Consider the following 70,196-nt stretch of genomic DNA (forward strand, 5'->3'; position numbering starts at 1 on the left):
TTGGGCCTACATCCAGCCTCCAGGCACCAATTTTACTGATACCTGTGACATTTGGTGTTGTTAAGCTTCAAGGGGATGACGTCACACCTTTTACCCAGGGTTATGGAGCTCAGCGCAGGGTAAGATTTCAGGTTATCCCCCTGGCTTGAGGTGTTAAAGCAAAACACTTCACATGCCCAATAAAGTCTATTTCACCCCTTCACAGTATTAGGAAAGGCCTGCAAGGCCTTGGGCATACTTCCAGCCTCCAGGCACCAATGTAACTGATACCTGTGACATTTGGTGGTGTTAAGCTTCAAGGGGATGAAGTCACACTTTCTACCCAGGGTCATGGAGCTCAGCGCAGGGTAAGAATTCAGGTTATCCCCCTGGCTGGAGGTGTTAAAGCAAAACACTTCACATGCCCATTAAACTCTATTTCACCCCTTAACAGTATCAGGAAAGGCCTGCAAGGCCTTGTGCCTACTTCCAGCCCCCAGGCACCAATGTTACTGATGCCTGTGACATTTGGTGGTGTAAAGCTTCAAGGGGATGAAGTCGCACCTTCTACCCAGGGTTATGGAGCTCTGCGCAGGCTAAGATTTCAGGTTATCCCCCCTGGCAGGAGGTGTTAAAGCAAAACACTCCACATGCCCAATAAAGTCTATTTCACCCTTTCCCAGTATCAGGAAAAGCCTGCACGGCCTTCTGCCTACTTCCAGCCTCCAGGCACCAATGTTACTGATACCTGTGACATTTGGTGGTGTTAAGCTTCAAGGGGAAGAAGTCACATCTTCTACCCAGGGTTATGGAGCTCAGCGCAGGGTAAGAATTCAGGTTATCGCCCTGGCTTGAGGTGTTAAAGCAAAACACTTCACATGCCCAATAAAGTCTATTTCACCCCTTCACAGTATCAGGAAAGGCCTTGTGCCTACTTCCAGCCTCCAGGCACCAATGTTACTGATACCTGTGACATTTGGTGGTGTTAAGCTTCAAGGGGAAGAAGTCACATCTTCTACCCAGGGTTATGGAGCTCAGCGCAGGGTAAGAATTCAGGTTATCCCCCTGGCTGGAGGTGTTAAAGCAAAACACTTCACATGCCCAATAAATTGTATTTCACCCCTTCACAGGATCAGGAAAGAGCTGCAAGGCCTCGGGCCTACTTCCAGCCCCCAGGCACCAATGTTACTGATACCTGTGACATGTGGTGTTGTTGAGCTTCAAGGGGATGAAGTCACACCTCTTACCCAGGGTTATGGAGCTCAGCGCAGGGTAAGATTTCAGGTTATCCCCCCTGGCAGGAGGTGTTAAAGCAAAACACTCCACATGCCCAATAAAGTCTATTTCACCCTTTCCCAGTATCAGGAAAAGCCTGCACGGCCTTCTGCCTACTTCCAGCCTCCAGGCACCAATGTTACTGATACCTGTGACATTTGGTGGTGTTAAGCTTCAAGGGGATGAAGTCGCACCTTCTACCCCAGGGTTATGGAGCTCAGCGCAGGGTAAGAATTCAGGTTATCCCCCTGGCTGGAGGTGTTAAAGCAAAACACTTCACATGCCCAATAAAGTCTATTTCACCCCTTCACAGTATCAGGAAAGTCATATAAGGCCTTGGGCCTACTTTCAGCCTCCAGGCACCAATGTACTGATACCTGTGACATTTGGTGGTGTTAAACTTCAAGGGGATGAAGTCATACCTTCTACCCAGGGTTATGGAGCTCAGCGCAGGGTAAGATTTCAGGCTTCACCCCAGGCTTAAGGCGTGAAAATAGAACAGTTACCATACACAACAATGTGTATTTCACCCATTCACAGTATCAGGAAAGGCCTGCAATGCCTTGGGCCTACTTCCAGCCTCCAGGCACCAATGTTACTGATACCTGTGACATTTGGTAGTGTTAAGCTTCAAGGGGAGGAAGTCACACTTTCTACCCAGGGTTATGGAGCTCAGCACAGGGTAAGATTTTAGGTTATCCCCCTGGCTGGAGGTGTTTAAGCAAAACACCTAACATGCCCAGTACAGTGTATTTCACGCTTTCCCAGTATCAGGATAGTCCAGCAAGGCCTTGTGCCTACTTCCAGCCTCCAGGCACCAATGTTACTGATACCTGTGACATTTGGTGGTGTTAAGCTTCAAGGGGATGAAGTCGCACCTTCTACCCAGGGTTATGGAGCTCAGCGCAGGGTAAGAATTCAGGTTATCCCCCTGGCTGGAGGTGTTAAAGCAAAACACTTCACATGCCCATTAAAGTCTATTTCACCCCTTCACAGTATCAGGAAAGGCCTATAAGGCCTTGGGCCTACTTCCAGCCTCCAGGCACCAATGTACTGATACCTGTGACATTTGGTGGTGTTAAACTTCAAGGGGATGAAGTCACACCTTCTACCCAGGGTTATGGAGCTCAGCTCAGGGTAAGAATTCAGGTTATCCCCCTGGCTGGAGGTGTTAAAGCAAAACACTTCACATGCCCAATAAATTGTATTTCACCCCTTCACAGGATCAGGAAAGAGCTGCAAGGCCTCGGGCCTACTTCCAGCCCCCAGGCACCAATGTTACTGATACCTGTGACATGTGGTGGTGTTGAGCTTCAAGGGGATGAAGTCACACCTCTTACCCAGGGTTATGGAGCTCAGCGCAGGGTAAGATTTCAGGTTATCCTCCCTGGCAGGAGGTGTTAAAGCAAAACACTCCACATGCCCAATAAAGTCTATTTCACCCTTTCCCAGTATCAGGAAAAGCCTGCACGGCCTTCTGCCTACTTCCAGCCTCCAGGCACCAATGTTACTGATACCTGTGACATTTGGTGGTGTTAAGCTTCAAGGGGAAGAAGTCACATCTTCTACCCAGGGTTATGGAGCTCAGCGCAGGGTAAGAATTCAGGTTATCGCCCTGGCTTGAGGTGTTAAAGCAAAACACTTCACATGCCCAATAAAGTCTATTTCACCCCTTCACAGTATCAGGAAAGGCCTTGTGCCTACTTCCAGCCTCCAGGCACCAATGTTACTGATACCTGTGACATTTGGTGGTGTTAAGCTTCAGGGGGAAGAAGTCACACCTTTTACCCAGGGTTATGGAGCTCAGCGCAGGGTAAGATTTCAGGTTATCACCCTGGCTTGAGGTGTTAAAGCAAAACACTTCACATGCCCAATAAAGTCTATTTCACCCCTTCACAGTATCAGGAAAGGCCTTGTGCCTACTTCCAGCCTCTAGGCACCAATTTCACTGACACTTGTGACATTTGTAGGTGTTCAACTTCAAGGGGATGAAGTTGCACCTTCTACCCAGGGTTATGGAACTCAGCGCAGGGTAAGATTCCAGGCTTCACCCCTGACTGGAGGTGTTAAAGCAAAACACTTCTCATGCCCAATAAAGTCTATTTCACCCCTCCACAGTATCAGGAAAGGCCTGCAAGGCCTTGGGCCTACTTCCAGCCTCCTGGCACCAATTATACTGATACCTGTGACATTTGGAGGTGTTAAGCTTCAAGGGGATGAAGTTGCACCTTCTACCCAGGGTTATGGAGCTCAGCGCAGGGTAAGAATTCAGGTTATCGCCCTGGCTTGAGGTGTTAAAGCAAAACACTTCACATGCCCAATAAAGTCTATTTCACCCCTTCACAGTATCAGGAAAGGCCTTGTGCCTACTTCCAGCCTCCAGGCACCAATGTTACTGATACCTGTGACATTTGGTGGTGTTAAGCTTCAGGGGGAAGAAGTCACACCTTTTACCCAGGGTTATGGAGCTCAGCGCAGGGTAAGATTTCAGGTTATCACCCTGGCTTGAGGTGTTAAAGCAAAACACTTCACATGCCCAATAAAGTCTATTTCACCCCTTCACAGTATCAGGAAAGGCCTTGTGCCTACTTCCAGCCTCTAGGCACCAATTTCACTGACACTTGTGACATTTGTAGGTGTTCGACTTCAAGGGGATGAAGTTGCACCTTCTACCCAGGGTTATGGAACTCAGCGCAGGGTAAGATTCCAGGCTTCACCCCTGACTGGAGGTGTTAAAGCAAAACACTTCTCATGCCCAATAAAGTCTATTTCACCCCTCCACAGTATCAGGAAAGGCCTGCAAGGCCTTGGGCCTACTTCCAGCCTCCTGGCACCAATTATACTGATACCTGTGACATTTGGAGGTGTTAAGCTTCAAGGGGATGAAGTTGCAACTTCTACCCAGGGTTATGGAGCTCCGCGCAGGGTAAGAATTTAGGTCATCCCCCTGGCTGGAGGTGTTAAAGGAAAACACTTCACATGCCCAATAAAGTCTATTTTACCCCTCCAAAGTATCAGGGAAGGCCTGCAAGGCCTTGTGCCTACTTCCAGCCTCCAGGCACCAATGTTACTGATACATGTGACATTTGGTGGTGTTAAGCTTCAAGGGGAAGAAGTCACATCTTCTACCCAGGGTTATGGAGCTCAGCGCAGGGTAAGAATTTGGGTTATCCCCCTGGCTGGAGGTGTTAAAGAAAAACACTTCACGTGCCCAATAAAGTCTGTTTCAACCCTTCACAGTATCAGGGAAGGCCTGCAAGGCCTTGTGCCTACTTCCAGCCTCCAGGCACCAATGTTACTGATACCTGTGACATTTGGTGGTGTTAAGCTTCACGGGGAAGAAGTCACACCTTCTACCCAGGTTTATGGAGCTCAGTGCAGGGTACGATTTCAGGTCATCCCTCTGGCTGGAGGTGTTAAAGAAAAACACTTCACATGCCCAATACATTGTATTTCACTCCTTCACAGTGTCAGGAAATGCCTGCAAGGCCTTGGGCCAACTTCCAGCCCCCAGGCACCAATGTTACTGATACCTGTGACATTTGGTGGTGTTAAGCTTCAAGGGGATGAAGTCACACCTTCTACCAAGTGTTATGGAGCTCAGTGCAGGGTAAGAATTCAGGTTATCCCCCTGGCTGGAGGTGTTAAAGCAAAACACTCCGCATGCCCATTAAAGTCTATTTCACCCCTTCACAGTATCAGGAAAGGCCTGCAAGGCCTTGTGCCTACTTCGAGCCCCCAGGCACCAATGTTATTGATACCTGTGACATTTTGTGGTGTTAAGCTTCAAGGGGATGAAGTCGCACCTTCTACCCATGGTTATGGAGCTCAGCGCAGGGTAAGATTTTAGGTTATCCCCCTGGCTGGAGGTGTTTAAGCAAAACACCTCACATGCCCAGTACAGTGTATTTCACCCTTTCCCAGGATCAGTAAAGGCCTGCAAGGCCTTGTGCCTACTTCCAGCCTCCAGGCACCAATGTTACTGATACCTGTGACCTTTGGTGGTGTTAAGCTTCAAGGGGATGAAGTCGCACCTTCTACCCAGGGTTATGGAGCTCCGCGCAGGGTAAGATTTCAGGTTATCCCCCTGGCTGGAAGTGTTTAAGCAAAACACCTCACATGCCCAGTACAGTGTATTTAACCCTTTCCCAGTATCAGGAAAGGCCTGCAAGGCCTTGTGCCTACTTCCAGCCTCCAGGCACCAATGTTACTGATACCTGTGACATTTGGTGGTGTTAAGCTTCAAGGGGAAGAAGTCACACCTTCTACCCAGGGTTATGGAGCTCAGTGCAGGGTAAGATTTCAGGTTATCCCCCTGGCTGGAGGTGTTAAAGCAAAACACTCCACATGCCCAATAAAGTCTATTTCACCCCTTCACTGTATCAGGAAAGGCCTGCAAGGCCTTGGGCCTACTTCCAGCCTCCAGGCACCAATGTACTGATACCTGTGACATTTGGTGGTGTTCAGCTTCAAGGGGATGAAGTCACACCTTCTACCCAGGGTTATGGAGCTCAGCGCAGGGTAAGGTTTTAGGTTATCCCCCTGGCTGGAGGTGTTTAAGCAAAACACCTCACATGCCCAGTACAGTGTATTTCACCCTTTCCCAGTATCAGTAAAGGCCTGCAAGGCCTTGTGCCTACTTCCAGCCTCCAGGCACCAATATTACTGATTCCTGTGACATTTGGTGGTGTTAAGCTTCAAGGGGATGAAGTCACACTTTATACCCAGGGTTATGGAGCTCAGCGCAGGGTAAGATTTGAGGTTATCCCCCTGGCTGGAGTTGTTAAAGCAAAGCACTTCACATGCCCAATAAAGTCTATTTCACCCCTTCACAGTATCAGGAAAGGCCTGCAAGGCCTTGGGCCTACTTCCAGCCTCCAGGCACCAGTTTTACTGATACCTGTGACATTTGGTGGTGTTAAGCTTCAAGGGTATGAAGTCACACCTTCTACCCAGGGTTATGGAGCTCAGTGCAGGGTAAGATTTCAGGTTATCCCCCTGGCTGGAGGTGTTAAAGCAAAACACTCCCCATGCCCAATAAAGTCTATTTCACCCCTTCACAGTATTAGGAAAGGCCTGCAAGGCCTTGTGCCTACTTCCAGCCTCCAGGCACCAATGTTACTGTTACCTGTGACATTTGGTGGTGTTAAGGTTCAAGGGGATGAAGTCGCACCTTCTACCCAGGGTTATGGAGATCCGCGCAGGGTAAGATTTCAGGCTTCACCCCAGGCTTAAGGCGTGAAAATAGAACAGTTACCATACACATCAATGTGTATTTCACCCATTCACAGTATCAGGAAAGGCCTGCAAGGCCTTGGGCCTACTTCCAGCCTCCAGGCACCAATGTTACTGATACCTGTGACATGTGGTGGTGTTAAGTTTCAAGGGGAAGAAGTCACACCTTCTACCCAGTGTTATGGAGCTCAGTGCAGGGTAAGAATTCAGGTTATCCCCCTGGCTGGAGGTGTTAAAGCAAAACACTCCACATGCCCAATAAAGTCTATTTCACCCCTTCACAGTGTCAGGAAAGGCCTGCAAGGCCTTGGGCCTACGTCCAGCCTCCAGGCACCGATTTTACTGATACCTGTGACATTTGGTGGTGTTAAGCTTCAAGGGGATGTAGTCACACTTTCTACCCAGGGTTATGGAGCTCAGCGCAGGGTAAGAATTCAGGTTATCCCCCTGGCTGGAGGTGTTAAAGCAAAACACTTCACATGCCCATTAAACTCTATTTCACCCCTTAACAGTATCAGGAAAGGCCTGCAAGGCCTTGTGCCTACTTCCAGCCCCCAGGCACCAATGTTACTGATGCCTGTGACATTTGGTGGTGTAAAGCTTCAAGGGGATGAAGTCGCACCTTCTACCCAGGGTTATGGAGCTCTGCGCAGGCTAAGATTTCAGGTTATCCCCCTGGCTGGAGGTGTTAAAGCAAAACACTCCACATGCCCAATAAAGTCTATTTCACCCCTTTACTGTATCAGGAAAGGCCTGCAAGGCCGTGGGCCTACTTCCAGCCTCCAGGCACCAATTTTACTGATACCTGTGACATTTGGTGGTGTTAAGCTTCAAGGGGATGAAGTCACACTTTATACCCAGGGTTATGGAGCTCAGCGCAGGGTAAGATTTTTTGGTTATCCCCCTGGCTGGAGGTGTTTAAGCAAAACACCTCACATGCCCAGTACAGTGTTTTTCACCCTTTCCCAGTATCAGGAAAGGCCTGCAAGGCCTTGTGCCTACTTCCAGCCTCCAGGCACCAATGTTACTGATACCTGTGACATTTGGTGGTGTTAAGCTTCAAGGGGAAGAAGTCACACCTTCTACCCAGGGTTATGGAGCTCAGTGCAGGGTACGATTTCAGGTCATCCCTCTGGCTGGAGGTGTTAAAGCAAAACACTTCACATGCCCAATACGTTGTATTTCAGTCCTTCACAGTATCAGGAAAGGCCTGCAAGGCCTTGGGCCAACTTCCAGCCCCCAGGCACCAATGTTACTGATACCTGTGACATTTGGTGGTGTTAAGCTTCAAGGGGAAGAAGTCACACCTTCTACCCAGGGTTATGGAGCTCAGCGCAGGGTAAGATTTCAGGTTATCGCCCGGGCTTGAGTTGCTAAAGCAAAACACTTCACATGCCCAATAAAGTCTATTTCACCCCTTTCACAGTATCAGGAAAGGCCTGCAAGGCCTTGGGCCTACTTCCAGCCCCCAGGCACCAATGTTACTGATACCTGTGACATGTGGTGGTGTTAAGCTTCAAGGGGAAGAAGTCACACCTTCTACCCAGGGTTATGGAGCTCAGTGCAGGGTAAGAATTCAGGTTATCCCCCTGGCTGGAGGTGTTTAAGCAAAACACCTCACATGCCCAGTACAGTGTATTTCACCCTTTCCCAGTATCAGTAAAGGCCTGCAAGGCCTTGTGCCTACTTCCAGCCTCCAGGCACCAATGTTACTGATACCTGTGACATTTGGTGGTGTTAAGCTTCAAGGGGATGAAGTCGCACCTTCTACCCAGGGTTATGGAGCTCCGCGCAGGGTAAGATTTCAGGCTTCACCCCAGGCTTAAGGCGTGAAAATAGAACAGTTACCATACACAACAATGTGTATTTCACCCATTCACAGTATCAGGAAAGGCCTGCAAGGCCTTGGGCCTACTTCCAGGCACCAATGTTACTGATACCTGTGACATTTGGTAGTGTTAAGCTTCAAGGGGATGAAGTCACACTTTCTACCTAGGGTTATGGAGCTCAGCACAGGGTAAGATTTTAGGTTATCCCCCTGGCTGGAGGTGTTTAAGCAAAACACCTCACATGCCCAGTACAGTGTATTTCACGCTTTCCCAGTATCAGGATAGTCCTGCAAGGCCTTGTGCCTACTTCCAGCCTCCAGGCACCAATGTGACTGATACCTGTGACATTTGGTGGTCTTAAGCTTCAAGGGGATGAAGTCACACTTTATACCCAGGGTTATGGAGCTCAGCGCAGGGTAAGATTTTAGGTTATCCCCCTGGCTGGAGTTGTTAAAGCAAAACACTTCACATGCCCAATAAAGTCTATTTCACCCCTTCACAGTATCAGGAAAGGCCTGCAAGGCCTTGGGCCTCCTTCCAGCCCCCAGGCACCTGTTTTTGTGATACTTGTGACATTTGGAGGTGCTCAGCTTCAAGGGGATGAAGTCACATCTTCTACCCAGGGTTATGGAGCTCAGCGCAGGGTAAGATTTCAGGTTATCCCCCTGGCTGGAGGTGTTAAAGGAAAACACTTTGCACGCCCATTAAAGTCTATTTCACCCCTTCACAGTATCAGGAAAGGCCTGCAAGGCCTTGTGCCTACTTCCAGCCTCCAGGCACCAATGTTACTGATACCTGTGACATGTGGTGGTGTTAAGCTTCAAGGGGATTAAGTCACACCTTCTACCCAGGGTTATGGAGCTCAGCGCAGGGTAAGATTTCAGGTTATCCCCCTGGCTTGAGGTGTTAAAGCCAAACACTCCACATGCCCAATAAAGTCTATTTCACCTCTTCACAGTATCAGGAAAGGCCTGCAAGGCATTGGGCCTACTTCCAGCCTCCAGGCACCAATGTTACTGATACCTGTGACATGTGGTGGTGTTAAGCTTCAAGGGGATGTAGTCACACCTTTTACCCAGGGTCATGGAGCTCAGCGCAGGGTAAGATTTCAGGTTATCCCCCTGGCTGGAGGTGTTTAAGCAAAACACCTCACACGCCCAGTACAGTGTATTTCACCCTTTCCCAGTATCAGGAAAGGCCTGCAAGGCCTTGTGCCTACTTCCAGCCTCCAGGCACCAATGTTACTGATACCTGTGACATTTGGTGGTGTTAAGCTTCAAGGGGAAGAAGTCACATCTTCTACCCAGGGTTATGAAGCTCAGCGCAGGGTAAGAATTCAGGTTATCGCCCTGGCTTGAGGTGTTAAAGCAAAACACTTCACATGCCCAATAAAGTCTATTTCACCCCTTCACAGGATCAGGAAAGGCCTTGTGCCTACTTCCAGCCTCCAGGCACCAATGTTACTGATACCTGTGACATTTGGTGGTGTTAAGCTTCAAGGGGAAGAAGTCACACCTTTTACCCAGGGTTATGGAGCTCAGCGCAGGGTAAGATTTCAGGTTCTCACCCTGGCTTGAGGTGTTAAAGCAAAACACTTCACATGCCCAATAAAGTCTATTCCACCCCTTCACAGTATCAGGAAAGGCCTTGTGCCTACTTCCAGCCTCTTGGCACCAATTTCACTGACACTTGTGACATTTGTAGGTGTTCAACTTCAAGGGGATGAAGTTGCACCTTCTACCCAGGGTTATGGAACTCAGCGCAGGGTAAGATTCCAGGCTTCACCCCTGACTGGAGGTGTTAAAGCAAAACACTTCTCATGCCCAATAAAGTCTATTTCACCCCTCCACAGTATCAGGAAAGGCCTGCAAGGCCTTGGGCCTACTTCCAGCCTCCTGGCACCAATTATACTGATACCTGTGACATTTGGAGGTGTTAAGCTTCAAGGGGATGAAGTCGCACCTTCTACCCAGGGTTATGGAGCTCCGCGCAGGGTAAGAATTTAGGTCATCCCCCTGGCTGGAGGTGTTAAAGGAAAACACTTCACATGCCAAATAAAGTCTATTTCACCCCTCCACAGTATCAGGGAAGGCCTGCAAGGCCTTGTGCCTACTTCCAGCCTCCAGGCACCAATGTTACTGATACCTGTGACATATGGTGGTGTTAAGCTTCAAGGGGATGAAGTCACACCTCTTACCCAGGGTTATGGAGCTCAGCGCAGGGTAAGATTTCAGGTTATCGCCCTGGCTTGAGGTGTTAAAGCAAAACACTCCACATGCCAAATAAAGTCTATTTCACCCCTTCACAGTATCAGGAAAGGCCTGCAAGGCCTTGGGCCTACTTCCAGCCTCCAGGCACCAAAGTTACTGATACCTGTGACATTTGGTGGTGTTAAGCTTCAAGGGGAAGAAGTCACGCCTTCTACCCAGGGTTATGGAGCTCAGTGCAGGGTAAGAATTCAGGTTATCCCCCTGGCTGGAGGTGTTAAAGCAAAACACTTCACATGCCCATTAAAGTCTATTTCACCCCTTCACAGTATCAGGAAAGGCCTGCAAGGCCTTGTGCCTACTTCCAGCCTCCAGGCACCAATGTTACTGTTACCTGTGACATGTGGTGGTGTTAAGCTTCAAGGGGATGAAGTCACACCTTTTACCCAGGGTTATGGAGCTCAGCGCAGGGTAAGATTTCAGGTTATCCCCCTGGCTTGAGGTGTTAAAGCCAAACACTCCACATGCCCAATAAAGTCTATTTCACGCCATCACAGTATCAGGAAAGGCCTGCAAGGCCTTGTACCTACTTCCAGCCTCCAGGCACCAATGTTACTGATACCTGTGACATTTGGTGGTGTTAAGCTTCAAGGGGAGGAAGTCACACCTTCTACCCAGGGTTATGGAGCTCAGCGCAGGGTAAGAATTCAGGTTATCCCCCTGGATGGAGGTGTTAAAGCAAAACACTTTGCATGCCCATTAAAGTCTATTTCACCCCTTCACAGTATCAGGAAAGGCCTGCAAGGCCGTGTGCCTACTTCCAGCCTCCAGGCACCAATGTTACTGATACCTGTGACATGTGGTGGTGTTAAGCTTCAAGGGGATGAAGTCACACCTTCTACCCAGGGTTATGGAGCTCAGCGCAGGGTAAGAATTCAGGTTATCCCCCTGGCTTGAGGGGTTAAAGCAAAACACTTCACATGCCCTATAAAGTCTATTTCACCCCTTCACAGTATCAGGAAAGGCCTTGTGCCTTCTTCCAGCCTCTAGGCACCAATTTCACTGACACTTGTGACATTTGTAGGTGTTCAACTTCAAGGGGATGAAGTTGCACCTTCTACCCAGGGTTCTGGAACTCAGCGCAGGGTAAGATTTCAGGTTATCGCCCTGGCTTGAGGTGTTAAAGCAAAACACTCCACATGCCAAATAAAGTCTATTTCACCCCTTCACAGTATCAGGAAAGGCCTGCAAGGCCTTGGGCCTACTTCCAGCCTCCAGGCACCAAAGTTACTGATACCTGTGACATTTGGTGGTGTTAAGCTTCAAGGGGAAGAAGTCACGCCTTCTACCCAGGGTTATGGAGCTCAGTGCAGGGTAAGAATTCAGGTTATCCCCCTGGCTGGAGGTGTTAAAGCAAAACACTTCACATGCCCATTAAAGTCTATTTCACCCCTTCACAGTATCAGGAAAGGCCTGCAAGGCCTTGTGCCTACTTCCAGCCTCCAGGCACCAATGTTACTGTTACCTGTGACATGTGGTGGTGTTAAGCTTCAAGGGGATGAAGTCACACCTTTTACCCAGGGTTATGGAGCTCAGCGCAGGGTAAGATTTCAGGTTATCCCCCTGGCTTGAGGTGTTAAAGCCAAACACTCCACAAGCCCACTAAAGTCTATTTCACACCTTCACAGTATCAGGAAAGGCCTGCAAGGCCTTGTACCTACTTCCAGCCTCCAGGCACCAATGTTACTGATACCTGTGACATTTGGTGGTGTTAAGCTTCAAGGGGAGGAAGTCACACCTTCTACCCAGGGTTATGGAGCTCAGCGCAGGGTAAGAATTCAGGTCATCCCCCTGGCTGGAGGTGTTAAAGCAAAACACTTTGCATGCCCATTAAAGTCTATTTCACCCCTTCACAGTATCAGGAAAGGCCTGCAAGGCCGTGTGCCTACTTCCAGCCTCCAGGCACCAATGTTACTGATACCTGTGACATGTGGTGGTGTTAAGCTTCAAGGGGATGAAGTCACACCTTCTACCCAGGGTTATGGAGCTCAGCGCAGGGTAAGAATTCAGGTTATCCCCCTGGCTTGAGGTGTTAAAGCAAAACACTTCACATGCCCTATAAAGTCTATTTCACCCCTTCACAGTATCAGGAAAGGCCTTGTGCCTTCTTCCAGCCTCTAGGCACCAATTTCACTGACACTTGTGACATTTGTAGGTGTTCAACTTCAAGGGGATGAAGTTGCACCTTCTACCCAGGGTTCTGGAACTCAGCGCAGGGTAAGATTCCAGGCTTCACCCCTGACTTGAGGTGTTAAAGCAAAACACTTCTCATGCCCAATAAAGTCTATTTCACCCCTCCACAGTATCAGGAAAGGCCTGCAAGGCCTTGGGCCTACTTCCAGCCTCCTGCCACCAATTATACCGATACCTGTGACATTTGGAGGTGTTAAGCTTCAAGGGGAAGAAGTCATATCTTCTACCCAGGGTTATGGAGCTCAGCGCAGGGTAAGAATTTGGGTTATCCCCCTGGCTGGAGGTGTTAAATTAAAACACTTCACATGCCCAATAAAGTCTGTTTCACCCCTTTACAGTATCAGGAAAGGCCTGCAAGGCCTTGGGCCTACTTCCAGCCTCCAGGCACCAATGTTACTGATACCTGTGACATGTGGTGGTGTTAAGCTTCAAGGGGATGAAGTCACACCTTCTACCCAGGGTTATGGAGCTCCGCGCAGGGTAAGAATTTAGGTCATCCCCCTGGCTGGAGGTGTTAAAGGAAAACACTTCACATGCCAAATAAAGTCTATTTCACCCCTCCACAGTATCAGGGAAGGCCTGCAAGGCCTTGTGCCTACTTCCAGCCTCCAGGCACCAATGTTACTGATACCTGTGACATTTGGTGGTGTTAAGCTTCAAGGGGAAGAAGTCACATCTTCTACCCAGGGTTATGGAGCTCAGCGCAGGGTAAGAATTTGGGTTATCCCCCTGGCTGGAGGTGTTAAATTAAAACACTTCACATGCCCAATAAAGTCTGTTTCACCCCTTCACAGTATCAGGAAAGGCCTGCAAGGCCTTGTGCCTACTTCCAGCCTCCAGGCACCAATGTTACTGATACCTGTGACATGTGGTGGTGTTAAGCTTCAAGGGGATGAAGTCACACCTTCTACCCAGGGTTATGGAGCTCAGTGCAGGGTAAGAATTCGGGTTATCCCCCTGGCTGGAGGTGTTAAAGCAAAACACTTCACATGCCCAATAAAGTCTATTTCACCCATTCACAGTATCAGGAAAGGCCTGCAAGGCCTTGGGCCTACTTCCAGACCCCAGGCACCTGTTTTTGTGATACTTGTGACATTTGGAGGTATTCAGCTTCAAGGGGATGAAGTCACACCTTCTACCCAGGGTTATGGAGCTCCGCACGAGGTAAGATTTCAGGTATCACCCCTGCCTAGATGTGTGAAAACTCAAAACATCACATACACAACAAAGTGTATTTCCCTCCTTTACAGTTACAGGGAAAGGTCCGCAAGGCCTCTGGCCTACCTCCAGCCTCCAGGCAGCAGTTTTAATGAAACTTGTGACATTTGGCGGTGTTAAAGTTCAAGGGGACGAAGTTGTACCTTCTACCCAGGGTTATTGAGGTCAGCGCAGGGTAAGATTTCAGGTTATCACCCTGGCTGGAGGTGTTAAAGCAAAACACTTCACATGCCCAATAAAGTCTATTTCACCCCTTCACAGTATCAGGAAAGGCCTGCAAGTCCTTGTGCCTACTTCCAGCCTCCAGGCACCAATGTTACTGATACCTGTGACATGTGGTGGTGTTACGCTTCAAGGGGATGAAGTCACACCTTTTACCCAGGGTTATGGAGCTCAGCGCAGGGTAAGAATTCAGGTATGCGCCCTGGCTTGAGGTGTTAAAGCAAAACACTTCACATGCCCAATAAAGTCTATTTCACCCCTTTCTCAGTATCAGGAAAGGCCTGCAAGGCCTTGGGCCTACTTACAGCCTCCAGGCACCAATTGTACTGATACCGGTGACATTTGGAGGTGTTAAGCTTCAAGGGTATGAAGTCACACCTTCTACCCAGGGTTATGGAGCTCAGTGCAGGGTAAGAATTCAGGTTATCCCCCTGGCTGGAGGTGTTAAAGCAAAACACTTCACATGCCCATTAAAGTCTTTTTCACCCCTTCACAGTATCAGGAAAGGCCTGCAAGGCCTTGTGCCTACTTCCAGCCTCCAGGCACCAATGTTACTGTTACCTGTGACATGTGGTGGTGTTAAGCTTCAAGGGGATGAAGTCACACCTTTTACCCAGGGTTATGGAGCTCAGCGCAGGGTAAGATTTCAGGTTATCCCCCTGGCTTGAGGTGTTAAAGCCAAACACTCCACATGCCCAATAAAGTCTATTTCACGCCTTCACAGTATCAGGAAAGGCCTGCAAGGCCGTGTGCCTACTTCCAGCCTCCAGGCACCAATGTTACTGATACCTGTGACATTTGGTGGTGTTAAGCTTCAAGGGGAAGAAGTCACACCTTCTACCCAGGGTTATGGAGCTCAGCGCAGGGTAAGAATTCAGGTTATCCCCCTGGCTGGAGGTGTTAAAGCAAAACACTTTGCATGCCCATTAAAGTCTATTTCGTCCCTTCACAGTATCAGGAAAGGCCTGCAATGCCGTGTGCCTACTTCCAGCCTCCAGGCACCAATGTTACTGATACCTGTGACATGTGGTGGTGTTAAGCTTCAAGGGGATGAAGTCACACCTTCTACCCAGGGTTATGGAGCTCAGCGCAGGGTAAGAATTCAGGTTATCCCCCTGGCTTGAGGTGTTAAAGCAAAACACTTCACATGCCCAATAAAGTCTATTTCACCCCTTCACAGTATCAGGAAAGGCCTGCAAGGCCTTGGGCCTACTTCCAGCCCCCAGGCACCTGTTTTTGTGATACTTGTGACATTTGGAGGTGCTCAGCTTCAAAGGGGATGAAGTCACACCTTCTACCCAGGGTTATGGAGCTCAGTGCAGGGTAAGATTTCAGTTTATCCCCCTGGCCTGAGGTGTTAAAGCCAAACACTTCACATGCCAAATAAAGTCTATTTCACCCCTTTCACAGTATCAGGAAAGGCCTGCAAGGCCTTGGGCCTACTTCCAGCCTCCAGGCACAAATTTTACTGATACCTGTGACATTTGGTGGTGTTGAGCTTCAAGGGGATGAAGGCACACCTTTTACCCGGGGTTAAGGAGCTCAGTGCAGGGTAAGATTTCAGGTTATCCCCCTTGCTCGAGGTGTTAAAGCAAAACACTACACATGCCAAGTAAAGTCTATTTCACCCCTTCACAGTATCAGGAAAGGCCTGCAAGGCCTTGGGCCTACATCTATTCTCCAGGCACCAATTGTACTGATACCTGTGACATTTGGTGTTGTTCAACTTCAAGGGGATGAAGTCACACCTTCTACCCAGGGTTATGGAGCTCAGCGCAGGGTAAGATATCAGCTTTTCACCCTTAGCTGGAAGTGATGAAGCAAAACACTACACATGCCAAGTAAAGTCTATTTCACCCCTTCACAGTATCAGGAAAGGCCTGCAAGGTCTTGTGCCTACTTCCAGCCTCCAGGCACCAATGATACTGATACCTGTGACATTTGGTGGTGTTAAGCTTCAAGGGGATGAAGTCACACCTTCTACCCAGGGTTATGGAGCTCAGTGCAGGGTAAGAATTCGGGTTATCCCCCTGGCTGGAGGTGTTAAAGAAAAATACTTCACATGCCCAATAAAGTCTATTTCACCCCATCACAGTATCAGGAAGGACCTGCAATGCCTTGGGCCTACTTCCAGCCTCCAGGCACCAATTATACTGATACCTGTGACATTTGGTGTTGTTCAACTTCAAGGGGGTGAAGTCACACCTTCTACCCAGGGTTATGGAGCTCAGCGCAGGGTAAGATTTCAGGTTATCGCCCTGGCTTGAGGTGTTAAAGCAAAACACTTCACATGCCCAATAAAGTCTATTTCACCCCTTCACAGTATCAGGAAAGGCCTGCAAGGCCTTGGGCCTACTTCCAGCCCCCAGGCACCAATGTACTGATACCTGTGACATTTGGTGGTGTTAAGCTTCAAGGGGATGAAGTCACACCTTCTACCCAGGGTTATGGAGCTCCTCGCAGGGTAAGATTTCAGGCTTCACCCCAGGCTGGAGGCGTGAAAATAGAACAATTACCATACACAGCAATGTGTATTTCACCCATTCACAGTATCAGGAAAGGCCTGCAAGGCCTTGGGCCTACATCCAGCCTCCAGGCACCAATTTTACTGATACCTGTGACATTTGGTGTTGTTAAGCTTCAAGGGGATGACGTCACACCTTTTACCCAGGGTTATGGAGCTCAGCGCAGGGTAAGATTTCAGGTTATCCCCCTGGCTTGAGGTGTTAAAGCAAAACACTTCACATGCCCAATAAAGTCTATTTCACCCCTTCACAGTATTAGGAAAGGCCTGCAAGGCCTTGGGCATACTTCCAGCCTCCAGGCACCAATGTAACTGATACCTGTGACATTTGGTGGTGTTAAGCTTCAAGGGGATGAAGTCACACTTTCTACCCAGGGTCATGGAGCTCAGCGCAGGGTAAGAATTCAGGTTATCCCCCTGGCTGGAGGTGTTAAAGCAAAACACTTCACATGCCCATTAAACTCTATTTCACCCCTTAACAGTATCAGGAAAGGCCTGCAAGGCCTTGTGCCTACTTCCAGCCCCCAGGCACCAATGTTACTGATGCCTGTGACATTTGGTGGTGTAAAGCTTCAAGGGGATGAAGTCGCACCTTCTACCCAGGGTTATGGAGCTCTGCGCAGGCTAAGATTTCAGGTTATCCCCCTGGCTGGAGGTGTTAAAGCAAAACACTCCACATGCCCAATAAAGTCTATTTCACCCCTTTACTGTATCAGGAAAGGCCTGCAAGGCCGTGGGCCTACTTCCAGCCTCCAGGCACCAATTTTACTGATACCTGTGACATTTGGTGGTGTTAAGCTTCAAGGGGATGAAGTCACACTTTATACCCAGGGTTATGGAGCTCAGCGCAGGGTAAGATTTTTTGGTTATCCCCCTGGCTGGAGGTGTTTAAGCAAAACACCTCACATGCCCAGTACAGTGTATTTCACCCTTTCCCAGTATCAGGAAAGGCCTGCAAGGCCTTGTGCCTACTTCCAGCCTCCAGGCACCAATGTTACTGATACCTGTGACATTTGGTGGTGTTAAGCTTCAAGGGGAAGAAGTCACACCTTCTACCCAGGGTTATGGAGCTCAGTGCAGGGTACGATTTCAGGTCATCCCTCTGGCTGGAGGTGTTAAAGCAAAACACTTCACATGCCCAATACGTTGTATTTCAGTCCTTCACAGTATCAGGAAAGGCCTGCAAGGCCTTGGGCCAACTTCCAGCCCCCAGGCACCAATGTTACTGATACCTGTGACATTTGGTGGTGTTAAGCTTCAAGGGGAAGAAGTCACACCTTCTACCCAGGGTTATGGAGCTCAGCGCAGGGTAAGATTTCAGGTTATCGCCCGGGCTTGAGTTGCTAAAGCAAAACACTTCACATGCCCAATAAAGTCTATTTCACCCCTTTCACAGTATCAGGAAAGGCCTGCAAGGCCTTGGGCCTACTTCCAGCCCCCAGGCACCAATGTTACTGATACCTGTGACATGTGGTGGTGTTAAGCTTCAAGGGGAAGAAGTCACACCTTCTACCCAGGGTTATGGAGCTCAGCGCAGGATTTCAGGTTATCGCCCTGGCTTGAGGTGTTAAAGCAAAACACTTCACATGCCCAATAAAGTCTATTTCACCCCTTTCACAGTATCAGGAAAGGCCTGCAAGGCCTTGTGCCTACTTCCAGCCTTCAGGCACCAATGTTACTGATACCTGTGACATTTGGAGGTGTTAAGCTTCAAGGGGATGAAGTCACACCTTCTACCCAGGGTTATGGAGCTCAGCGCAGGGTAAGATTTCAGGTTATCGCCCTGGCTTGAGGTGTTAAAGCAAAACACTTCACATGCCCAATAAAGTCTATTTCACCCCTTTCACAGTATCAGGAAAGGACTGAAAGGCCTTGGGCCTACTTCCAGCCTCCAGGTACCAATGTTACTGACACCTGTGACATGTGGTGGTGTTAAGCTTCAAGGGGATGAAGTCACACCTTTTACCCAGGGTTATGGAGCTCAGCGCAGGGTAAGATTTCAGGTTATCCCCCTGGCTTGAGGTGTTAAAGCAAAACACTTCACATGCCCAATAAAGTCTATTTCACCCCTTCACAGTATCAGGAAAGGCCTGCAAGGCCTTGGGCCTTCTTCCAGCCACCAGGCACCAATGTACTGATACCTGTGACATTTGGTGGTGTTAAGCTTCAAGGGGATGAAGTCACACCTTCTACCCAGGGTTATGGAGCTCCTCGCAGGGTAAGATTTCAGGCTTCACCCCAGGCTGGAGGCGTGAAATTAGAACAATTACCATACACAGCAATGTGTATTTCACCCATTCACAGTATCAGGAAAGGCCTGCAAGGCCTTGGGCCTACTTCCAGCCTCCAGGCACCAATGTTACTGATACCTGTGACATGTGGTGGTGTTAAGCTTCAAGGGGAAGAAGTCACACCTTCTACCCAGGGTTATGGAGCTCAGCGCAGGGTAAGAATTCAGGTTATCCCCCTGGCTGGAGGTGTTAAAGCAAAACACTCCACATGCCCAATAAAGTCTATTTCACCTCTTCACAGTATCAGGAAAGGCCTGCAAGGCATTGGGCCTACTTCCAGCCTCCAGGCACCGATGTTACTGATACCTGTGACATGTGGTGGTGTTAAGCTTCAAGGGGAAGATGTCACATCTTCTACCCAGGGTTATGGAGCTCAGCGCAGGGTAAGATTTCAGGTTATCCCCCCTGGCTGGAGGTGTTAAAGCAAAACACTTCACATGCCCATTAAAGTCTATTTCACCCCTTCACAGTATCAGGAAAGGCCTGCAAGGCCTTGTGCCTGCTTCCAGCCTCCAGGCACCAATGTTACTGATACCTGTGACATGTGGTGGTGTTACGCTTCAAGGGGACGAAGTTGTACCTTTTACCCAGGGTTATGGAGCTCAGCGCAGGGTAAGATTTCAGGTTATCACCCTGGCTGGAGGTGTTAAAGCAAAACACTTCACATGACCAATAAAGTCTATTTCACCCCTTCACAGTATCAGGAAAGGCCTGCAAGGCCTTGTGCCTACTTCCAGCCTCCAGGCACCAATGTTACTGATACCGGTGACATTTGGAGGTGTTAGGCTTCAAGGGTATGAAGTCACACCTTCTACCCAGGGTTATGGAGCTCAGTGCAGGGTAAGAATTCAGGTTATCCCCCTGGCTGGAGGTGTTAAAGCAAAACACTTCACATGCCCATTAAAGTCTTTTTCACCCCTTCACAGTATCAGGAAAGGCTCTGTGCCTACTTCCAGCCTCCAGGCACCAATGTTACTGATACCTGTGACATTTGGTGGTGTTAAGCTTCAAGGGGAAGAAGTCACATCTTCTACCCAGGGTTATGAAGCTCAGCGCAGGGTAAGAATTCAGGTTATCGCCCTGGCTTGAGGTGTTAAAGCAAAACACTTCACATGCCCAATAAAGTCTATTTCACCCCTTCACAGGATCAGGAAAGGCCTTGTGCCTACTTCCAGCCTCCAGGCACCAATGTTACTGATACCTGTGACATTTGGTGGTGTTAAGCTTCAAGGGGAAGAAGTCACACCTTTTACCCAGGGTTATGGAGCTCAGCGCAGGGTAAGATTTCAGGTTCTCACCCTGGCTTGAGGTGTTAAAGCAAAACACTTCACATGCCCAATAAAGTCTATTCCACCCCTTCACAGTATCAGGAAAGGCCTTGTGCCTACTTCCAGCCTCTTGGCACCAATTTCACTGACACTTGTGACATTTGTAGGTGTTCAACTTCAAGGGGATGAAGTTGCACCTTCTACCCAGGGTTATGGAACTCAGCGCAGGGTAAGATTCCAGGCTTCACCCCTGACTGGAGGTGTTAAAGCAAAACACTTCTCATGCCCAATAAAGTCTATTTCACCCCTCCACAGTATCAGGAAAGGCCTGCAAGGCCTTGGGCCTACTTCCAGCCTCCTGGCACCAATTATACTGATACCTGTGACATTTGGAGGTGTTAAGCTTCAAGGGGATGAAGTCGCACCTTCTACCCAGGGTTATGGAGCTCCGCGCAGGGTAAGAATTTAGGTCATCCCCCTGGCTGGAGGTGTTAAAGGAAAACACTTCACATGCCAAATAAAGTCTATTTCACCCCTCCACAGTATCAGGGAAGGCCTGCAAGGCCTTGTGCCTACTTCCAGCCTCCAGGCACCAATGTTACTGATACCTGTGACATATGGTGGTGTTAAGCTTCAAGGGGATGAAGTCACACCTCTTACCCAGGGTTATGGAGCTCAGCGCAGGGTAAGATTTCAGGTTATCGCCCTGGCTTGAGGTGTTAAAGCAAAACACTCCACATGCCAAATAAAGTCTATTTCACCCCTTCACAGTATCAGGAAAGGCCTGCAAGGCCTTGGGCCTACTTCCAGCCTCCAGGCACCAAAGTTACTGATACCTGTGACATTTGGTGGTGTTAAGCTTCAAGGGGAAGAAGTCACGCCTTCTACCCAGGGTTATGGAGCTCAGTGCAGGGTAAGAATTCAGGTTATCCCCCTGGCTGGAGGTGTTAAAGCAAAACACTTCACATGCCCATTAAAGTCTATTTCACCCCTTCACAGTATCAGGAAAGGCCTGCAAGGCCTTGTGCCTACTTCCAGCCTCCAGGCACCAATGTTACTGTTACCTGTGACATGTGGTGGTGTTAAGCTTCAAGGGGATGAAGTCACACCTTTTACCCAGGGTTATGGAGCTCAGCGCAGGGTAAGATTTCAGGTTATCCCCCTGGCTTGAGGTGTTAAAGCCAAACACTCCACATGCCCAATAAAGTCTATTTCACGCCATCACAGTATCAGGAAAGGCCTGCAAGGCCTTGTACCTACTTCCAGCCTCCAGGCACCAATGTTACTGATACCTGTGACATTTGGTGGTGTTAAGCTTCAAGGGGAGGAAGTCACACCTTCTACCCAGGGTTATGGAGCTCAGCGCAGGGTAAGAATTCAGGTTATCCCCCTGGATGGAGGTGTTAAAGCAAAACACTTTGCATGCCCATTAAAGTCTATTTCACCCCTTCACAGTATCAGGAAAGGCCTGCAAGGCCGTGTGCCTACTTCCAGCCTCCAGGCACCAATGTTACTGATACCTGTGACATGTGGTGGTGTTAAGCTTCAAGGGGATGAAGTCACACCTTCTACCCAGGGTTATGGAGCTCAGCGCAGGGTAAGAATTCAGGTTATCCCCCTGGCTTGAGGTGTTAAAGCAAAACACTTCACATGCCCTATAAAGTCTATTTCACCCCTTCACAGTATCAGGAAAGGCCTTGTGCCTTCTTCCAGCCTCTAGGCACCAATTTCACTGACACTTGTGACATTTGTAGGTGTTCAACTTCAAGGGGATGAAGTTGCACCTTCTACCCAGGGTTCTGGAACTCAGCGCAGGGTAAGATTTCAGGTTATCGCCCTGGCTTGAGGTGTTAAAGCAAAACACTCCACATGCCAAATAAAGTCTATTTCACCCCTTCACAGTATCAGGAAAGGCCTGCAAGGCCTTGGGCCTACTTCCAGCCTCCAGGCACCAAAGTTACTGATACCTGTGACATTTGGTGGTGTTAAGCTTCAAGGGGAAGAAGTCACGCCTTCTACCCAGGGTTATGGAGCTCAGTGCAGGGTAAGAATTCAGGTTATCCCCCTGGCTGGAGGTGTTAAAGCAAAACACTTCACATGCCCATTAAAGTCTATTTCACCCCTTCACAGTATCAGGAAAGGCCTGCAAGGCCTTGTGCCTACTTCCAGCCTCCAGGCACCAATGTTACTGTTACCTGTGACATGTGGTGGTGTTAAGCTTCAAGGGGATGAAGTCACACCTTTTACCCAGGGTTATGGAGCTCAGCGCAGGGTAAGATTTCAGGTTATCCCCCTGGCTTGAGGTGTTAAAGCCAAACACTCCACAAGCCCACTAAAGTCTATTTCACACCTTCACAGTATCAGGAAAGGCCTGCAAGGCCTTGTACCTACTTCCAGCCTCCAGGCACCAATGTTACTGATACCTGTGACATTTGGTGGTGTTAAGCTTCAAGGGGAGGAAGTCACACCTTCTACCCAGGGTTATGGAGCTCAGCGCAGGGTAAGAATTCAGGTCATCCCCCTGGCTGGAGGTGTTAAAGCAAAACACTTTGCATGCCCATTAAAGTCTATTTCACCCCTTCACAGTATCAGGAAAGGCCTGCAAGGCCGTGTGCCTACTTCCAGCCTCCAGGCACCAATGTTACTGATACCTGTGACATGTGGTGGTGTTAAGCTTCAAGGGGATGAAGTCACACCTTCTACCCAGGGTTATGGAGCTCAGCGCAGGGTAAGAATTCAGGTTATCCCCCTGGCTTGAGGTGTTAAAGCAAAACACTTCACATGCCCTATAAAGTCTATTTCACCCCTTCACAGTATCAGGAAAGGCCTTGTGCCTTCTTCCAGCCTCTAGGCACCAATTTCACTGACACTTGTGACATTTGTAGGTGTTCAACTTCAAGGGGATGAAGTTGCACCTTCTACCCAGGGTTCTGGAACTCAGCGCAGGGTAAGATTCCAGGCTTCACCCCTGACTTGAGGTGTTAAAGCAAAACACTTCTCATGCCCAATAAAGTCTATTTCACCCCTCCACAGTATCAGGAAAGGCCTGCAAGGCCTTGGGCCTACTTCCAGCCTCCTGCCACCAATTATACCGATACCTGTGACATTTGGAGGTGTTAAGCTTCAAGGGGAAGAAGTCATATCTTCTACCCAGGGTTATGGAGCTCAGCGCAGGGTAAGAATTTGGGTTATCCCCCTGGCTGGAGGTGTTAAATTAAAACACTTCACATGCCCAATAAAGTCTGTTTCACCCCTTTACAGTATCAGGAAAGGCCTGCAAGGCCTTGGGCCTACTTCCAGCCTCCAGGCACCAATGTTACTGATACCTGTGACATGTGGTGGTGTTAAGCTTCAAGGGGATGAAGTCACACCTTCTACCCAGGGTTATGGAGCTCCGCGCAGGGTAAGAATTTAGGTCATCCCCCTGGCTGGAGGTGTTAAAGGAAAACACTTCACATGCCAAATAAAGTCTATTTCACCCCTCCACAGTATCAGGGAAGGCCTGCAAGGCCTTGTGCCTACTTCCAGCCTCCAGGCACCAATGTTACTGATACCTGTGACATTTGGTGGTGTTAAGCTTCAAGGGGAAGAAGTCACATCTTCTACCCAGGGTTATGGAGCTCAGCGCAGGGTAAGAATTTGGGTTATCCCCCTGGCTGGAGGTGTTAAATTAAAACACTTCACATGCCCAATAAAGTCTGTTTCACCCCTTCACAGTATCAGGAAAGGCCTGCAAGGCCTTGTGCCTACTTCCAGCCTCCAGGCACCAATGTTACTGATACCTGTGACATGTGGTGGTGTTAAGCTTCAAGGGGATGAAGTCACACCTTCTACCCAGGGTTATGGAGCTCAGTGCAGGGTAAGAATTCGGGTTATCCCCCTGGCTGGAGGTGTTAAAGCAAAACACTTCACATGCCCAATAAAGTCTATTTCACCCATTCACAGTATCAGGAAAGGCCTGCAAGGCCTTGGGCCTACTTCCAGACCCCAGGCACCTGTTTTTGTGATACTTGTGACATTTGGAGGTATTCAGCTTCAAGGGGATGAAGTCACACCTTCTACCCAGGGTTATGGAGCTCCGCACGAGGTAAGATTTCAGGTATCACCCCTGCCTAGATGTGTGAAAACTCAAAACATCACATACACAACAAAGTGTATTTCCCTCCTTTGCAGTTACAGGGAAAGGTCCGCAAGGCCTCTGGCCTACCTCCAGCCTCCAGGCAGCAGTTTTAATGAAACTTGTGACATTTGGCGGTGTTAAAGTTCAAGGGGACGAAGTTGTACCTTCTACCCAGGGTTATTGAGGTCAGCGCAGGGTAAGATTTCAGGTTATCACCCTGGCTGGAGGTGTTAAAGCAAAACACTTCACATGCCCAATAAAGTCTATTTCACCCCTTCACAGTATCAGGAAAGGCCTGCAAGTCCTTGTGCCTACTTCCAGCCTCCAGGCACCAATGTTACTGATACCTGTGACATGTGGTGGTGTTACGCTTCAAGGGGATGAAGTCACACCTTTTACCCAGGGTTATGGAGCTCAGCGCAGGGTAAGAATTCAGGTATGCGCCCTGGCTTGAGGTGTTAAAGCAAAACACTTCACATGCCCAATAAAGTCTATTTCACCCCTTTCTCAGTATCAGGAAAGGCCTGCAAGGCCTTGGGCCTACTTACAGCCTCCAGGCACCAATTGTACTGATACCGGTGACATTTGGAGGTGTTAAGCTTCAAGGGTATGAAGTCACACCTTCTACCCAGGGTTATGGAGCTCAGTGCAGGGTAAGAATTCAGGTTATCCCCCTGGCTGGAGGTGTTAAAGCAAAACACTTCACATGCCCATTAAAGTCTTTTTCACCCCTTCACAGTATCAGGAAAGGCCTGCAAGGCCTTGTGCCTACTTCCAGCCTCCAGGCACCAATGTTACTGTTACCTGTGACATGTGGTGGTGTTAAGCTTCAAGGGGATGAAGTCACACCTTTTACCCAGGGTTATGGAGCTCAGCGCAGGGTAAGATTTCAGGTTATCCCCCTGGCTTGAGGTGTTAAAGCCAAACACTCCACATGCCCAATAAAGTCTATTTCACGCCTTCACAGTATCAGGAAAGGCCTGCAAGGCCGTGTGCCTACTTCCAGCCTCCAGGCACCAATGTTACTGATACCTGTGACATTTGGTGGTGTTAAGCTTCAAGGGGAAGAAGTCACACCTTCTACCCAGGGTTATGGAGCTCAGCGCAGGGTAAGAATTCAGGTTATCCCCCTGGCTGGAGGTGTTAAAGCAAAACACTTTGCATGCCCATTAAAGTCTATTTCATCCCTTCACAGTATCAGGAAAGGCCTGCAATGCCGTGTGCCTACTTCCAGCCTCCAGGCACCAATGTTACTGATACCTGTGACATGTGGTGGTGTTAAGCTTCAAGGGGATGAAGTCACACCTTCTACCCAGGGTTATGGAGCTCAGCGCAGGGTAAGAATTCAGGTTATCCCCCTGGCTTGAGGTGTTAAAGCAAAACACTTCACATGCCCAATAAAGTCTATTTCACCCCTTCACAGTATCAGGAAAGGCCTGCAAGGCCTTGGGCCTACTTCCAGCCCCCAGGCACCTGTTTTTGTGATACTTGTGACATTTGGAGGTGCTCAGCTTCAAAGGGGATGAAGTCACACCTTCTACCCAGGGTTATGGAGCTCAGTGCAGGGTAAGATTTCAGTTTATCCCCCTGGCCTGAGGTGTTAAAGCCAAACACTTCACATGCCAAATAAAGTCTATTTCACCCCTTTCACAGTATCAGGAAAGGCCTGCAAGGCCTTGGGCCTACTTCCAGCCTCCAGGCACAAATTTTACTGATACCTGTGACATTTGGTGGTGTTGAGCTTCAAGGGGATGAAGGCACACCTTTTACCCGGGGTTAAGGAGCTCAGTGCAGGGTAAGATTTCAGGTTATCCCCCTTGCTCGAGGTGTTAAAGCAAAACACTACACATGCCAAGTAAAGTCTATTTCACCCCTTCACAGTATCAGGAAAGGCCTGCAAGGCCTTGGGCCTACATCTATTCTCCAGGCACCAATTGTACTGATACCTGTGACATTTGGTGTTGTTCAACTTCAAGGGGATGAAGTCACACCTTCTACCCAGGGTTATGGAGCTCAGCGCAGGGTAAGATATCAGCTTTTCACCCTTAGCTGGAAGTGATGAAGCAAAACACTACACATGCCAAGTAAAGTCTATTTCACCCCTTCACAGTATCAGGAAAGGCCTGCAAGGTCTTGTGCCTACTTCCAGCCTCCAGGCACCAATGATACTGATACCTGTGACATTTGGTGGTGTTAAGCTTCAAGGGGATGAAGTCACACCTTCTACCCAGGGTTATGGAGCTCAGTGCAGGGTAAGAATTCGGGTTATCCCCCTGGCTGGAGGTGTTAAAGAAAAATACTTCACATGCCCAATAAAGTCTATTTCACCCCATCACAGTATCAGGAAGGACCTGCAATGCCTTGGGCCTACTTCCAGCCTCCAGGCACCAATTATACTGATACCTGTGACATTTGGTGTTGTTCAACTTCAAGGGGGTGAAGTCACACCTTCTACCCAGGGTTATGGAGCTCAGCGCAGGGTAAGATTTCAGGTTATCGCCCTGGCTTGAGGTGTTAAAGCAAAACACTTCACATGCCCAATAAAGTCTATTTCACCCCTTCACAGTATCAGGAAAGGCCTGCAAGGCCTTGGGCCTACTTCCAGCCCCCAGGCACCAATGTACTGATACCTGTGACATTTGGTGGTGTTAAGCTTCAAGGGGATGAAGTCACACCTTCTACCCAGGGTTATGGAGCTCCTCGCAGGGTAAGATTTCAGGCTTCACCCCAGGCTGGAGGCGTGAAAATAGAACAATTACCATACACAGCAATGTGTATTTCACCCATTCACAGTATCAGGAAAGGCCTGCAAGGCCTTGGGCCTACATCCAGCCTCCAGGCACCAATTTTACTGATACCTGTGACATTTGGTGTTGTTAAGCTTCAAGGGGATGACGTCACACCTTTTACCCAGGGTTATGGAGCTCAGCGCAGGGTAAGATTTCAGGTTATCCCCCTGGCTTGAGGTGTTAAAGCAAAACACTTCACATGCCCAATAAAGTCTATTTCACCCCTTCACAGTATTAGGAAAGGCCTGCAAGGCCTTGGGCATACTTCCAGCCTCCAGGCACCAATGTAACTGATACCTGTGACATTTGGTGGTGTTAAGCTTCAAGGGGATGAAGTCACACTTTCTACCCAGGGTCATGGAGCTCAGCGCAGGGTAAGAATTCAGGTTATCCCCCTGGCTGGAGGTGTTAAAGCAAAACACTTCACATGCCCATTAAACTCTATTTCACCCCTTAACAGTATCAGGAAAGGCCTGCAAGGCCTTGTGCCTACTTCCAGCCCCCAGGCACCAATGTTACTGATGCCTGTGACATTTGGTGGTGTAAAGCTTCAAGGGGATGAAGTCGCACCTTCTACCCAGGGTTATGGAGCTCTGCGCAGGCTAAGATTTCAGGTTATCCCCCTGGCTGGAGGTGTTAAAGCAAAACACTCCACATGCCCAATAAAGTCTATTTCACCCCTTTACTGTATCAGGAAAGGCCTGCAAGGCCGTGGGCCTACTTCCAGCCTCCAGGCACCAATTTTACTGATACCTGTGACATTTGGTGGTGTTAAGCTTCAAGGGGATGAAGTCACACTTTATACCCAGGGTTATGGAGCTCAGCGCAGGGTAAGATTTTTTGGTTATCCCCCTGGCTGGAGGTGTTTAAGCAAAACACCTCACATGCCCAGTACAGTGTATTTCACCCTTTCCCAGTATCAGGAAAGGCCTGCAAGGCCTTGTGCCTACTTCCAGCCTCCAGGCACCAATGTTACTGATACCTGTGACATTTGGTGGTGTTAAGCTTCAAGGGGAAGAAGTCACACCTTCTACCCAGGGTTATGGAGCTCAGTGCAGGGTACGATTTCAGGTCATCCCTCTGGCTGGAGGTGTTAAAGCAAAACACTTCACATGCCCAATACGTTGTATTTCAGTCCTTCACAGTATCAGGAAAGGCCTGCAAGGCCTTGGGCCAACTTCCAGCCCCCAGGCACCAATGTTACTGATACCTGTGACATTTGGTGGTGTTAAGCTTCAAGGGGAAGAAGTCACACCTTCTACCCAGGGTTATGGAGCTCAGCGCAGGGTAAGATTTCAGGTTATCGCCCGGGCTTGAGTTGCTAAAGCAAAACACTTCACATGCCCAATAAAGTCTATTTCACCCCTTTCACAGTATCAGGAAAGGCCTGCAAGGCCTTGGGCCTACTTCCAGCCCCCAGGCACCAATGTTACTGATACCTGTGACATGTGGTGGTGTTAAGCTTCAAGGGGAAGAAGTCACACCTTCTACCCAGGGTTATGGAGCTCAGCGCAGGATTTCAGGTTATCGCCCTGGCTTGAGGTGTTAAAGCAAAACACTTCACATGCCCAATAAAGTCTATTTCACCCCTTTCACAGTATCAGGAAAGGCCTGCAAGGCCTTGTGCCTACTTCCAGCCTTCAGGCACCAATGTTACTGATACCTGTGACATTTGGAGGTGTTAAGCTTCAAGGGGATGAAGTCACACCTTCTACCCAGGGTTATGGAGCTCAGCGCAGGGTAAGATTTCAGGTTATCGCCCTGGCTTGAGGTGTTAAAGCAAAACACTTCACATGCCCAATAAAGTCTATTTCACCCCTTTCACAGTATCAGGAAAGGACTGAAAGGCCTTGGGCCTACTTCCAGCCTCCAGGTACCAATGTTACTGACACCTGTGACATGTGGTGGTGTTAAGCTTCAAGGGGATGAAGTCACACCTTTTACCCAGGGTTATGGAGCTCAGCGCAGGGTAAGATTTCAGGTTATCCCCCTGGCTTGAGGTGTTAAAGCAAAACACTTCACATGCCCAATAAAGTCTATTTCACCCCTTCACAGTATCAGGAAAGGCCTGCAAGGCCTTGGGCCTTCTTCCAGCCACCAGGCACCAATGTACTGATACCTGTGACATTTGGTGGTGTTAAGCTTCAAGGGGATGAAGTCACACCTTCTACCCAGGGTTATGGAGCTCCTCGCAGGGTAAGATTTCAGGCTTCACCCCAGGCTGGAGGCGTGAAATTAGAACAATTACCATACACAGCAATGTGTATTTCACCCATTCACAGTATCAGGAAAGGCCTGCAAGGCCTTGGGCCTACTTCCAGCCTCCAGGCACCAATGTTACTGATACCTGTGACATGTGGTGGTGTTAAGCTTCAAGGGGAAGAAGTCACACCTTCTACCCAGGGTTATGGAGCTCAGCGCAGGGTAAGAATTCAGGTTATCCCCCTGGCTGGAGGTGTTAAAGCAAAACACTCCACATGCCCAATAAAGTCTATTTCACCTCTTCACAGTATCAGGAAAGGCCTGCAAGGCATTGGGCCTACTTCCAGCCTCCAGGCACCGATGTTACTGATACCTGTGACATGTGGTGGTGTTAAGCTTCAAGGGGAAGATGTCACATCTTCTACCCAGGGTTATGGAGCTCAGCGCAGGGTAAGATTTCAGGTTATCCCCCCTGGCTGGAGGTGTTAAAGCAAAACACTTCACATGCCCATTAAAGTCTATTTCACCCCTTCACAGTATCAGGAAAGGCCTGCAAGGCCTTGTGCCTGCTTCCAGCCTCCAGGCACCAATGTTACTGATACCTGTGACATGTGGTGGTGTTACGCTTCAAGGGGACGAAGTTGTACCTTTTACCCAGGGTTATGGAGCTCAGCGCAGGGTAAGATTTCAGGTTATTCCCCCTGGCTCGAGGTGTTAAAGCAAAACACTTCACATGCCCAATAAATTGTATTTCACCCCTTCACAGTATCAGGAAAGGCCTGCAAGGCCTCGTGCCTACTTCCAGCCCCCAGGCACCAATGTTACTGACACCTGTGACATTTGGTGGTGTTAAGCTTCATGGGGAAGAAGTCACACCTTCTACCCAGGGTTATGGAGCTCAGCGCAGGGTAAGAATTCAGGTTATTCCCCCTGGCTCGAGGTGTTAAAGCAAAACACTTCACATGCCCAATAAATTGTATTTCACCCCTTCACAGTATCAGGAAAGGCCTGCAAGGCCTTGGGCCTACTTGCAGCCCCCAGGCACCAATGTTACTGACACCTGTGACATTTGGTGGTGTTAAGCTTCAAGGGGAAGATGTCACACCTTCTACCCAGGGTTATGGAGCTCAGCGCAGGGTATGATTTTAGGTTATCCCCCTGGCTGGAGGTGTTTAAGCAAAACACCTCACATGCCCGGTACAGTGTATTTCACCCTTTCCCAGTATCAGTAAAGGCCTGCAAGGCCTTGTGCCTACTTCCAGCCTCCAGGCACCAATGTTACTGATACCTGTGACATGTGGTGGTGTTAAGCTTCAAGGGGATGAAGTCACACTTTCTACCCAGGGTTATGGAGCTCAGCGCAGGGTAAGAATTCAGGTTATCCCCCTGGCTGGAGGTGTTAAAGCAAAACACTTCACATGCCCAATAAATTGTATTTCACCCCTTCACAGTATCAGGAAAGGCCTGCAAGGCCTTGGGCCTACTTCCAGCCTCCAGGCACCAATGTTACTGATGCCTGTGACATTTGGTGGTGTTAAGCTTCAAGGGGATGAAGTCACACCTTTTACCCAGGGTTATGGAGCTCAGTGCAGGGTAAGAATTCAGGGTATCCCCCTGGCTGGAGGTGTTAAAGCAAAACACTTCACATGCCCAGTACAGTGTATTTCACCCTTTCCCAGTATCAGGAAAGGCCTGCAAGGCCTTGTGCCTACTTCCAGCCTCCAGGCACCAATGTTACTGATACCTGTGACATTTGGCGGTGTTAAGCTTCAAGGGGAAGAAGTCACACCATCTACCCAGGGTTATGGAGCTCAGTGCAGGGTAAGAATTCAGGTTATCCCCCTGGCTGGAGGTGTTAAAGCAAAACACTTCACATGCCCAATAAAGTCTATTTCACCCCTTCACAGTATCAGGAAAGGCCTGCAAGGCCTTGTGCCTACTTCCAGCCTCCAGGCACCAATGTTACTGATGCCTGTGACATTTGGTGGTGTTAAGCTTCAAGGGGAAGAAGTCACACCTTTTACCCTGGGTTATGGAGCTCAGCGCAGGGTAAGATTTCAGGTTATCCCCCTGGCTTGAGGTGTTAAAGCAAAACACTTCACATGCCCAATAAAGTCTATTTCACCCCTTCACAGTATCAGGAAAGGCCTGCAAGGCCTTGGGCCTACTTCCAGCCCCCAGGCACCAATGTACTGATACCTGTGACATTTGGTGCTGTTAAGCTTCAAGGGGATGAAGTCACACCTTCTACCCAGGGTTATGGAGCTCCTCGCAGGGTAAGATTTCAGGCTTCACCCCAGGCTGGAGGCGTGAAAATAGAACAATTACCATACACAGCAATGTGTATTTCACCCATTCACAGTATCAGGGAAGGCCTGCAAGGCCTTGTGCCTACTTCCAGCCTCCAGGCACCAATTTTACTGATACCTGTGACATTTGGTGGTGTTAAGCTTCAAGGGGATGAAGTCACACTTTATACCCAGGGTTATGGAGCTCAGCGCAGGGTAAGATTTTTGGTTATCCCCCTGGCTGGAGGTGTTTAAGCAAAACACCTCACATGCCCAGTACAGTGTATTTCACCCTTTCCCAGTATCAGGAAAGGCCTGCAAGGCCTTGTGCCTACTTCCAGCCTCCAGGCACCAATGTTACTGATACCTGTGACATTTGGTGGTGTTAAGCTTCAAGGGGAAGAAGTCCCACCTTCTACCCAGGGTTATGGAGCTCAGCGCAGGGTAAGATTTCAGGTTATCCCCCTGGCTTGAGGTGTTAAAGCCAAACACTCCACATGCCCAAGAATGTCTATTTCACACCTTCACGGTATCAGGGAAGGCCTGCAAGGCCTTGGGCCTGCTTCCAGCCTCCAGGCACCAATGTTACTGATACCTGTGACATTTGGTGGTGTTAAGCTTCAAGGGGAAGGAGTCACATCTTCAACCCAGGGTTATGGAGCTCAGTGCAGGGTAAGAATTCAGGGTATCCCCCTGGCTGGAGGTGTTAAAGCAAAACATTTCACATGCCCAATAAGGTCTATTTCTCCCCTTCGCAGTGTCGGGAAAGGCCTGTAATGCCTTTGGCCTATTTCCAACCTCCAGGCACCATTTTTTGGGATACATGTAACATTTGGAGGTGTTAATCTTCAAAGGGATACAGTTGCTCCTTCTACCCAGGGCTATGGAAGTATGCACAGGGGGAGATCGCAGGTTTTCCCCTTGGAAGGAGGCGGAGAAGTAAAACACTTCCCTCAAATCCAAGGCGGCAAGGCTGAAATCTTACCCTATGCAGAGCTCCGTAGTTCTGGGTAGACGGAGTGCCATTGTCCCCTTGCAGCTGAGCACATCATAATTTCACATTTATCACTAAAACATGTGTTTGGTGGATAGAAATGTGCCCATGTCTCTGCAGGCCAAGGCCTGATCTTTCAAATGGGTGTATGTACCTTTTAGGCTAGGTGAAGTGTTTTCATTTCTTCACCTCCACTCGTGAGGGAAATCTTGAATCTTACCCTGCCTGGAGCTCCAAATCCCTGGGTAGAAAGAGTGACTTAGTGCCCTTGAATCTGAAAACCTCATAATGTCACAAATATCACTAAAGCAGGTCCCTGGTGGCTAGAAATGCCCCAGAGCCCTGAAGGCTCTATTCTGATATGGTGACTGGGTTATTTTGTGCTGTTTTGGGCCGTGTGAAGTATTTTATTCTTACACCGCCACCCCAGGGAAAGATGTGAAATATTTTCCTGTGCGGAGCTCTATATCTCTGGGAAGAAGGGCTGACGTTGTCCCCTTTATTCTGGAAACCTCATAGTATCAGATATATTACTAAAACAGGTTCCTGGAAGCTAGGGATGGGCCAGGGTACCTGAAGGCTAAGATCTGAAACTGTGAATGGTGTTCATGTACGTCTTGGACTATGAGAAGTGTTTTATTTGTGTTTCCCTCTACCTACATATAAGGCGAAAACCTGTAATTAGCAGTAGACCTCAATCAGGCTGCCAGGCGCAGAATCTGATTTGTCGGCGCAGGTCGCACTCTTGACATGCCATTTGATTCAGGAGTGGTCCCCACCCCAGCAATCGGGCTCAATACAACATTGATAGTCACAGGCCTCACTCTGTACTGTGGGATGTATGATGTAACAATTAGATTGCGGTACATTACATTGCTGTTTTAGGCGCTTTCCACGACTTGCACGGGAGGGCGCTCTAGACTTAGGAATAGTATGATTTACTATTCGAACTCCAGCCTAAGTAAGGTAGGGAAGGTGTTGGAATAGTAAATCGCACTATTCCATAGTCTAGTGCGCCCTCCCGTGCAAGTCGTGGAAAAGACTTGCGTTGTAAATGCAGCGATCGAAATGTACTGCGGTGTTTTGACCGCGTTGTTAAGGTCGGTTCCCGTCCAAAGATGTCACCTGAGATGTAAACCTAACTCCAGCTGTGAACATCAGCTCAGCAGAGTGCCTCCATGCAGGTACTGGGGTCACCATTTCAGGTGCCTTCACACCTTCTGCTCTCACGCTGGGTGCCAATGTAGGTCTAACTCGGCCGCCTGCCTCTATTGTGTCACTGTGTGTTTATTATGTTTAGTGTGCCCCCGTCTCCTCCAGCTCGGCGCTTGGCAGTGAATGCCCTCTGGCTGCATGTGAAGCTACCAGCGCGCAGCCGCCTTGTGATGCCCGTGAGTCTTGAGCCCGGCCCGTGCCCCGCTGCTTGTAAAAATCCCCCGGCTGCCCCCGAGTCGTGGGTGCCACAGCCGAGGGTGCAGGCGCGCGGCGAGGGCCCCCCTGACCCCCGGGCCGGGGCCCCCTGTTGTTGTCTTCGCTCCCCCGCTCGGCCGGCGGAGCCCTGTGTTACTTCGGCCCGTTCCAGAACGCGCTCCCCGCGTCCCCCTGAGCCCCATTGTGACGCCACAGGGCCCACTCCCTGCAGGAGGCCCCTCCCGCCCGCGGGCCGCCGCTCCCGGCCTCAGAGCGCGAGGGTGGACCGGGGGAAAGGGGCCCGGGGCCCGGGATTCAAGGCACGGGGGCGTCAGCCATCGGGGGAGGGCAGAGATTCACGGCGGATTACAAGCCTCTGAGGACGGGGTCGGCTGAAACGGGGGAGGGCACGGGAAGGGGTTGAAGTTGGGCTTCTTTTCATGTGTGTATGGGAGCGTGTGTTTAACGGATTGTGTTTAAAAACTTAGATAATCCGATAGTAGGAAACACAAAAGTCAGCTCGGAGCAGAGAGCCGAGTGCGCCTCGCACACAGCCCTCACTCCTCGGAACCAATCAGGGGCTGGCTCCTCCCTATATATGCACGGGGCTCGGGTTGGGAGGTACATTTCTGTTCTGTGACAGCGCCGAGACTCGTATTGCAATGGCAGAAACCGCTCCAGCCGCCGCGGCTCCTCCCGCTGAGGTCGCCCCCAAGAAGAAGCAGAAGAAAGCAGCGGGGGCCTCCAAGGCCAAGAAGCCTTCCGGTCCCAGCGTGTCCGACCTGATTTTGAAGTGTGTGACCGCCTCGGCCGAGAGGAAGGGAGTCTCCCTGGTGGCTCTGAAGAAGGCGCTGACCGCCGCCGGCTACGATGCGGACAAGAACAAGGGCCGCGTTAAGGTCTCCCTGAAGAGCCTGGTCAGTAAAGGCGCCCTAGCCCAGCTGAAGGGCACCGGGGCCTCCGGGTCCTTCAAAGTGAACAAGAAGCAGCTGGAGGGCAAGAAGGCAGCCAAGAAGACAGCTGCCAAGACCAAGAAGCCAGCGGCCAAGAAAGCTGCCCCTGCCGCCAAGAAGCCCAAAAAGGCTCCCGCGGGGGTCAAGAAGAGCCCGAAGAAGGTCAAGAAGCCAGCAGCAGCCAAGAGCCCCAAGAAGCCCAAGGCTGCCCCTGCCAAGAAGGCTGCCAAGAGCCCAGCGAAAGCCAAGGCGGCGAAGCCCAAAGTAGCCAAGAAAAGCCCTGCCAAGGTAGTCAAACCCAAGGCAGCCAAGCCCAAAGCAGCGAAGCCCAAAAAGGCAGCGCCCAAGAAGAAGTAAGGGCTGGCACCGAGACACTGCAAACACAACGGCTCTTTTAAGGGCCACCACCCTATCTAGAAGAGAGCGTGTTCCTCCCCACCTTTGCACCCACCCAATGGCCCCACTTCTCAAAAATAAACCGCACCATACATCCATAGCGCACTTTTCCACACGCGAGTGCCGCGTGTGATCTTGGCCATATAAACGGCTCTTTCGGTGCTGCGTGGATTGAAATCGTTATTACATAGAAAATAAGGGGGTCCGGGAGTTATAAGGCCTCCGTTTATAATACATGTGCAATAACGTGTGTGTCTCTGTGCTTTCACTGTACCCGGGCAGACTCTAAATAGTGTCTGCATAAAGCAGATGATTGTGAACTTTAATTGGAGCGCAGGTAACTGCGTGCTCCAGGGTGAGGGTAAAAAGCGGGTCTGGGAGTTATAAGACCTCAGTTTATTATAAACGTGTTTGTGTTGGTGCTTTCACTGTATCCGGGCAGACTCGATATAGCGCCTGCATAAAGCAGACGATTGTGAACTTTCAATCGAGCGCAGGTAACGGGGGCGTGTTCCAGAGTGACCAAGGGCAGTGTGCTTATGACATCTCGGGCTCCTCTCCCGGTTGACCGGGGTCGAGTCGTCCTCGTGACTACAAGTGGATGGACGGACGGAGACAAAGGCTGACCGAGGCGCGGGCTCCGGCGCCATCATCCAAGGGGGGGGTCTCTTTTATCCACAGCTCATTGGACAGCTAGGCTGCAGCCTCCAGTTCAGTATCCAATCGTTGCACACCGCGGGCTATTTTCGAACGTGGGGCGGTCTCCTCAGCCAACCAGAGCAGCCCTCCGTCTGTGAGGGCATAAATAGGGCTCTTTCCCTGGTAGACGCCATTCTTCTCTGCCTTCGCTGAGAGAGACCGCTCCCGCCATGGCCCGCACCAAGCAGACAGCCCGCAAGTCCACCGGCGGCAAAGCGCCCCGCAAGCAGCTGGCCACCAAGGCAGCCCGCAAGAGCGCGCCTGCCACCGGAGGAGTCAAGAAGCCTCACCGCTACCGGCCAGGCACCGTGGCTCTCCGCGAGATCCGCCGCTACCAGAAGTCCACCGAGCTCCTCATCCGCAAGCTGCCCTTCCAGCGCTTGGTGAGGGAGATCGCCCAGGACTTCAAGACCGACCTGCGCTTCCAGAGCTCCGCCGTCATGGCCCTGCAGGAGGCCAGCGAGGCCTACCTGGTCGGGCTCTTCGAGGACACCAACCTGTGCGCCATCCACGCCAAGAGGGTGACCATCATGCCCAAGGACATCCAGCTGGCCCGTCGCATCCGAGGCGAGAGGGCCTAAGGAGACGGACCGACCCGAACAACCACCACCACAACGGCTCTTTTAAGGGCCACCACCCTGTCACCTACGAGCTTCTCTTATCTGTCATGGCATGTGTTTTACAGGTTAGGGAGGGTGGGCTGCGAGTACCACGGTCACTGGGCAACTTATACCGGCTCTGGGTTAACCAGAGCACTCTGTGTTCACAGTGCATAAACGCCTGTTCAATGTGTCCATCTAATAATAAAAAGCCTTTTTATAGGGGGTTGTGCAGGGATCCGCTGGTCACAAGCCACCGCTTAAGGGGCATCTGTGTCCCCGGTACATCGGGTTCGTGTGTCTGATTTCGGGAACGTTTGCCCCGGGGTGAACTAACGCCGTTCCCCAGGGTCTTAAAAGTACAAACACAACGTTAAACCCGCTCACAGAGACACTGTTCGCCCCCAACATGGAAAACCATAAGCCCGGGGGGGGGGCAGATGTGTGAATTCCCCAGTGGGTTTATTGAACCTCATCGTTACAGTGCTCATGTGACACTTGGTCCCATTCATATAGACATGTTAATTTAAAGAGGCGGAACGGGTTGCCTGCTGTCGGCCCTCGGTCTGCAGCAAGCCCCGTGAGAGCGGGCCTTTCTGCACTTAACATTACCCTTATAAAACACATATTCCAAAACACATATTTCTCCGGTCATAATAGAAGCACGTTAGCTCTTAGGGGAGGAAGTGGTTGGCCCTTAAAAGAGCCGTTGTGTTCGTTGGGGTGCGCCTGGAAGCCTTACTTGGCGCTGGTGTACTTGGTGACGGCCTTGGTGCCCTCCGACACGGCGTGCTTGGCCAGCTCTCCGGGGAGCAGAAGGCGGACTGCGGTCTGGATCTCCCGGGAGGTGATGGTGCGCCGCGAGTTGTAGTGAGCCAGTTTGGAAGCCTCTGCAGCGATGCGCTCGAAGATGTCGTTCACGAAGGAGTTCATGATGCCCATGGCCTTGGAGGAAATGCCGGTATCCGGGTGCACCTGCTTCATCACTTTGTAAATGTAGATGGCATAGCTTTCCTTCCTGCTCCTCTTGCGCTTCTTCCCGTCCTTCTTGGGCGGCTTGGAGAGCGCTTTCTTGGAGCCCTTCTTGGGTGCCGGCGCGGACTTGGCTGGTTCAGGCATGGTCGACGCTCTTTCGCTGCTTGCTGTGGAGCCGAGAGAAATGATGCCTGGGCGTCCGGCACTTGTATTTATAGGCTGGGCGTGCAAAGCAGCTTCTTCCCGTTTCTCCTTTCTCATTGGCAGGGCCCCCACTTCCTATTGTAATGCGGTTCTGGGACACTGATTGGTTAAACAGAAGCCCGCCTCCCTCCATTGAAAAGTACTATCGGCGCCTAGCTGTCAACCAATCAGACGCTCCCGAAGTCTTTATATTACCGGAGTCCAGCAGAAGGAGCAGTACCATTCTCTCTGTTGTGTGACTGAGACCCTAGATCGATCGCCATGTCTGGACGCGGAAAGCAAGGAGGAAAGGCCCGCGCCAAGGCCAAGACACGCTCTTCCAGAGCCGGGCTCCAGTTCCCCGTGGGCCGTGTGCACAGGCTGCTCAGGAAGGGAAGCTACGCCGAGAGGGTGGGCGCCGGTGCCCCCGTCTATCTGGCTGCAGTGCTGGAGTACCTGACCGCTGAGATTCTGGAGCTGGCTGGCAACGCCGCCCGGGACAACAAGAAGACCCGCATCATCCCCAGACACCTCCAGCTGGCCATCCGCAACGACGAGGAGCTGAACAAGCTGCTGGGCCGAGTCACCATCGCCCAGGGAGGAGTCCTGCCCAACATCCAGGCCGTGCTGCTGCCCAAGAAAACCGAGAGCCACAAGGCACAGGGCAAAGCAAGCAAGTAAAGGCCCGCAGACCACCGTGGAAACGCACCCTAAACACAAAGGCTCTTTTCAGGGCCATCCACAGACTCCATCAAAGAGCGTATCCGTGCCGAGGTGTTACTCTGGCGGCTTCATAGATGCGGCAGCGCCCGCCACCGTAGCTTTGTAGTGGAGGGCATGCCCAAGCTCTGGCCGTACACTTTAATGTTGTCCCGTCCCAAAGCCTAGCATGAGGCAGACCATATCGATGTTTTTGTTATACATATATAATTTTTAATTTTCAGGGACACGTTTTGCAGACGTGCCCCAGCCGAGCGGGCACCGAACGCGAGGGTTAGGCGGGCCGCGGTGACAAGTGGGGGCCTGGAAGGGAGGAGTGTGTGTGTTTGACTGATCAGTGCACCGGCGGCAGCTGCTGAGCCAAGCCGAGCGGGCACCGAACGCGAGGGTTAGGCAGGCCGCGGTGACAAGTGGGGGGGGGGGGGGGGGGGCTGGAAGGTAGGAGTGTGCGTGTTTGACTGATCAGTGCACCGGCGGCAGCTGCTGAGCCCCCCATCGGGAGCCCCTGACAGAGGCGGGCTGGGAGCGCGCTCTTTTTCAAACAATATATACATATATATTTTTTTCTTTTCATTTTTGGGGGACACATTTTGCAGGCTTGCCCCAGCCGGGCGCGGGATGTGGGCAGTGCTACGAGGTTGCAGGCGGCCAAACGCAGCGGGGTGGTGCCGGTGAGGCCGCTAACGTGTGTGGCTCCATTAAAACATACAGAGCCTTCTGCTTATATTGGACAGGGGGCTCCGAACGCAGGGGATGGGTGGCCCGCGGTCACAAGGGGAGGCCGGGAAGGGAGGTGCTTGCGTGTGTTTGACTGTGATCTGTGCACCGGCAGCGGCAGCTGCTGAGCCAGCCCATGACAAAGGCGGGCTGGGAGCCCGCTCTTTTTCAGAAGGCAACGGCCGCTCCAGCCCCCGCTTCCTGCAGAAGGCGGGCCGGGTCCGAGCTCTCCCGCCTCACAGGGCGTCACGTGGGCGCTTGGAGCTCCCGCGCAGGTCCGCTGAGCCTCCATATAAAGCAGCCGGTGCTGGTTTTCCTCTTCATTTCTGCTTCCAGCACCGAGAAGAGAACATGTCTGGACGCGGCAAAGGAGGGAAGGGGCTCGGCAAAGGCGGCGCCAAGAGACACCGCAAGGTGCTCCGGGACAACATCCAGGGCATCACCAAGCCGGCCATTCGCCGCCTGGCGCGCCGTGGCGGAGTCAAGCGCATCTCCGGCCTCATCTACGAGGAGACCCGCGGGGTGCTCAAGGTTTTCCTGGAGAACGTGATCCGGGACGCCGTCACCTACACCGAGCACGCCAAGAGGAAGACCGTCACCGCCATGGATGTGGTCTATGCCCTGAAGCGCCAGGGCCGCACTCTCTACGGATTCGGCGGTTAAACCACGGAAAAAAAGGAAAAAAAAAACAACCCAAAGGCTCTTTTAAGAGCCGACCACCATGTCGTGTGAGAGCTGTGTCTATGAACTATTATCGCCGCAGCGCAGGGCTGCTATCTAGGCCCACACTCGCTCGGGAGGGGAGGAGGGGGGAACCCGGGGAGTTGCTCCGCAGCCACTCTGCTCTGGAAGGCACGGCCGGGAAGGCGGGTTTACCCCGTCCCACGGGCCCGCCACCATGGAGCTCTAAACTAGGGACCAAAGGTGGGTTCAGCCCGGCCCATGGGCCCGCCACCGTGGAGCCCTTGTCTGGGGACCTACGGTGGGTTTAGCCCGGCCCGGCTCGGCTGCCCGCCATCATGGAGCCCTTGTCTGGGGACCTACGGTGGGTTTAGCCCGGACCAGGGGCCCGCCATCATGGAGCCCTTGCCTGGGGACCTACGGTGGGTTTAGCCCGGAGCAGGTGCCCGCCATCATGGAGCCCTTGCCTGGGGACCTACGGTGGGTTTAGCCCGGAGCAGGTGCCCGCCATCATGGAGCCCTTGCATGGGGACCTAAGGCGGGTTTAGCCCGGCACAGGGCCCCACGAGTCACGCAGTTCTAAGGGGGGTGTTTAGACCGGCCCAGGTGCCCGCCATCATGGAGCCCTTGCATGGGGACCTAAGGCGGGTTTAGCCCGGCACAGGGCCCCACGAGTCACGCAGTTCACCGACTATTAAGCCCCCCACGTAGTGGGGGCTTACAAAGTTGGAAACAAAGTTGGAGATAGCGCGGCCGTTCCGCCGCCCGGCCATCTGGTCGCCGCAGCTCACTGGGCCATCTGGTCGCCCCTCTGTGGGTCGACCAGATGGCCCAGTGAGCTGCGGCGACCAGATGGCCGGGCGGCGGATTGGCCGGGCTAACTCCGACTTTGTTCTCCACCCAGGAGCTGTAAGCCCCCACTACGTGGGGGGCTTAATAGTCGATAAAATAGGGTTCCCATGCAGGCCCACGGAAGAGGGGGTGGGATCCTAATTTTTGTGGTGAACCGCCATGTCCGTTTAGGGGTCCCTGTGGGCCTTTAAGCCCCCGTTTCAGTATTTTTATTTTTTGTGTGTGGGCATTTTGGTTCAAGGGGACGATGGCACTAATTCTACCCGGGGCTGGGGAGCTCAGATTCGGGTACAATTTCAGGTTCCCCCCCGTAGGTGGAGGTCGGCAAAAAAAACTAAAAAAAAAAAAACATACACGCATTTCTTTTTTTTTTAACTAATACCTTAGGTTCAAGGGGACAAAGTCACTTTTTCTTCCCGGGGCTATGGAGCTCCGATGCGGGTAAAATGTCCGGTTTCCCCCCTTAGCTGGAGGTCGGCAAAAAAAAAAAAAATAAACACACACACACATTTCTTATATTTTTTTTATTTTACGAACTCCTTAGGTTCAAGGGGACAAAGTCACTTTTTCTTCCCGGGGCTATGGAGCTCAGATTCGGGTAAAATCTCCGGTTTCCCCCCTTAGCTGGAGGTCGGCAAAAAAAAAAAAAAAACACACACATTTCTTTATTTTTTTTTTTTTTTTTTTTTTACTAACTCCTTAGGTTCAAGGGGACAAAGTCACTTTTTCTTCCCGGGGCTATGGAGCTCCGATTCGGGTAAAATGTCCGGTTTCCCCCCTTAGCTGGAGGTCGGCAAAAAAAATTAAATAAACACACACACACACATTTCTTTTATTTTTTTTTTATTTTACGAACTCCTTAGGTTCAAGGGGAAAAAGTCACTTTTTCTTCCCGGGGCTATGGAGCTCCGATTCGGGTAAAATCTCCGGTTTCCCCCCTTAGCTGGAGGTCGGCAAAAAAAAATTAAATAAACACACACACACATTTCTTTTATTTTTTTTTTATTTTACGAACTCCTTAGGTTCAAGGGGACAAAGTCACTTTTTCTTCCCGGGGCTATGGAGCTCCGATTCGTGTAAAATCTCCGGTTTCCCCCCTTAGCTGGAGGTCGGCAAAAAAAAAAAAAAAACACACACATTTCTTTCTTTTTTTTTTTTACTAACTCCTTAGGTTCAAGGGGACAAAGTCACTTTTTCTTCCCGGGGCTATGGAGCTCCGATTCGGGTAAAATCTCCGGTTTCCCCCCTTAGCTGGAGGTCGGCAAAAAAAAAAAAACACACACATTTTTTTTTTTTTTTTTTAATAACTCCTTAGGTTCAAGGGGACAAAGTCACTTTTTCTACCCGGGGCTGTGGAGCTCCAATCCGGGTAAAATTCCTGGTTTAACCCCTAAGCTGAAGGAGGGCCAAAAAAATAATAATTGTATATATATATATTTATCACAAAATAATTACAATAAGTCCCTCACAGTATGGGATCTGAAAAAGTGTCTCTGTTCCATTTTTAGTCTCCAGGCACCCGTTTAAAACTGTTAACATTTATCAAATTTTATTACGGTTCAAGGGGACTAAGTCACTTTTTCTGCAGAGGGCTATGGAGCTCCGATTAGGGTTATATTTCAGGATTTACCCCTTGGCTGGAGGTGGAGAAATACAAAACGTCATTCAAAACCCCCTTTACATTATCAGACATCAGTCTCCCAAGCCCATTTCTAGCCTCCAGGCACAGAGTGGCTATTTCTACGCAGAGCTATGGTGCTCCGCGCAATGTGAGATTCCCCCCTGTTACAGTATCAGCTCAAGGCTGTGGGCCCGTTTGCAGCCTCCATACACCTCTTTTAGTGATACTTGTAACATTTGGCGGAGTTAATCTTCAAAGGGGATACAGTTGCTCCTACTAGCCTGGACTATGGAGCTCCGCGCAGGGTAAGATGTCAGGTTCCACTCCTGGCTGGAGGTGGGAAAACATAATAATTCTTTATTCCAACACTGTATCTAACCCCTTTACAGTATCAGACCTAGGCCTGCAGGACCGTAGGCACATTTCCAGCCTCCAGGCACCTGTTTTAGTGATACTTGTGACATTAGGAAGCCTGCAGCTTCAAGGGGACAGAGTCACTCCTTCTACCCAGGGTAATGGAGCTCCGCGCAGGGTAAGATTTCTGGTTATTCCCCTGGCTGGAGGTGTTTAAGCAAAACACCTCACATGCCCAGTACAGTGTATTTCACCCTTTCCCAGTATCAGGATAGTCCTGCAAGGCCTTGTGCCTACTTCCAGCCTCCAGGCACCAATGTTACTGATACCTGTGACATGTGGTGGTGTTAAGCTTCAAGGGGATGAAGTCACACCTTCTACCCAGGGTTATGGAGCTCAGCGCAGGGTAAGATTTCAGGTTATTCCCCCTGGCTCGAGGTGTTAAAGCAAAACACTTCACATGCCCAATAAATTGTATTCCACCCCTTCACAGTATCAGGAAAGGCCTGCAAGGCCTTGTGCCTACTTCCAGCCTCCAGGCACCAATGTTACTGATACCTGTGACATGTGGTGGTGTTAAGCTTCAAGGGGATTAAGTCACACCTTCTACCCAGGGTTATGGAGCTCAGCGCAGGGTAAGATTTCAGGTTATCCCCCTGGCTTTAGGTGTTAAAGCCGAACACACCACATGCCCAATAAAGTCTATTTCACCCCTTCACAGTATCAGGAAAGGCCTGCAAGGCCTTGTGCCTACTTCCAGCCTCCAGGCACCAATGTACTGATACCTGTGACATGTGGTGGTGTTAAGCTTCAAGGGGATTAAGTCACACCTTCTACCCAGGGTTATGGAGCTCAGCGCAGGGTAAGATTTCAGGTTATCCCCCTGGCTTGAGGTGTTAAAGCCAAACACTCCACATGCCCAATAAAGTCTATTTCACCTCTTCACAGTATCAGGAAAGGCCTGCAAGGCCTTGGGCCTACTTCCAGCCTCCAGGCACCAATTTTACTGATACCTGTGACATTTGGTGGTGTTAAGCTTCAAGGGGACGAAGTCACACTTTCTACCCAGGGTTATGGAGCTCAGAGCAGGGTAAGATTTTAGGTAATCCCCCTGGCTGGAGGTGTTTAAGCAAAACACCTCACATGCCCTGTACAGTGTATTTCACCCTTTCCCAGTATCAGGAAAGGCCTGCAAGGCCTTGTGCCTACTTCCAGCCTCCAGCCACCAATGTTACTGATACCTGTGACATTTGGTAGTGCTAAGCTTCAAGGGAAGGAAGTCACACCTTCTACCCAGGGTTATGGAGCTCAGCGCAGGGTAAGATTTCAGGTTATCCCCCTGGCTTTAGGTGTTAAAGCCGAACACACCACATGCCCAATAAAGTCTATTTCACCCCTTCACAGTATCAGGAAAGGCCTGCAAGGCCTTGGGCCTACTTCCAGCCTCCAGGCACCAATGTTACTGATACCTGTGACATGTGGTGGTGTTGAGCTTCAAGGGGATGAAGTCACACCTCTTACCCAGGGTTATGGAGCTCAGCGCAGGGTAAGATTTCAGGTTATCCCCCCTGGCTGGAGGTGTTAAAGCAAAACACTCCACATGCCCAATAAAGTCTATTTCACCCTTTCCCAGTATCAGGAAAAGCCTGCACGGCCTTCTGCCTACTTCCAGCCTCCAGGCACCAATGTTACTGATACCTGTGACATTTGGTGGTGTTAAGCTTCAAGGGGATGAAGTCGCACCTTCTACCCAGGGTTATGGAGCTCAGCGCAGGGTAAGATTTCAGGTTATCCCCCTGGCTGGAGGTGTTAAAGCAAAACACTTCACATGCCCAATAAATTGTATTTCACCCCTTCACAGTATCAGGAAAGGCCTGCAAGGCCTTGGGCCTACCTCCAGCCCCCAGGCACCAATGTTACTGATACCTGTGACATTTGGTGGTGTTAAGCTTCAAGGGGATGAAGTCGCACCTTCTACCCCAGGGTTATGGAGCTCAGCGCAGGGTTAGAATTCAGGTTATCCCCCTGGCTGGAGGTGTTAAAGCAAAACACTTCACATGCCCAATAAAGTCTATTTCACCCCTTCACAGTATCAGGAAAGGCCTATAAGGCCTTGGGCCTACTTCCAGCCTCCAGGCACCAATGTACTGATACCTGTGACATTTGGTGGTGTTAAACTTCAAGGGGATGAAGTCATACCTTCTACCCAGGGTTATGGAGCTCAGCGCAGGGTAAGATTTCAGGCTTCACCCCAGGCTTAAGGCGTGAAAATAGAACAGTTACCATACACAACAATGTGTATTTCACCCATTCACAGTATCAGGAAAGGCCTGCAAGGCCTTGGGCCTACTTCCAGCCTCCAGGCACCAATGTTACTGATACCTGTGACATTTGGTAGTGTTAAGCTTCAAGGGGATGAAGTCACACTTTCTACCCAGGGTTATGGAGCTCAGCACAGGGTAAGATTTTAGGTTATCCCCCTGGCTGGAGGTGTTTAAGCAAAACACCTAACATGCCCAGTACAGTGTATTTCACGCTTTCCCAGTATCAGGATAGTCCTGCAAGGCCTTGTGCCTACTTCCAGCCTCCAGGCACCAATGTTACTGATACCTGTGACATTTGGTGGTGTTAAGCTTCAAGGGGATGAAGTCGCACCTTCTACCCAGGGTTATGGAGCTCAGCGCAGGGTAAGAATTCAGGTTATCCCCCTGGCTGGAGGTGTTAAAGCAAAACACTTCACATGCCCATTAAAGTCTATTTCACCCCTTCACAGTATCAGGAAAGGCCTATAAGGCCTTGGGCCTACTTCCAGCCTCCAGGCACCAATGTACTGATACCTGTGACATTTGGTGGTGTTAAACTTCAAGGGGATGAAGTCACACCTTCTACCCAGGGTTATGGAGCTCAGCGCAGGGTAAGATTTCAGGTTATCCCCCTGGCTTTAGGTGTTAAAGCCGAACACACCACATGCCCAATAAAGTCTATTTCACCCCTTCACAGTATCAGGAAAGGCCTGCAAGGCCTTGGGCCTACTTCCAGCCTCCAGGCACCAATGTTACTGATACCTGTGACATGTGGTGGTGTTAAGCTTCAAGGGGATGAAGTCACACCTTCTACCCAGGGTTATGGAGCTCAGCGCAGGGTAAGATTTCAGGTTATTCCCCCTGGCTCGAGGTGTTAAAGCAAAACACTTCACATGCCCAATAAATTGTATTCCACCCCTTCACAGTATCAGGAAAGGCCTGCAAGGCCTTGTGCCTACTTCCAGCCTCCAGGCACCAATGTTACTGATACCTGTGACATGTGGTGGTGTTAAGCTTCAAGGGGATTAAGTCACACCTTCTACCCAGGGTTATGGAGCTCAGCGCAGGGTAAGATTTCAGGTTATCCCCCTGGCTTGAGGTGTTAAAGCCAAACACTCCACATGCCCAATAAAGTCTATTTCACCCCTTCACAGTATCAGGAAAGGCCTGCAAGGCCTTGGGCCTACTTCCAGCCTTCAGGCACCAATTTTACTGATACCTGTGACATTTGGTGGTGTTAAGCTTCAAGGGGACGAAGTCACACTTTCTACCCAGGGTTATGGAGCTCAGAGCAGGGTAAGATTTTAGGTAATCCCCCTGGCTGGAGGTGTTTAAGCAAAACACCTCACATGCCCTGTACAGTGTATTTCACCCTTTCCCAGTATCAGGAAAGGCCTGCAAGGCCTTGTGCCTACTTCCAGCCTCCAGGCACCAATGTTACTGATACCTGTGACATTTGGTAGTGCTAAGCTTCAAGGGAAGGAAGTCACACCTTCTACCCAGGGTTATGGAGCTCAGCGCAGGGTAAGATTTCAGGTTATCCCCCTGGCTTTAGGTGTTAAAGCCGAACACACCACATGCCCAATAAAGTCTATTTCACCCCTTCACAGTATCAGGAAAGGCCTGCAAGGCCTTGGGCCTACTTCCAGCCTCCAGGCACCAATGTTACTGATACCTGTGACATGTGGTGGTGTTAAGCTTCAAGGGGATGAAGTCGCACCTTCTACCCCAGGGTTATGGAGCTCAGCGCAGGGTAAGAATTCAGGTTATCCCCCTGGCTGGAGGTGTTAAAGCAAAACACTTCACATGGCCAATAAAGTCTATTTCACCCCTTCACAGTATCAGGAAAGTCATATAAGGCCTTGGGCCTACTTCCAGCCTCCAGGCACCAATGTACTGATACCTGTGACATTTGGTGGTGTTAAACTTCAAGGGGATGAAGTCATACCTTCTACCCAGGGTTATGGAGCTCAGCGCAGGGTAAGATTTCAGGCTTCACCCCAGGCTTAAGGCGTGAAAATAGAACAGTTACCATACACAACAATGTGTATTTCACCCATTCACAGTATCAGGAAAGGCCTGCAAGGCCTTGGGCCTACTTCCAGCCTCCAGGCACCAATGTTACTGATACCTGTGACATTTGGTAGTGTTAAGCTTCAAGGGGATGAAGTCACACTTTCTACCCAGGGTTATGGAGCTCAGCACAGGGTAAGATTTTAGGTTATCCCCCTGGCTGGAGGTGTTTAAGCAAAACACCTAACATGCCCAGTACAGTGTATTTCACGCTTTCCCAGTATCAGGATAGTCCTGCAAGGCCTTGTGCCTACTTCCAGCCTCCAGGCACCAATGTTACTGATACCTGTGACATTTGGTGGTGTTAAGCTTCAAGGGGATGAAGTCGCACCTTCTACCCAGGGTTATGGAGCTCAGCGCAGGGTAAGAATTCAGGTTATCCCCCTGGCTGGAGGTGTTAAAGCAAAACACTTCACATGCCCATTAAAGTCTATTTCACCCCTTCACAGTATCAGGAAAGGCCTATAAGGCCTTGGGCCTACTTCCAGCCTCCAGGCACCAATGTACTGATACCTGTGACATTTGGTGGTGTTAAACTTCAAGGGGATGAAGTCACACCTTCTACCCAGGGTTATGGAGCTCAGCTCAGGGTAAGAATTCAGGTTATCCCCCTGGCTGGAGGTGTTTAAGCAAAACACCTCACATGCCCAGTACAGTGTATTTCACCCTTTCCCAGTATCAGGAAAGGCCTGCAAGGCCTTGTGCCTACTTCCAGCCTCCAGGCACCAATGTTACTGATACCTGTGACATTTGGTGGTGTTAAGCTTCAAGGGGAAGAAGTCACACCTTCTACCCAGGGTTATGGAGCTCAGTGCAGGGTACGATTTCAGGTCATCCCTCTGGCTGGAGGTGTTAAAGCAAAACACTTCACATGCCCAATACGTTGTATTTCAGTCCTTCACAGTATCAGGAAAGGCCTGCAAGGCCTTGGGCCAACTTCCAGCCCCCAGGCACCAATGTTACTGATACCTGTGACATTTGGTGGTGTTAAGCTTCAAGGGGAAGAAGTCACACCTTCTACCCAGGGTTATGGAGCTCAGCGCAGGGTAAGATTTCAGGTTATCGCCCGGGCTTGAGTTGCTAAAGCAAAACACTTCACATGCCCAATAAAGTCTATTTCACCCCTTTCACAGTATCAGGAAAGGCCTGCAAGGCCTTGGGCCTACTTCCAGCCCCCAGGCACCAATGTTACTGATACCTGTGACATGTGGTGGTGTTAAGCTTCAAGGGGAAGAAGTCACACCTTCTACCCAGGGTTATGGAGCTCAGCGCAGGATTTCAGGTTATCGCCCTGGCTTGAGGTGTTAAAGCAAAACACTTCACATGCCCAATAAAGTCTATTTCACCCCTTTCACAGTATCAGGAAAGGCCTGCAAGGCCTTGTGCCTACTTCCAGCCTTCAGGCACCAATGTTACTGATACCTGTGACATTTGGAGGTGTTAAGCTTCAAGGGGATGAAGTCACACCTTCTACCCAGGGTTATGGAGCTCAGCGCAGGGTAAGATTTCAGGTTATCGCCCTGGCTTGAGGTGTTAAAGCAAAACACTTCACATGCCCAATAAAGTCTATTTCACCCCTTTCACAGTATCAGGAAAGGACTGAAAGGCCTTGGGCCTACTTCCAGCCTCCAGGTACCAATGTTACTGACACCTGTGACATGTGGTGGTGTTAAGCTTCAAGGGGATGAAGTCACACCTTTTACCCAGGGTTATGGAGCTCAGCGCAGGGTAAGATTTCAGGTTATCCCCCTGGCTTGAGGTGTTAAAGCAAAACACTTCACATGCCCAATAAAGTCTATTTCACCCCTTCACAGTATCAGGAAAGGCCTGCAAGGCCTTGGGCCTTCTTCCAGCCACCAGGCACCAATGTACTGATACCTGTGACATTTGGTGGTGTTAAGCTTCAAGGGGATGAAGTCACACCTTCTACCCAGGGTTATGGAGCTCCTCGCAGGGTAAGATTTCAGGCTTCACCCCAGGCTGGAGGCGTGAAATTAGAACAATTACCATACACAGCAATGTGTATTTCACCCATTCACAGTATCAGGAAAGGCCTGCAAGGCCTTGGGCCTACTTCCAGCCTCCAGGCACCAATGTTACTGATACCTGTGACATGTGGTGGTGTTAAGCTTCAAGGGGAAGAAGTCACACCTTCTACCCAGGGTTATGGAGCTCAGCGCAGGGTAAGAATTCAGGTTATCCCCCTGGCTGGAGGTGTTAAAGCAAAACACTCCACATGCCCAATAAAGTCTATTTCACCTCTTCACAGTATCAGGAAAGGCCTGCAAGGCATTGGGCCTACTTCCAGCCTCCAGGCACCGATGTTACTGATACCTGTGACATGTGGTGGTGTTAAGCTTCAAGGGGAAGATGTCACATCTTCTACCCAGGGTTATGGAGCTCAGCGCAGGGTAAGATTTCAGGTTATCCCCCCTGGCTGGAGGTGTTAAAGCAAAACACTTCACATGCCCATTAAAGTCTATTTCACCCCTTCACAGTATCAGGAAAGGCCTGCAAGGCCTTGTGCCTGCTTCCAGCCTCCAGGCACCAATGTTACTGATACCTGTGACATGTGGTGGTGTTACGCTTCAAGGGGACGAAGTTGTACCTTTTACCCAGGGTTATGGAGCTCAGCGCAGGGTAAGATTTCAGGTTATCACCCTGGCTGGAGGTGTTAAAGCAAAACACTTCACATGACCAATAAAGTCTATTTCACCCCTTCACAGTATCAGGAAAGGCCTGCAAGGCCTTGTGCCTACTTCCAGCCTCCAGGCACCAATGTTACTGATACCGGTGACATTTGGAGGTGTTAGGCTTCAAGGGTATGAAGTCACACCTTCTACCCAGGGTTATGGAGCTCAGTGCAGGGTAAGAATTCAGGTTATCCCCCTGGCTGGAGGTGTTAAAGCAAAACACTTCACATGCCCATTAAAGTCTTTTTCACCCCTTCACAGTATCAGGAAAGGCTCTGTGCCTACTTCCAGCCTCCAGGCACCAATGTTACTGATACCTGTGACATTTGGTGGTGTTAAGCTTCAAGGGGAAGAAGTCACATCTTCTACCCAGGGTTATGAAGCTCAGCGCAGGGTAAGAATTCAGGTTATCGCCCTGGCTTGAGGTGTTAAAGCAAAACACTTCACATGCCCAATAAAGTCTATTTCACCCCTTCACAGGATCAGGAAAGGCCTTGTGCCTACTTCCAGCCTCCAGGCACCAATGTTACTGATACCTGTGACATTTGGTGGTGTTAAGCTTCAAGGGGAAGAAGTCACACCTTTTACCCAGGGTTATGGAGCTCAGCGCAGGGTAAGATTTCAGGTTCTCACCCTGGCTTGAGGTGTTAAAGCAAAACACTTCACATGCCCAATAAAGTCTATTCCACCCCTTCACAGTATCAGGAAAGGCCTTGTGCCTACTTCCAGCCTCTTGGCACCAATTTCACTGACACTTGTGACATTTGTAGGTGTTCAACTTCAAGGGGATGAAGTTGCACCTTCTACCCAGGGTTATGGAACTCAGCGCAGGGTAAGATTCCAGGCTTCACCCCTGACTGGAGGTGTTAAAGCAAAACACTTCTCATGCCCAATAAAGTCTATTTCACCCCTCCACAGTATCAGGAAAGGCCTGCAAGGCCTTGGGCCTACTTCCAGCCTCCTGGCACCAATTATACTGATACCTGTGACATTTGGAGGTGTTAAGCTTCAAGGGGATGAAGTCGCACCTTCTACCCAGGGTTATGGAGCTCCGCGCAGGGTAAGAATTTAGGTCATCCCCCTGGCTGGAGGTGTTAAAGGAAAACACTTCACATGCCAAATAAAGTCTATTTCACCCCTCCACAGTATCAGGGAAGGCCTGCAAGGCCTTGTGCCTACTTCCAGCCTCCAGGCACCAATGTTACTGATACCTGTGACATATGGTGGTGTTAAGCTTCAAGGGGATGAAGTCACACCTCTTACCCAGGGTTATGGAGCTCAGCGCAGGGTAAGATTTCAGGTTATCGCCCTGGCTTGAGGTGTTAAAGCAAAACACTCCACATGCCAAATAAAGTCTATTTCACCCCTTCACAGTATCAGGAAAGGCCTGCAAGGCCTTGGGCCTACTTCCAGCCTCCAGGCACCAAAGTTACTGATACCTGTGACATTTGGTGGTGTTAAGCTTCAAGGGGAAGAAGTCACGCCTTCTACCCAGGGTTATGGAGCTCAGTGCAGGGTAAGAATTCAGGTTATCCCCCTGGCTGGAGGTGTTAAAGCAAAACACTTCACATGCCCATTAAAGTCTATTTCACCCCTTCACAGTATCAGGAAAGGCCTGCAAGGCCTTGTGCCTACTTCCAGCCTCCAGGCACCAATGTTACTGTTACCTGTGACATGTGGTGGTGTTAAGCTTCAAGGGGATGAAGTCACACCTTTTACCCAGGGTTATGGAGCTCAGCGCAGGGTAAGATTTCAGGTTATCCCCCTGGCTTGAGGTGTTAAAGCCAAACACTCCACATGCCCAATAAAGTCTATTTCACGCCATCACAGTATCAGGAAAGGCCTGCAAGGCCTTGTACCTACTTCCAGCCTCCAGGCACCAATGTTACTGATACCTGTGACATTTGGTGGTGTTAAGCTTCAAGGGGAGGAAGTCACACCTTCTACCCAGGGTTATGGAGCTCAGCGCAGGGTAAGAATTCAGGTTATCCCCCTGGATGGAGGTGTTAAAGCAAAACACTTTGCATGCCCATTAAAGTCTATTTCACCCCTTCACAGTATCAGGAAAGGCCTGCAAGGCCGTGTGCCTACTTCCAGCCTCCAGGCACCAATGTTACTGATACCTGTGACATGTGGTGGTGTTAAGCTTCAAGGGGATGAAGTCACACCTTCTACCCAGGGTTATGGAGCTCAGCGCAGGGTAAGAATTCAGGTTATCCCCCTGGCTTGAGGTGTTAAAGCAAAACACTTCACATGCCCTATAAAGTCTATTTCACCCCTTCACAGTATCAGGAAAGGCCTTGTGCCTTCTTCCAGCCTCTAGGCACCAATTTCACTGACACTTGTGACATTTGTAGGTGTTCAACTTCAAGGGGATGAAGTTGCACCTTCTACCCAGGGTTCTGGAACTCAGCGCAGGGTAAGATTTCAGGTTATCGCCCTGGCTTGAGGTGTTAAAGCAAAACACTCCACATGCCAAATAAAGTCTATTTCACCCCTTCACAGTATCAGGAAAGGCCTGCAAGGCCTTGGGCCTACTTCCAGCCTCCAGGCACCAAAGTTACTGATACCTGTGACATTTGGTGGTGTTAAGCTTCAAGGGGAAGAAGTCACGCCTTCTACCCAGGGTTATGGAGCTCAGTGCAGGGTAAGAATTCAGGTTATCCCCCTGGCTGGAGGTGTTAAAGCAAAACACTTCACATGCCCATTAAAGTCTATTTCACCCCTTCACAGTATCAGGAAAGGCCTGCAAGGCCTTGTGCCTACTTCCAGCCTCCAGGCACCAATGTTACTGTTACCTGTGACATGTGGTGGTGTTAAGCTTCAAGGGGATGAAGTCACACCTTTTACCCAGGGTTATGGAGCTCAGCGCAGGGTAAGATTTCAGGTTATCCCCCTGGCTTGAGGTGTTAAAGCCAAACACTCCACAAGCCCACTAAAGTCTATTTCACACCTTCACAGTATCAGGAAAGGCCTGCAAGGCCTTGTACCTACTTCCAGCCTCCAGGCACCAATGTTACTGATACCTGTGACATTTGGTGGTGTTAAGCTTCAAGGGGAGGAAGTCACACCTTCTACCCAGGGTTATGGAGCTCAGCGCAGGGTAAGAATTCAGGTCATCCCCCTGGCTGGAGGTGTTAAAGCAAAACACTTTGCATGCCCATTAAAGTCTATTTCACCCCTTCACAGTATCAGGAAAGGCCTGCAAGGCCGTGTGCCTACTTCCAGCCTCCAGGCACCAATGTTACTGATACCTGTGACATGTGGTGGTGTTAAGCTTCAAGGGGATGAAGTCACACCTTCTACCCAGGGTTATGGAGCTCAGCGCAGGGTAAGAATTCAGGTTATCCCCCTGGCTTGAGGTGTTAAAGCAAAACACTTCACATGCCCTATAAAGTCTATTTCACCCCTTCACAGTATCAGGAAAGGCCTTGTGCCTTCTTCCAGCCTCTAGGCACCAATTTCACTGACACTTGTGACATTTGTAGGTGTTCAACTTCAAGGGGATGAAGTTGCACCTTCTACCCAGGGTTCTGGAACTCAGCGCAGGGTAAGATTCCAGGCTTCACCCCTGACTTGAGGTGTTAAAGCAAAACACTTCTCATGCCCAATAAAGTCTATTTCACCCCTCCACAGTATCAGGAAAGGCCTGCAAGGCCTTGGGCCTACTTCCAGCCTCCTGCCACCAATTATACCGATACCTGTGACATTTGGAGGTGTTAAGCTTCAAGGGGAAGAAGTCATATCTTCTACCCAGGGTTATGGAGCTCAGCGCAGGGTAAGAATTTGGGTTATCCCCCTGGCTGGAGGTGTTAAATTAAAACACTTCACATGCCCAATAAAGTCTGTTTCACCCCTTTACAGTATCAGGAAAGGCCTGCAAGGCCTTGGGCCTACTTCCAGCCTCCAGGCACCAATGTTACTGATACCTGTGACATGTGGTGGTGTTAAGCTTCAAGGGGATGAAGTCACACCTTCTACCCAGGGTTATGGAGCTCCGCGCAGGGTAAGAATTTAGGTCATCCCCCTGGCTGGAGGTGTTAAAGGAAAACACTTCACATGCCAAATAAAGTCTATTTCACCCCTCCACAGTATCAGGGAAGGCCTGCAAGGCCTTGTGCCTACTTCCAGCCTCCAGGCACCAATGTTACTGATACCTGTGACATTTGGTGGTGTTAAGCTTCAAGGGGAAGAAGTCACATCTTCTACCCAGGGTTATGGAGCTCAGCGCAGGGTAAGAATTTGGGTTATCCCCCTGGCTGGAGGTGTTAAATTAAAACACTTCACATGCCCAATAAAGTCTGTTTCACCCCTTCACAGTATCAGGAAAGGCCTGCAAGGCCTTGTGCCTACTTCCAGCCTCCAGGCACCAATGTTACTGATACCTGTGACATGTGGTGGTGTTAAGCTTCAAGGGGATGAAGTCACACCTTCTACCCAGGGTTATGGAGCTCAGTGCAGGGTAAGAATTCGGGTTATCCCCCTGGCTGGAGGTGTTAAAGCAAAACACTTCACATGCCCAATAAAGTCTATTTCACCCATTCACAGTATCAGGAAAGGCCTGCAAGGCCTTGGGCCTACTTCCAGACCCCAGGCACCTGTTTTTGTGATACTTGTGACATTTGGAGGTATTCAGCTTCAAGGGGATGAAGTCACACCTTCTACCCAGGGTTATGGAGCTCCGCACGAGGTAAGATTTCAGGTATCACCCCTGCCTAGATGTGTGAAAACTCAAAACATCACATACACAACAAAGTGTATTTCCCTCCTTTGCAGTTACAGGGAAAGGTCCGCAAGGCCTCTGGCCTACCTCCAGCCTCCAGGCAGCAGTTTTAATGAAACTTGTGACATTTGGCGGTGTTAAAGTTCAAGGGGACGAAGTTGTACCTTCTACCCAGGGTTATTGAGGTCAGCGCAGGGTAAGATTTCAGGTTATCACCCTGGCTGGAGGTGTTAAAGCAAAACACTTCACATGCCCAATAAAGTCTATTTCACCCCTTCACAGTATCAGGAAAGGCCTGCAAGTCCTTGTGCCTACTTCCAGCCTCCAGGCACCAATGTTACTGATACCTGTGACATGTGGTGGTGTTACGCTTCAAGGGGATGAAGTCACACCTTTTACCCAGGGTTATGGAGCTCAGCGCAGGGTAAGAATTCAGGTATGCGCCCTGGCTTGAGGTGTTAAAGCAAAACACTTCACATGCCCAATAAAGTCTATTTCACCCCTTTCTCAGTATCAGGAAAGGCCTGCAAGGCCTTGGGCCTACTTACAGCCTCCAGGCACCAATTGTACTGATACCGGTGACATTTGGAGGTGTTAAGCTTCAAGGGTATGAAGTCACACCTTCTACCCAGGGTTATGGAGCTCAGTGCAGGGTAAGAATTCAGGTTATCCCCCTGGCTGGAGGTGTTAAAGCAAAACACTTCACATGCCCATTAAAGTCTTTTTCACCCCTTCACAGTATCAGGAAAGGCCTACAAGGCCTTGTGCCTACTTCCAGCCTCCAGGCACCAATGTTACTGTTACCTGTGACATGTGGTGGTGTTAAGCTTCAAGGGGATGAAGTCACACCTTTTACCCAGGGTTATGGAGCTCAGCGCAGGGTAAGATTTCAGGTTATCCCCCTGGCTTGAGGTGTTAAAGCCAAACACTCCACATGCCCAATAAAGTCTATTTCACGCCTTCACAGTATCAGGAAAGGCCTGCAAGGCCGTGTGCCTACTTCCAGCCTCCAGGCACCAATGTTACTGATACCTGTGACATTTGGTGGTGTTAAGCTTCAAGGGGAAGAAGTCACACCTTCTACCCAGGGTTATGGAGCTCAGCGCAGGGTAAGAATTCAGGTTATCCCCCTGGCTGGAGGTGTTAAAGCAAAACACTTTGCATGCCCATTAAAGTCTATTTCATCCCTTCACAGTATCAGGAAAGGCCTGCAATGCCGTGTGCCTACTTCCAGCCTCCAGGCACCAATGTTACTGATACCTGTGACATGTGGTGGTGTTAAGCTTCAAGGGGATGAAGTCACACCTTCTACCCAGGGTTATGGAGCTCAGCGCAGGGTAAGAATTCAGGTTATCCCCCTGGCTTGAGGTGTTAAAGCAAAACACTTCACATGCCCAATAAAGTCTATTTCACCCCTTCACAGTATCAGGAAAGGCCTGCAAGGCCTTGGGCCTACTTCCAGCCCCCAGGCACCTGTTTTTGTGATACTTGTGACATTTGGAGGTGCTCAGCTTCAAAGGGGATGAAGTCACACCTTCTACCCAGGGTTATGGAGCTCAGTGCAGGGTAAGATTTCAGTTTATCCCCCTGGCCTGAGGTGTTAAAGCCAAACACTTCACATGCCAAATAAAGTCTATTTCACCCCTTTCACAGTATCAGGAAAGGCCTGCAAGGCCTTGGGCCTACTTCCAGCCTCCAGGCACAAATTTTACTGATACCTGTGACATTTGGTGGTGTTGAGCTTCAAGGGGATGAAGGCACACCTTTTACCCGGGGTTAAGGAGCTCAGTGCAGGGTAAGATTTCAGGTTATCCCCCTTGCTCGAGGTGTTAAAGCAAAACACTACACATGCCAAGTAAAGTCTATTTCACCCCTTCACAGTATCAGGAAAGGCCTGCAAGGCCTTGGGCCTACATCTATTCTCCAGGCACCAATTGTACTGATACCTGTGACATTTGGTGTTGTTCAACTTCAAGGGGATGAAGTCACACCTTCTACCCAGGGTTATGGAGCTCAGCGCAGGGTAAGATATCAGCTTTTCACCCTTAGCTGGAAGTGATGAAGCAAAACACTACACATGCCAAGTAAAGTCTATTTCACCCCTTCACAGTATCAGGAAAGGCCTGCAAGGTCTTGTGCCTACTTCCAGCCTCCAGGCACCAATGATACTGATACCTGTGACATTTGGTGGTGTTAAGCTTCAAGGGGATGAAGTCACACCTTCTACCCAGGGTTATGGAGCTCAGTGCAGGGTAAGAATTCGGGTTATCCCCCTGGCTGGAGGTGTTAAAGAAAAATACTTCACATGCCCAATAAAGTCTATTTCACCCCATCACAGTATCAGGAAGGACCTGCAATGCCTTGGGCCTACTTCCAGCCTCCAGGCACCAATTATACTGATACCTGTGACATTTGGTGTTGTTCAACTTCAAGGGGGTGAAGTCACACCTTCTACCCAGGGTTATGGAGCTCAGCGCAGGGTAAGATTTCAGGTTATCGCCCTGGCTTGAGGTGTTAAAGCAAAACACTTCACATGCCCAATAAAGTCTATTTCACCCCTTCACAGTATCAGGAAAGGCCTGCAAGGCCTTGGGCCTACTTCCAGCCCCCAGGCACCAATGTACTGATACCTGTGACATTTGGTGGTGTTAAGCTTCAAGGGGATGAAGTCACACCTTCTACCCAGGGTTATGGAGCTCCTCGCAGGGTAAGATTTCAGGCTTCACCCCAGGCTGGAGGCGTGAAAATAGAACAATTACCATACACAGCAATGTGTATTTCACCCATTCACAGTATCAGGAAAGGCCTGCAAGGCCTTGGGCCTACATCCAGCCTCCAGGCACCAATTTTACTGATACCTGTGACATTTGGTGTTGTTAAGCTTCAAGGGGATGACGTCACACCTTTTACCCAGGGTTATGGAGCTCAGCGCAGGGTAAGATTTCAGGTTATCCCCCTGGCTTGAGGTGTTAAAGCAAAACACTTCACATGCCCAATAAAGTCTATTTCACCCCTTCACAGTATTAGGAAAGGCCTGCAAGGCCTTGGGCATACTTCCAGCCTCCAGGCACCAATGTAACTGATACCTGTGACATTTGGTGGTGTTAAGCTTCAAGGGGATGAAGTCACACTTTCTACCCAGGGTCATGGAGCTCAGCGCAGGGTAAGAATTCAGGTTATCCCCCTGGCTGGAGGTGTTAAAGCAAAACACTTCACATGCCCATTAAACTCTATTTCACCCCTTAACAGTATCAGGAAAGGCCTGCAAGGCCTTGTGCCTACTTCCAGCCCCCAGGCACCAATGTTACTGATGCCTGTGACATTTGGTGGTGTAAAGCTTCAAGGGGATGAAGTCGCACCTTCTACCCAGGGTTATGGAGCTCTGCGCAGGCTAAGATTTCAGGTTATCCCCCTGGCTGGAGGTGTTAAAGCAAAACACTCCACATGCCCAATAAAGTCTATTTCACCCCTTTACTGTATCAGGAAAGGCCTGCAAGGCCGTGGGCCTACTTCCAGCCTCCAGGCACCAATTTTACTGATACCTGTGACATTTGGTGGTGTTAAGCTTCAAGGGGATGAAGTCACACTTTATACCCAGGGTTATGGAGCTCAGCGCAGGGTAAGATTTTTTGGTTATCCCCCTGGCTGGAGGTGTTTAAGCAAAACACCTCACATGCCCAGTACAGTGTATTTCACCCTTTCCCAGTATCAGGAAAGGCCTGCAAGGCCTTGTGCCTACTTCCAGCCTCCAGGCACCAATGTTACTGATACCTGTGACATTTGGTGGTGTTAAGCTTCAAGGGGAAGAAGTCACACCTTCTACCCAGGGTTATGGAGCTCAGTGCAGGGTACGATTTCAGGTCATCCCTCTGGCTGGAGGTGTTAAAGCAAAACACTTCACATGCCCAATACGTTGTATTTCAGTCCTTCACAGTATCAGGAAAGGCCTGCAAGGCCTTGGGCCAACTTCCAGCCCCCAGGCACCAATGTTACTGATACCTGTGACATTTGGTGGTGTTAAGCTTCAAGGGGAAGAAGTCACACCTTCTACCCAGGGTTATGGAGCTCAGCGCAGGGTAAGATTTCAGGTTATCGCCCGGGCTTGAGTTGCTAAAGCAAAACACTTCACATGCCCAATAAAGTCTATTTCACCCCTTTCACAGTATCAGGAAAGGCCTGCAAGGCCTTGGGCCTACTTCCAGCCCCCAGGCACCAATGTTACTGATACCTGTGACATGTGGTGGTGTTAAGCTTCAAGGGGAAGAAGTCACACCTTCTACCCAGGGTTATGGAGCTCAGCGCAGGATTTCAGGTTATCGCCCTGGCTTGAGGTGTTAAAGCAAAACACTTCACATGCCCAATAAAGTCTATTTCACCCCTTTCACAGTATCAGGAAAGGCCTGCAAGGCCTTGTGCCTACTTCCAGCCTTCAGGCACCAATGTTACTGATACCTGTGACATTTGGAGGTGTTAAGCTTCAAGGGGATGAAGTCACACCTTCTACCCAGGGTTATGGAGCTCAGCGCAGGGTAAGATTTCAGGTTATCGCCCTGGCTTGAGGTGTTAAAGCAAAACACTTCACATGCCCAATAAAGTCTATTTCACCCCTTTCACAGTATCAGGAAAGGACTGAAAGGCCTTGGGCCTACTTCCAGCCTCCAGGTACCAATGTTACTGACACCTGTGACATGTGGTGGTGTTAAGCTTCAAGGGGATGAAGTCACACCTTTTACCCAGGGTTATGGAGCTCAGCGCAGGGTAAGATTTCAGGTTATCCCCCTGGCTTGAGGTGTTAAAGCAAAACACTTCACATGCCCAATAAAGTCTATTTCACCCCTTCACAGTATCAGGAAAGGCCTGCAAGGCCTTGGGCCTTCTTCCAGCCACCAGGCACCAATGTACTGATACCTGTGACATTTGGTGGTGTTAAGCTTCAAGGGGATGAAGTCACACCTTCTACCCAGGGTTATGGAGCTCCTCGCAGGGTAAGATTTCAGGCTTCACCCCAGGCTGGAGGCGTGAAATTAGAACAATTACCATACACAGCAATGTGTATTTCACCCATTCACAGTATCAGGAAAGGCCTGCAAGGCCTTGGGCCTACTTCCAGCCTCCAGGCACCAATGTTACTGATACCTGTGACATGTGGTGGTGTTAAGCTTCAAGGGGAAGAAGTCACACCTTCTACCCAGGGTTATGGAGCTCAGCGCAGGGTAAGAATTCAGGTTATCCCCCTGGCTGGAGGTGTTAAAGCAAAACACTCCACATGCCCAATAAAGTCTATTTCACCTCTTCACAGTATCAGGAAAGGCCTGCAAGGCATTGGGCCTACTTCCAGCCTCCAGGCACCGATGTTACTGATACCTGTGACATGTGGTTGTGTTAAGCTTCAAGGGGAAGATGTCACATCTTCTACCCAGGGTTATGGAGCTCAGCGCAGGGTAAGATTTCAGGTTATCCCCCCTGGCTGGAGGTGTTAAAGCAAAACACTTCACATGCCCATTAAAGTCTATTTCACCCCTTCACAGTATCAGGAAAGGCCTGCAAGGCCTTGTGCCTGCTTCCAGCCTCCAGGCACCAATGTTACTGATACCTGTGACATGTGGTGGTGTTACGCTTCAAGGGGACGAAGTTGTACCTTTTACCCAGGGTTATGGAGCTCAGCGCAGGGTAAGATTTCAGGTTATCACCCTGGCTGGAGGTGTTAAAGCAAAACACTTCACATGACCAATAAAGTCTATTTCACCCCTTCACAGTATCAGGAAAGGCCTGCAAGGCCTTGTGCCTACTTCCAGCCTCCAGGCACCAATGTTACTGATACCGGTGACATTTGGAGGTGTTAGGCTTCAAGGGTATGAAGTCACACCTTCTACCCAGGGTTATGGAGCTCAGTGCAGGGTAAGAATTCAGGTTATCCCCCTGGCTGGAGGTGTTAAAGCAAAACACTTCACATGCCCATTAAAGTCTTTTTCACCCCTTCACAGTATCAGGAAAGGCTCTGTGCCTACTTCCAGCCTCCAGGCACCAATGTTACTGATACCTGTGACATTTGGTGGTGTTAAGCTTCAAGGGGAAGAAGTCACATCTTCTACCCAGGGTTATGAAGCTCAGCGCAGGGTGAGAATTCAGGTTATCGCCCTGGCTTGAGGTGTTAAAGCAAAACACTTCACATGCCCAATAAAGTCTATTTCACCCCTTCACAGGATCAGGAAAGGCCTTGTGCCTACTTCCAGCCTCCAGGCACCAATGTTACTGATACCTGTGACATTTGGTGGTGTTAAGCTTCAAGGGGAAGAAGTCACACCTTTTACCCAGGGTTATGGAGCTCAGCGCAGGGTAAGATTTCAGGTTCTCACCCTGGCTTGAGGTGTTAAAGCAAAACACTTCACATGCCCAATAAAGTCTATTCCACCCCTTCACAGTATCAGGAAAGGCCTTGTGCCTACTTCCAGCCTCTTGGCACCAATTTCACTGACACTTGTGACATTTGTAGGTGTTCAACTTCAAGGGGATGAAGTTGCACCTTCTACCCAGGGTTATGGAACTCAGCGCAGGGTAAGATTCCAGGCTTCACCCCTGACTGGAGGTGTTAAAGCAAAACACTTCTCATGCCCAATAAAGTCTATTTCACCCCTCCACAGTATCAGGAAAGGCCTGCAAGGCCTTGGGCCTACTTCCAGCCTCCTGGCACCAATTATACTGATACCTGTGACATTTGGAGGTGTTAAGCTTCAAGGGGATGAAGTCGCACCTTCTACCCAGGGTTATGGAGCTCCGCGCAGGGTAAGAATTTAGGTCATCCCCCTGGCTGGAGGTGTTAAAGGAAAACACTTCACATGCCAAATAAAGTCTATTTCACCCCTCCACAGTATCAGGGAAGGCCTGCAAGGCCTTGTGCCTACTTCCAGCCTCCAGGCACCAATGTTACTGATACCTGTGACATATGGTGGTGTTAAGCTTCAAGGGGATGAAGTCACACCTCTTACCCAGGGTTATGGAGCTCAGCGCAGGGTAAGATTTCAGGTTATCGCCCTGGCTTGAGGTGTTAAAGCAAAACACTCCACATGCCAAATAAAGTCTATTTCACCCCTTCACAGTATCAGGAAAGGCCTGCAAGGCCTTGGGCCTACTTCCAGCCTCCAGGCACCAAAGTTACTGATACCTGTGACATTTGGTGGTGTTAAGCTTCAAGGGGAAGAAGTCACGCCTTCTACCCAGGGTTATGGAGCTCAGTGCAGGGTAAGAATTCAGGTTATCCCCCTGGCTGGAGGTGTTAAAGCAAAACACTTCACATGCCCATTAAAGTCTATTTCACCCCTTCACAGTATCAGGAAAGGCCTGCAAGGCCTTGTGCCTACTTCCAGCCTCCAGGCACCAATGTTACTGTTACCTGTGACATGTGGTGGTGTTAAGCTTCAAGGGGATGAAGTCACACCTTTTACCCAGGGTTATGGAGCTCAGCGCAGGGTAAGATTTCAGGTTATCCCCCTGGCTTGAGGTGTTAAAGCCAAACACTCCACATGCCCAATAAAGTCTATTTCACGCCATCACAGTATCAGGAAAGGCCTGCAAGGCCTTGTACCTACTTCCAGCCTCCAGGCACCAATGTTACTGATACCTGTGACATTTGGTGGTGTTAAGCTTCAAGGGGAGGAAGTCACACCTTCTACCCAGGGTTATGGAGCTCAGCGCAGGGTAAGAATTCAGGTTATCCCCCTGGATGGAGGTGTTAAAGCAAAACACTTTGCATGCCCATTAAAGTCTATTTCACCCCTTCACAGTATCAGGAAAGGCCTGCAAGGCCGTGTGCCTACTTCCAGCCTCCAGGCACCAATGTTACTGATACCTGTGACATGTGGTGGTGTTAAGCTTCAAGGGGATGAAGTCACACCTTCTACCCAGGGTTATGGAGCTCAGCGCAGGGTAAGAATTCAGGTTATCCCCCTGGCTTGAGGTGTTAAAGCAAAACACTTCACATGCCCTATAAAGTCTATTTCACCCCTTCACAGTATCAGGAAAGGCCTTGTGCCTTCTTCCAGCCTCTAGGCACCAATTTCACTGACACTTGTGACATTTGTAGGTGTTCAACTTCAAGGGGATGAAGTTGCACCTTCTACCCAGGGTTCTGGAACTCAGCGCAGGGTAAGATTTCAGGTTATCGCCCTGGCTTGAGGTGTTAAAGCAAAACACTCCACATGCCAAATAAAGTCTATTTCACCCCTTCACAGTATCAGGAAAGGCCTGCAAGGCCTTGGGCCTACTTCCAGCCTCCAGGCACCAAAGTTACTGATACCTGTGACATTTGGTGGTGTTAAGCTTCAAGGGGAAGAAGTCACGCCTTCTACCCAGGGTTATGGAGCTCAGTGCAGGGTAAGAATTCAGGTTATCCCCCTGGCTGGAGGTGTTAAAGCAAAACACTTCACATGCCCATTAAAGTCTATTTCACCCCTTCACAGTATCAGGAAAGGCCTGCAAGGCCTTGTGCCTACTTCCAGCCTCCAGGCACCAATGTTACTGTTACCTGTGACATGTGGTGGTGTTAAGCTTCAAGGGGATGAAGTCACACCTTTTACCCAGGGTTATGGAGCTCAGCGCAGGGTAAGATTTCAGGTTATCCCCCTGGCTTGAGGTGTTAAAGCCAAACACTCCACAAGCCCACTAAAGTCTATTTCACACCTTCACAGTATCAGGAAAGGCCTGCAAGGCCTTGTACCTACTTCCAGCCTCCAGGCACCAATGTTACTGATACCTGTGACATTTGGTGGTGTTAAGCTTCAAGGGGAGGAAGTCACACCTTCTACCCAGGGTTATGGAGCTCAGCGCAGGGTAAGAATTCAGGTCATCCCCCTGGCTGGAGGTGTTAAAGCAAAACACTTTGCATGCCCATTAAAGTCTATTTCACCCCTTCACAGTATCAGGAAAGGCCTGCAAGGCCGTGTGCCTACTTCCAGCCTCCAGGCACCAATGTTACTGATACCTGTGACATGTGGTGGTGTTAAGCTTCAAGGGGATGAAGTCACACCTTCTACCCAGGGTTATGGAGCTCAGCGCAGGGTAAGAATTCAGGTTATCCCCCTGGCTTGAGGTGTTAAAGCAAAACACTTCACATGCCCTATAAAGTCTATTTCACCCCTTCACAGTATCAGGAAAGGCCTTGTGCCTTCTTCCAGCCTCTAGGCACCAATTTCACTGACACTTGTGACATTTGTAGGTGTTCAACTTCAAGGGGATGAAGTTGCACCTTCTACCCAGGGTTCTGGAACTCAGCGCAGGGTAAGATTCCAGGCTTCACCCCTGACTTGAGGTGTTAAAGCAAAACACTTCTCATGCCCAATAAAGTCTATTTCACCCCTCCACAGTATCAGGAAAGGCCTGCAAGGCCTTGGGCCTACTTCCAGCCTCCTGCCACCAATTATACCGATACCTGTGACATTTGGAGGTGTTAAGCTTCAAGGGGAAGAAGTCATATCTTCTACCCAGGGTTATGGAGCTCAGCGCAGGGTAAGAATTTGGGTTATCCCCCTGGCTGGAGGTGTTAAATTAAAACACTTCACATGCCCAATAAAGTCTGTTTCACCCCTTTACAGTATCAGGAAAGGCCTGCAAGGCCTTGGGCCTACTTCCAGCCTCCAGGCACCAATGTTACTGATACCTGTGACATGTGGTGGTGTTAAGCTTCAAGGGGATGAAGTCACACCTTCTACCCAGGGTTATGGAGCTCCGCGCAGGGTAAGAATTTAGGTCATCCCCCTGGCTGGAGGTGTTAAAGGAAAACACTTCACATGCCAAATAAAGTCTATTTCACCCCTCCACAGTATCAGGGAAGGCCTGCAAGGCCTTGTGCCTACTTCCAGCCTCCAGGCACCAATGTTACTGATACCTGTGACATTTGGTGGTGTTAAGCTTCAAGGGGAAGAAGTCACATCTTCTACCCAGGGTTATGGAGCTCAGCGCAGGGTAAGAATTTGGGTTATCCCCCTGGCTGGAGGTGTTAAATTAAAACACTTCACATGCCCAATAAAGTCTGTTTCACCCCTTCACAGTATCAGGAAAGGCCTGCAAGGCCTTGTGCCTACTTCCAGCCTCCAGGCACCAATGTTACTGATACCTGTGACATGTGGTGGTGTTAAGCTTCAAGGGGATGAAGTCACACCTTCTACCCAGGGTTATGGAGCTCAGTGCAGGGTAAGAATTCGGGTTATCCCCCTGGCTGGAGGTGTTAAAGCAAAACACTTCACATGCCCAATAAAGTCTATTTCACCCATTCACAGTATCAGGAAAGGCCTGCAAGGCCTTGGGCCTACTTCCAGACCCCAGGCACCTGTTTTTGTGATACTTGTGACATTTGGAGGTATTCAGCTTCAAGGGGATGAAGTCACACCTTCTACCCAGGGTTATGGAGCTCCGCACGAGGTAAGATTTCAGGTATCACCCCTGCCTAGATGTGTGAAAACTCAAAACATCACATACACAACAAAGTGTATTTCCCTCCTTTGCAGTTACAGGGAAAGGTCCGCAAGGCCTCTGGCCTACCTCCAGCCTCCAGGCAGCAGTTTTAATGAAACTTGTGACATTTGGCGGTGTTAAAGTTCAAGGGGACGAAGTTGTACCTTCTACCCAGGGTTATTGAGGTCAGCGCAGGGTAAGATTTCAGGTTATCACCCTGGCTGGAGGTGTTAAAGCAAAACACTTCACATGCCCAATAAAGTCTATTTCACCCCTTCACAGTATCAGGAAAGGCCTGCAAGTCCTTGTGCCTACTTCCAGCCTCCAGGCACCAATGTTACTGATACCTGTGACATGTGGTGGTGTTACGCTTCAAGGGGATGAAGTCACACCTTTTACCCAGGGTTATGGAGCTCAGCGCAGGGTAAGAATTCAGGTATGCGCCCTGGCTTGAGGTGTTAAAGCAAAACACTTCACATGCCCAATAAAGTCTATTTCACCCCTTTCTCAGTATCAGGAAAGGCCTGCAAGGCCTTGGGCCTACTTACAGCCTCCAGGCACCAATTGTACTGATACCGGTGACATTTGGAGGTGTTAAGCTTCAAGGGTATGAAGTCACACCTTCTACCCAGGGTTATGGAGCTCAGTGCAGGGTAAGAATTCAGGTTATCCCCCTGGCTGGAGGTGTTAAAGCAAAACACTTCACATGCCCATTAAAGTCTTTTTCACCCCTTCACAGTATCAGGAAAGGCCTGCAAGGCCTTGTGCCTACTTCCAGCCTCCAGGCACCAATGTTACTGTTACCTGTGACATGTGGTGGTGTTAAGCTTCAAGGGGATGAAGTCACACCTTTTACCCAGGGTTATGGAGCTCAGCGCAGGGTAAGATTTCAGGTTATCCCCCTGGCTTGAGGTGTTAAAGCCAAACACTCCACATGCCCAATAAAGTCTATTTCACGCCTTCACAGTATCAGGAAAGGCCTGCAAGGCCGTGTGCCTACTTCCAGCCTCCAGGCACCAATGTTACTGATACCTGTGACATTTGGTGGTGTTAAGCTTCAAGGGGAAGAAGTCACACCTTCTACCCAGGGTTATGGAGCTCAGCGCAGGGTAAGAATTCAGGTTATCCCCCTGGCTGGAGGTGTTAAAGCAAAACACTTTGCATGCCCATTAAAGTCTATTTCATCCCTTCACAGTATCAGGAAAGGCCTGCAATGCCGTGTGCCTACTTCCAGCCTCCAGGCACCAATGTTACTGATACCTGTGACATGTGGTGGTGTTAAGCTTCAAGGGGATGAAGTCACACCTTCTACCCAGGGTTATGGAGCTCAGCGCAGGGTAAGAATTCAGGTTATCCCCCTGGCTTGAGGTGTTAAAGCAAAACACTTCACATGCCCAATAAAGTCTATTTCACCCCTTCACAGTATCAGGAAAGGCCTGCAAGGCCTTGGGCCTACTTCCAGCCCCCAGGCACCTGTTTTTGTGATACTTGTGACATTTGGAGGTGCTCAGCTTCAAAGGGGATGAAGTCACACCTTCTACCCAGGGTTATGGAGCTCAGTGCAGGGTAAGATTTCAGTTTATCCCCCTGGCCTGAGGTGTTAAAGCCAAACACTTCACATGCCAAATAAAGTCTATTTCACCCCTTTCACAGTATCAGGAAAGGCCTGCAAGGCCTTGGGCCTACTTCCAGCCTCCAGGCACAAATTTTACTGATACCTGTGACATTTGGTGGTGTTGAGCTTCAAGGGGATGAAGGCACACCTTTTACCCGGGGTTAAGGAGCTCAGTGCAGGGTAAGATTTCAGGTTATCCCCCTTGCTCGAGGTGTTAAAGCAAAACACTACACATGCCAAGTAAAGTCTATTTCACCCCTTCACAGTATCAGGAAAGGCCTGCAAGGCCTTGGGCCTACATCTATTCTCCAGGCACCAATTGTACTGATACCTGTGACATTTGGTGTTGTTCAACTTCAAGGGGATGAAGTCACACCTTCTACCCAGGGTTATGGAGCTCAGCGCAGGGTAAGATATCAGCTTTTCACCCTTAGCTGGAAGTGATGAAGCAAAACACTACACATGCCAAGTAAAGTCTATTTCACCCCTTCACAGTATCAGGAAAGGCCTGCAAGGTCTTGTGCCTACTTCCAGCCTCCAGGCACCAATGATACTGATACCTGTGACATTTGGTGGTGTTAAGCTTCAAGGGGATGAAGTCACACCTTCTACCCAGGGTTATGGAGCTCAGTGCAGGGTAAGAATTCGGGTTATCCCCCTGGCTGGAGGTGTTAAAGAAAAATACTTCACATGCCCAATAAAGTCTATTTCACCCCATCACAGTATCAGGAAGGACCTGCAATGCCTTGGGCCTACTTCCAGCCTCCAGGCACCAATTATACTGATACCTGTGACATTTGGTGTTGTTCAACTTCAAGGGGGTGAAGTCACACCTTCTACCCAGGGTTATGGAGCTCAGCGCAGGGTAAGATTTCAGGTTATCGCCCTGGCTTGAGGTGTTAAAGCAAAACACTTCACATGCCCAATAAAGTCTATTTCACCCCTTCACAGTATCAGGAAAGGCCTGCAAGGCCTTGGGCCTACTTCCAGCCCCCAGGCACCAATGTACTGATACCTGTGACATTTGGTGGTGTTAAGCTTCAAGGGGATGAAGTCACACCTTCTACCCAGGGTTATGGAGCTCCTCGCAGGGTAAGATTTCAGGCTTCACCCCAGGCTGGAGGCGTGAAAATAGAACAATTACCATACACAGCAATGTGTATTTCACCCATTCACAGTATCAGGAAAGGCCTGCAAGGCCTTGGGCCTACATCCAGCCTCCAGGCACCAATTTTACTGATACCTGTGACATTTGGTGTTGTTAAGCTTCAAGGGGATGACGTCACACCTTTTACCCAGGGTTATGGAGCTCAGCGCAGGGTAAGATTTCAGGTTATCCCCCTGGCTTGAGGTGTTAAAGCAAAACACTTCACATGCCCAATAAAGTCTATTTCACCCCTTCACAGTATTAGGAAAGGCCTGCAAGGCCTTGGGCATACTTCCAGCCTCCAGGCACCAATGTAACTGATACCTGTGACATTTGGTGGTGTTAAGCTTCAAGGGGATGAAGTCACACTTTCTACCCAGGGTCATGGAGCTCAGCGCAGGGTAAGAATTCAGGTTATCCCCCTGGCTGGAGGTGTTAAAGCAAAACACTTCACATGCCCATTAAACTCTATTTCACCCCTTAACAGTATCAGGAAAGGCCTGCAAGGCCTTGTGCCTACTTCCAGCCCCCAGGCACCAATGTTACTGATGCCTGTGACATTTGGTGGTGTAAAGCTTCAAGGGGATGAAGTCGCACCTTCTACCCAGGGTTATGGAGCTCTGCGCAGGCTAAGATTTCAGGTTATCCCCCTGGCTGGAGGTGTTAAAGCAAAACACTCCACATGCCCAATAAAGTCTATTTCACCCCTTTACTGTATCAGGAAAGGCCTGCAAGGCCGTGGGCCTACTTCCAGCCTCCAGGCACCAATTTTACTGATACCTGTGACATTTGGTGGTGTTAAGCTTCAAGGGGATGAAGTCACACTTTATACCCAGGGTTATGGAGCTCAGCGCAGGGTAAGATTTTTTGGTTATCCCCCTGGCTGGAGGTGTTTAAGCAAAACACCTCACATGCCCAGTACAGTGTATTTCACCCTTTCCCAGTATCAGGAAAGGCCTGCAAGGCCTTGTGCCTACTTCCAGCCTCCAGGCACCAATGTTACTGATACCTGTGACATTTGGTGGTGTTAAGCTTCAAGGGGAAGAAGTCACACCTTCTACCCAGGGTTATGGAGCTCAGTGCAGGGTACGATTTCAGGTCATCCCTCTGGCTGGAGGTGTTAAAGCAAAACACTTCACATGCCCAATACGTTGTATTTCAGTCCTTCACAGTATCAGGAAAGGCCTGCAAGGCCTTGGGCCAACTTCCAGCCCCCAGGCACCAATGTTACTGATACCTGTGACATTTGGTGGTGTTAAGCTTCAAGGGGAAGAAGTCACACCTTCTACCCAGGGTTATGGAGCTCAGCGCAGGGTAAGATTTCAGGTTATCGCCCGGGCTTGAGTTGCTAAAGCAAAACACTTCACATGCCCAATAAAGTCTATTTCACCCCTTTCACAGTATCAGGAAAGGCCTGCAAGGCCTTGGGCCTACTTCCAGCCCCCAGGCACCAATGTTACTGATACCTGTGACATGTGGTGGTGTTAAGCTTCAAGGGGAAGAAGTCACACCTTCTACCCAGGGTTATGGAGCTCAGCGCAGGATTTCAGGTTATCGCCCTGGCTTGAGGTGTTAAAGCAAAACACTTCACATGCCCAATAAAGTCTATTTCACCCCTTTCACAGTATCAGGAAAGGCCTGCAAGGCCTTGTGCCTACTTCCAGCCTTCAGGCACCAATGTTACTGATACCTGTGACATTTGGAGGTGTTAAGCTTCAAGGGGATGAAGTCACACCTTCTACCCAGGGTTATGGAGCTCAGCGCAGGGTAAGATTTCAGGTTATCGCCCTGGCTTGAGGTGTTAAAGCAAAACACTTCACATGCCCAATAAAGTCTATTTCACCCCTTTCACAGTATCAGGAAAGGACTGAAAGGCCTTGGGCCTACTTCCAGCCTCCAGGTACCAATGTTACTGACACCTGTGACATGTGGTGGTGTTAAGCTTCAAGGGGATGAAGTCACACCTTTTACCCAGGGTTATGGAGCTCAGCGCAGGGTAAGATTTCAGGTTATCCCCCTGGCTTGAGGTGTTAAAGCAAAACACTTCACATGCCCAATAAAGTCTATTTCACCCCTTCACAGTATCAGGAAAGGCCTGCAAGGCCTTGGGCCTTCTTCCAGCCACCAGGCACCAATGTACTGATACCTGTGACATTTGGTGGTGTTAAGCTTCAAGGGGATGAAGTCACACCTTCTACCCAGGGTTATGGAGCTCCTCGCAGGGTAAGATTTCAGGCTTCACCCCAGGCTGGAGGCGTGAAATTAGAACAATTACCATACACAGCAATGTGTATTTCACCCATTCACAGTATCAGGAAAGGCCTGCAAGGCCTTGGGCCTAC

At 49.9% G+C, this 70,196-nt stretch overlaps 5 protein-coding genes across 5 annotated transcripts; 4 read left to right on the forward strand and 1 right to left on the reverse strand.

The window, feature by feature from the left end:
* The first annotated feature begins 34,721 nt into the window (after nt 1–34,721).
* LOC144806985 (histone H1.01-like) lies at nt 34,722–35,440 on the forward strand. Its single transcript, XM_078673040.1, has one exon. The coding sequence runs from the start codon at nt 34,767–34,769 to the stop codon at nt 35,412–35,414; it is 648 nt and encodes a 215-aa protein (XP_078529166.1). The 5' UTR covers nt 34,722–34,766; the 3' UTR covers nt 35,415–35,440.
* Nucleotides 35,441–36,089: 649 nt separating this feature from the next.
* On the forward strand, nt 36,090–36,784 carry LOC144806976 (histone H3). Its single transcript, XM_078673031.1, has one exon. It carries the CDS (start codon nt 36,323–36,325, stop codon nt 36,731–36,733), a length of 411 nt encoding a protein of 136 aa, XP_078529157.1. The 5' UTR covers nt 36,090–36,322; the 3' UTR covers nt 36,734–36,784.
* A 654-nt stretch (nt 36,785–37,438) lies between these two features.
* Nucleotides 37,439–37,970, reverse strand: LOC144806967 (histone H2B 1.2-like). Its single transcript, XM_078673023.1, has one exon. The coding sequence runs from the start codon at nt 37,868–37,870 to the stop codon at nt 37,490–37,492; it is 381 nt and encodes a 126-aa protein (XP_078529149.1). The 5' UTR covers nt 37,871–37,970; the 3' UTR covers nt 37,439–37,489.
* Nucleotides 37,971–38,014: 44 nt separating this feature from the next.
* On the forward strand, nt 38,015–38,812 carry LOC144806986 (histone H2A type 2-C-like). Its single transcript, XM_078673041.1, has one exon. The coding sequence runs from the start codon at nt 38,192–38,194 to the stop codon at nt 38,588–38,590; it is 399 nt and encodes a 132-aa protein (XP_078529167.1). The 5' UTR covers nt 38,015–38,191; the 3' UTR covers nt 38,591–38,812.
* Nucleotides 38,813–39,691: 879 nt separating this feature from the next.
* Nucleotides 39,692–40,255, forward strand: LOC144806990 (histone H4). Its single transcript, XM_078673046.1, has one exon. The coding sequence runs from the start codon at nt 39,698–39,700 to the stop codon at nt 40,007–40,009; it is 312 nt and encodes a 103-aa protein (XP_078529172.1). The 5' UTR covers nt 39,692–39,697; the 3' UTR covers nt 40,010–40,255.
* The last annotated feature ends 29,941 nt before the right edge of the window (nt 40,256–70,196 follow it).

Source organism: Lissotriton helveticus, unplaced genomic scaffold (assembly GCF_964261635.1).
Source record: "Lissotriton helveticus unplaced genomic scaffold, aLisHel1.1 SCAFFOLD_763, whole genome shotgun sequence".
NCBI classification, from domain to species: Eukaryota; Metazoa; Chordata; class Amphibia; order Caudata; family Salamandridae; genus Lissotriton; species Lissotriton helveticus.

Excerpts from the sequence above, each read along its gene's own strand:
- LOC144806985 (XM_078673040.1), top strand. The coding sequence starts at position 34,767 with ATGGCAGAAACCGCTCCAGCCGCCGCGGCTCCTCCCGCTGAGGTCGCC.
- LOC144806976 (XM_078673031.1), top strand. The coding sequence starts at position 36,323 with ATGGCCCGCACCAAGCAGACAGCCCGCAAGTCCACCGGCGGCAAAGCG.
- LOC144806967 (XM_078673023.1), bottom strand. The coding sequence starts at position 37,870 with ATGCCTGAACCAGCCAAGTCCGCGCCGGCACCCAAGAAGGGCTCCAAG.
- LOC144806986 (XM_078673041.1), top strand. The coding sequence starts at position 38,192 with ATGTCTGGACGCGGAAAGCAAGGAGGAAAGGCCCGCGCCAAGGCCAAG.
- LOC144806990 (XM_078673046.1), top strand. The coding sequence starts at position 39,698 with ATGTCTGGACGCGGCAAAGGAGGGAAGGGGCTCGGCAAAGGCGGCGCC.